Source organism: Juglans regia, chromosome 5 (assembly GCF_001411555.2).
Source record: "Juglans regia cultivar Chandler chromosome 5, Walnut 2.0, whole genome shotgun sequence".
Lineage (NCBI taxonomy): Eukaryota > Viridiplantae > Streptophyta > Magnoliopsida > Fagales > Juglandaceae > Juglans > Juglans regia.
The window spans coordinates 5778549-5849327 of NC_049905.1; the positions used below are offsets into that span (position 1 = coordinate 5778549).

The 70779-nt window shown below is 34.6% G+C and overlaps 8 protein-coding genes across 13 annotated transcripts in view; 6 read left to right on the plus strand and 2 right to left on the minus strand.

Annotated features, from left to right (window-relative positions):
• The first annotated feature begins 1489 nt into the window (after window positions 1-1489).
• Window positions 1490-2016, plus strand: LOC109022105. Its single transcript, XM_019004911.1, has 2 exons — window positions 1490-1848; window positions 1962-2016. Exons 1-2 carry the CDS (start codon window positions 1490-1492, stop codon window positions 2014-2016), a joined length of 414 nt encoding a protein of 137 aa, XP_018860456.1.
• Window positions 2017-8318: 6302 nt separating this feature from the next.
• Window positions 8319-17324, plus strand: LOC109002417 (B3 domain-containing transcription repressor VAL1-like). 3 transcript variants are annotated; one of them, XM_018980159.2, is made up of 13 exons: window positions 8319-8701; window positions 8878-9053; window positions 10290-10371; window positions 10458-10559; window positions 11059-11666; window positions 11810-11906; window positions 12086-12260; window positions 13362-13438; window positions 13558-13983; window positions 14136-14185; window positions 15635-15748; window positions 15850-15917; window positions 16285-17324. In XM_018980159.2, the coding sequence occupies exons 2-13, from the start codon at window positions 8941-8943 to the stop codon at window positions 17073-17075; spliced, it is 2703 nt and encodes a 900-aa protein (XP_018835704.2). In that variant the 5' UTR covers window positions 8319-8701; window positions 8878-8940; the 3' UTR covers window positions 17076-17324. The 3 variants fall into 3 exon arrangements, with proteins under 3 accessions (XP_018835704.2, XP_018835705.2, XP_035546320.1); XM_018980160.2 differs by having other exon boundaries at window positions 8887-9053; XM_035690427.1 differs by having other exon boundaries at window positions 8320-8701; window positions 16336-17324.
• Window positions 17325-22268: 4944 nt separating this feature from the next.
• LOC109015631 (taxadiene 5-alpha hydroxylase-like) lies at window positions 22269-24688 on the minus strand. The gene is made up of 4 exons (XM_035690020.1): window positions 24321-24688; window positions 23073-23641; window positions 22804-22997; window positions 22269-22580 (listed from the first exon to the last, which is right to left on the minus strand). Exons 1-4 carry the CDS (start codon window positions 24686-24688, stop codon window positions 22269-22271), a joined length of 1443 nt encoding a protein of 480 aa, XP_035545913.1.
• A 5175-nt stretch (window positions 24689-29863) lies between these two features.
• Window positions 29864-33578, plus strand: LOC109002418 (transcription factor RF2b-like). Its single transcript, XM_018980162.2, has 4 exons — window positions 29864-30506; window positions 31831-31963; window positions 32652-32736; window positions 32875-33578. Exons 1-4 carry the CDS (start codon window positions 29926-29928, stop codon window positions 33237-33239), a joined length of 1164 nt encoding a protein of 387 aa, XP_018835707.2. The 5' UTR covers window positions 29864-29925; the 3' UTR covers window positions 33240-33578.
• Window positions 33579-34861: 1283 nt separating this feature from the next.
• LOC109002419 lies at window positions 34862-39064 on the minus strand. Its single transcript, XM_018980163.2, has 5 exons — window positions 37613-39064; window positions 36693-37147; window positions 35526-35713; window positions 35329-35395; window positions 34862-35241 (listed from the first exon to the last, which is right to left on the minus strand). Exons 1-5 carry the CDS (start codon window positions 38919-38921, stop codon window positions 35200-35202), a joined length of 2061 nt encoding a protein of 686 aa, XP_018835708.2. The 5' UTR covers window positions 38922-39064; the 3' UTR covers window positions 34862-35199.
• A 6667-nt stretch (window positions 39065-45731) lies between these two features.
• LOC109002421 (expansin-A4-like) lies at window positions 45732-47051 on the plus strand. The gene is made up of 3 exons (XM_018980166.2): window positions 45732-45940; window positions 46018-46330; window positions 46436-47051. Exons 1-3 carry the CDS (start codon window positions 45802-45804, stop codon window positions 46737-46739), a joined length of 756 nt encoding a protein of 251 aa, XP_018835711.1. The 5' UTR covers window positions 45732-45801; the 3' UTR covers window positions 46740-47051.
• An 8148-nt stretch (window positions 47052-55199) lies between these two features.
• LOC109002422 (UDP-xylose transporter 3-like) lies at window positions 55200-60099 on the plus strand. 4 transcript variants are annotated; one of them, XM_018980167.2, is made up of 9 exons: window positions 55200-55393; window positions 55487-55527; window positions 55663-55831; window positions 56230-56414; window positions 56910-56977; window positions 58371-58503; window positions 58803-58964; window positions 59078-59350; window positions 59643-60099. In XM_018980167.2, exons 3-9 carry the CDS (start codon window positions 55711-55713, stop codon window positions 59757-59759), a joined length of 1059 nt encoding a protein of 352 aa, XP_018835712.1. In that variant the 5' UTR covers window positions 55200-55393; window positions 55487-55527; window positions 55663-55710; the 3' UTR covers window positions 59760-60099. The 4 variants fall into 4 exon arrangements, with proteins under 4 accessions (XP_018835712.1, XP_018835715.1, XP_018835713.1 ...); XM_018980170.2 differs by having other exon boundaries at window positions 55669-55831; XM_018980168.2 differs by having other exon boundaries at window positions 55200-55345.
• Window positions 60100-69106: 9007 nt separating this feature from the next.
• Window positions 69107-70779, plus strand: part of LOC109002423 — a 5189-nt gene continuing 3516 nt past the window's right edge. The window contains exons 1-3 of the mRNA XM_035690428.1: window positions 69107-69151; window positions 69349-69593; window positions 70451-70636. Coding sequence (XP_035546321.1) covers window positions 69366-69593; window positions 70451-70636 — 414 coding nt within the window. The 5' untranslated portion in view covers window positions 69107-69151; window positions 69349-69365. The remainder of the gene's footprint in view (window positions 69152-69348; window positions 69594-70450; window positions 70637-70779) is intronic.

Sequence of the window (70779 nt, forward strand, 5' to 3'; positions counted from 1 at the left end):
CGACATCTCTCAACTGTTGGCTTGAGCGAAGTGTACAAAATCTACGTTCGCTCGACACTCGCTCGAGTGTTCGCTCGAGCCAATGTTCACAAAAGTGAATTCTCACTGTTCCTATAAATACCAAACGGCGCCCACTTCTTCAATAGACTTCAGAAATCACTTTTTGTCTAGTTTTTTAGTGTTTTCTTGAGAGAGAAGTTTAGAGTGAGTTTGAGAGATAACTTCCTTGTGAAGTTTTGTTTTATTCATCTGTACTCCCTCTTTGTTGATAGTGAAATCTCCGATACCGACCCCACCAGTGGACGTAAGCTCATTTTGAGTCGAACCACTTAATTCTTGGTATTCTTTCTGTGTGATTGTCATAAATTTCTTTTGTTTATCTCCGCTACTATACTTCGAGTTAGTCTTAGATATACAGTTATTCCCAACATATTTCATACATTTAAACACATTTTAATAGGAGCCCAGATATTCTTTGGTCAACACGACGAAACTAAATATTTCTTCAGATCATATGGGTTTACCAGTTTTTGTAGGGCCCTGTAATAGAAAGTGAACTCTAGAAAGATTGGACTGCATTTTATAGCTAGATTGGATGGATTTAGAGATGAGATAAAATATTTCAAAATCTATGTTCAATAGAAGATTAATTCAGCTGTGATGGATGTTGGTCAATGAAGTATTAGGTTGTACTAGGTTACTATCCTATTACTACTCAAATATATTTTATTTTTTTTTTATTATTATTTTCTTTTAAGTATTTTGTTAACATTCTTAATTACTAAGAAAAAATTTAAAAAAAGATATAATTTTACTAATACTTACTGAAAAAAATTAAAAAAAAATTAAATACAAAAAAGAGTAGTAAATGAATAGTAATAGGATAATAAGCCTATCATTATTTGTTGAGTATACACTTGTACGAGTGAAAATTACTTCGTAATATCATCTCTAATTAATTATCAAATTTTTGGTTTAATTCTCCAATTTAAACTTAATCTATAATCTTAGTTGTTAAGATTAAAAAAAAACTATTTTTCATCTTCTTAACTATCATTTTTTAATACAATATCAAAATACATCTTATTCGTATATTCGATCCATCAATTTGTACAAATTCGTTAATTTGACTATTTCAGCAATTAGTTTTTGAGAGCTGACTATTGACCAAACTCCATCCGTTATATATATAGATTATATATATATATATATATATATATATTATAAAAGGTTACATCGAGGTCAATTAATTATGAGTATTATCCATTTAATTGGACGGATTATATTGACCAAATATCGATAACAACAATTCCTTATTCAAAGTTTCATACGGCCCATTAGAATCCCTTCTATATAAAGCCTCTCTCACTTTGCTCTCTTTCCACATCTCTCAGATAAACATAGTTAACATCTCTTTCTCTCCCTCCCTCTCTCTCTCTCTCTCTCTCTGACACACACACTGACACACACACATCAATATAAGTAATATATGGAGATCGTTAATCCTTCTGCATATTATGAAAACTTGAAGAGGTATTGGAGAAGGAGAAGATACCAAAGGTTAAATGGTGAAAATTATAGCAATAAAAGGAAGCTGAAGATTACAAGGCTTGGGGGTTCTGGTCACCGGCGGCAATGGAGGATAAGATCCACCCCAAAGCTGAGGTTGAGCTTTATTGTTTCACCCATTAAGCTTTTGGCGAAATTCCACGATTCCTATGTTAACATGATGCTTCGTTTGGCTGGCAATGTTGGCAAGTCAAACAGTGTTGATTTGTTTGGAGGAAAGAGGGTTCCCAAAGGCCGACAGATTTCCATGGTCTCTGGGGGTGAGGAAGTTGACGGCAGGTTGGTGATGGAAATCTATAAAAGGATAGCGTCTACTCGAGAAATTGCTGCCTTTTAATGCAACCTAGGACGTTCATTTATTTTTTGTCTTGTTTTTTGGATTTCTTTGAAAGTTATGTTGAAGCTGTTCCTCTTGCAATCCTCCTGGAATTAGCGGGAAATTTGTGAAAAAACTCAACCGTGTACTCGAAGTTTACAATTGTATATGTTTCTTTAGATTTTATGGCATGCTTTCAAGTGAAGTACTGATTCAGGTTATGATCTGCCATGCATGCGTGCATGATTTTCTTCATTTTTACATGATACGTACGTTCCTCTTTAAGATGAAACTGGAGAGAAAGAAAGAACGCATGTATATATATAGGTTCATTTTCTTGGTTCCTTTTATCATTAATTAAGTACCAAAGCATTCAAATCTAGTTATCAAATTAAGAAGGAAGCAGATGTGAGTGCACTGAAAATTTAGATGGTGATCAAATATAATATATCTAACGAACGTATATACTCTGATCTCCTTGTGTCAAAGATCACAGCTCTTTGCATATATATATATATCATGCCTAGGTTAAGGTTTCTCCTCCATCTCTCATGAGTACGTACGCCTCCATATCTAACCACGCATGATCCTTCACTGGCCCAAGCTAGGCCAGTAGTACTCCTCCCCACCAAGATCGACCTCGATCGATATTACTCATTTCTCCGGCTAGCTAGAAAATGTGTCAACTAAGCTTGCTAGCTTGAGAAGTCAGACCTCATTATTCTCATCATCACTTACCTTCAGAGAAAAGCCGGCCCAATAAATTCAATAAAAGTAAATTCATAAATTGACGTGATTTGATGTAGTACATTAAATTATAAAATTATTTTTATTATAAAATATATCTAACATATTATATGAAGTCATGTTAATTTATAAATATATTTTATTATAATATGTTCACTGTAACACTTCTCTATTCCCAAAAGGTTTACAACCAAACTGATCATGGACCATCAAATTCTTCTTGCTCGTACTTGGTACGAGAGATGACCCAACTTGTGCTCACCCAAATGGGGTCTGACTTGCCAATATTGCAGAGACCATATATTCTTTTCTTCATAGAATTATATAGCATCGCACCAAGTGGAATTAATCTAAGATTATATAAATCTATATGTATAGGACATGAATTTCATTAATTATTAATGAGAGAGTTGGAAATTCAATAGACTTGCAGAGTTGGCAAATCATTTATTCTTTTCTTCTCAAAGCCATGGCGTACAACGTACTGCAAAAGCAAAAATCAAATAAAGACATGATATTACAATCTGATATGCCTTTTGCTATAATCTACATCATTCGTTATCTCAAATTGATGGTAATAGTTGAATATAATTATCTAATTTATATTATAAAGAGTAATGTTATATGCAGTCATGAGGTGTGCAAGCGTCACACGCTCTTTTTTAAAAAGAATGGAATCCATTATGAAAAAGTTAATTTTTTTTTTATGTAAGTTTTATATTTACTCACTTTTTTAAAGTAGTGCACGACAATTGATAATATCATTTCTCTATTCTAGAACTCTCTTCACATGTAGTCTAGACTATCATTGATAAGTAGGCTTAACACATTGAATACTTAAATTACATAAAGTAAAATATAAAGTCAAACTCAAGATCTTTATTTTGACACTATGGTGATTTAACCTAATATCAAGATTACCAAACTCCTTTACACCAAATGCCATAAAACCTAATCTTCAAATAAGAGAATCAGGTTTAACTCCTCCCACTTCCTAAAAAACATAAAACCCTAATATTATGATTCTAAGTTTGAAACCACAAAGAGTTGGCCCAAGTGGTGAAAGCATTGGTCTTGAAGTATTACTCACTTCAAGATTTAAGGTTCAACACCTCATGAGTATAAACAATCTTTTAAGACCATACTCCTAGTGAAAAGTCAATAATTTAATCAATTTTGTGTAAAGAAACTTTCAAAAATGCGGTGATATGATCAAGGTTTACTCTGTAAGGTAAGTCTGAAAGACTACAAAAAAAAATCTAGTTTGATTTCTAATTCTAGGACTAGGTACGTAGCAGGTCCCTCTGACCTAGCCCACCCATGACCCACCCAAACTACTCGGCCCATTGGATAATAGGAGAACAACCTGCCCAGTACCACGAATTAAACAAATAAGCTAATTTATTAAAAATTTTCAAGAAAAAAAAATTCCTATATTTGATGGGGCCTGCTAGAGTCATCGAGCATCGACAAGGTAAATTTTCTTTTTATTTATTTATTTATTTATATATATGTTTTAAATCTCTTAAACAAATGAAACAAATGTATATAAAAAAAAATTGTAAATCCTGTATGGCTAAAAGAGATTGTAAAGTTTTTTTTTTCTAAAAAAAAAAAAAAAATAAACCGGGTTTTAGTCGATCTCAATTCCTCTCATTATTATTCACTACTATTTAGCAACTTTAACTCATAAATCTCACTACTATTCATAATTCATCTTACTATTATTTACAACCCATCTCAACTCATCTTCGAATTCAAACGACACCTTAAACCCACAACTAGAATACTGTATCGTACCCGTATCCGAGTATAACTGAGGTAGATAAATCCGGTTAAAACTCGGTTTGATAACTACCCGGGTGAACTCAGTTACCTGAGTTTCGGGCCGGACGGAAAAGAATTCGGCCTGCATGAACAGTACGACTTTGAGCAAAGAGATGGTATAATGGAGAACATGCCCGTGTAGAAACCAAGTTACGTACGGAGCATCTTGGTACATGCGCAGATATACATGAACGTGCATTTAACTCAGTTGATTATTCATTGAATCTAACGAGGAATGAGAAGAGGGAAAAGGGGAGATAACTACAGATTATCATTTGAAATAAAGATCATGACTTGTGTTAACATTGGCAATTGACGTACATAGCCATAGGTGGCTGGTATTTCTTTTCGCGTGGGTTTCTCCATTAATGTCAACCAGCCTTGATCACTACGCTAATATAAACGACAAATGTAAGGCAATAAGAATGAGAAATTTACACTCTTTCCTCAAATTACAACTACCCTTTTAGTTCAAAGGAAGAACTATGACATTATTTGTTGAGATGTTTCGTCGCTAAGATTTTCGTTTTATAAAGAGAATTGCTTAAATCTACAAATTAACATGACTTTATATGATACGTTATATCTATTTTAGAATAAAAATAAATATACAATCTAACGTTCCGTATCAAACCATGTTAGTACATGACTTTACTTTTATAGAATCTCTCTGTATTTAAAAATATTTATCTTCTTTAAAACCATCTAATTCTGCATTATCGACATGTCCAATATATCAGGATAGAAGCAAAGATCCCTTAGTAAACCAAAGATTCTCTTCTTGCTCAATGTTAGGATATAATATGGATGATTTTCCCGCACATCTACAGCCATCCCACGGTCTCAAACAACAGCAAATAAAAGAGGATCAGTTGATTGATCAACAATATGCTAAGTTTTTTTTTTTTTATTTGCATCAACAATATGCTAAGTTGCTAACCAAGAATGAATGGTGGAATTGTAATGGGTTTAATAGTCTTGAATGATGGTGTGCTAAGAGATTGGCCTATGTGTCTTGTTTAGTTGGGCTGGCCTTTTATTTGTCATAGGCCCATCAATTCAGTCCAGCTCTTGGAATCAGTTAAGCCCATTAAAGTGTATAAACTATAAATAGAACCGAAACCTTCAAGAAATGGATTCTGAAGATTTTTAGAACAGAAATTATACATATATATCATGATATGAGAAAACGAGAACCGAACTAATGCACACTTAAAAATCCGGGTTTTGTAATCGGAATTAAATGCTCATGATAATTTGATAATTTCACTTTTATTTTTTTCTAGGATGCATAGAAGAGAATTAAAATCTAGGGAAAGTAGCTAAGCTATAAGTACTTGTAACGCAACTCATTTTATAGAAAAATGTTAAATATACTTTAAAAAAATATATTGTTTCTCTACATGTCACTTAATATTATGTTGAAAATTACGAATTTTAAAATTTTAATTTTAAAAAAATTAACAAAATAAATTTTATAAATAAAATTGTAAGTAACACTAGTTTATCACATAGGTAGCATTACGTACGGCCTTAGATTTGGGGGTTCAGAATCTTTATATAACAGATTGAAAAATACAAAAGAAAACAAAACACAGCCATAAGCGGCTGAAGCTGTGGGCGGTAGGTAGATTTGCATGGAAAGGAGATTGATTATATATGGTTTTGTTCTGAACAAGATTCCCTTCAATTCATGCATGAACTTGAAGAACTCTGGGGAGAGAGAGAGAGAGATAGAATATATTTATTATTATTATTTATATAAATATCGCAAAAAAAATTAAATTAATAATAAATATTTTAAAACTTATTTTATTGAGTATTTCTTTTGAAATGGAGGCTCTCATCTTGCATGCCCCAACTTTGAGGCTATATTTTTTATTTTTTATTTTATTTTCAAGAGCACGTCCTCTTCTTTTGCGAATTCAAATATATGATGCGTGATGGGAGAGAGTCCTGTGTATACATTTTTATTTTTATTTTTATTTTTATTTTTTATAATGGATCCCACTGAACAACGTGGTTGATCTAATTTCTAAATGGGAGAATAAACTATTAAGCTCAAAAATTGGGGCCAATTTAAAAAATAAAAATTCTATATACAATTATTTTTACGTATTGTAGATTGATTTTTTCACTTATTTTTAATATAAAATAATTATTTTGACTAATCATATTAGTGAAGTGTACAAAAAAAATACGTAAAAATGACTGTATGCAGTAAAACTTATTTAAATAACTCGTTTTGAAAGCAAATATATTTTGAAATAGCAATATAAAAATAAATAAATAAATGAACCATCAGGACTTAAGAGGGAGGGAGGGATGAATAAAATATATTTTGTATAATTAAGACCACAAACTACGTACGAGTTTCTCTAGCTATTTTACATAATTCAACATTATATGCCAAACAATGATAATGAATACTACAAAAGTCAAGGCTCTATATGATGTCTCCCAATCTAAAAGTTAAAAGTAATTAGAGTTTTATCTCTAGCTAGGAGGCAAATGATTGAAAACAAGTATTTATATATTTATATATATATCCTAAATGTAAGGAAAAATCTACAAAGTGATCTTGAATAAATAGTAATAATAATAACATGATCGATCTTTAGATCAAGCATAGGAAGGTAATGAATGATTCAGTCCGATATTGGCGGAAAAATAATTATTACAACTTATAGTTATTTTAAATGACTATATATATAGCTTATTGTAATATCGATCAATTCATTTAACTTAAAAATATAATTTGAAATTTTACTTCAATCGTTACAATTTGTTCAAAAGTCAATTGATTACCATAATTACAAGACTTAAGTCTCAAATGACCATTAGATTGAATTTACATCGATCTAAAATAATAAAATATAGGTTGTACGTGCCAACTATAATGGAATGAGTACTTAACGGTATTATATATTAGAGATTGTAATACCTCGTATTGAGACACGACCAAAGTGATTCGTGAAGGAGATCATGTTGCATTACTACAAAAGATTAAAAAAAATAAAAATAAATTAGAGTTAGCATTGAATATAAAGAACTATATTTGTAAAAATAATTAGTTTATAAACCCATGAATGATATAACCCTTTTATTGAGTCATTCATTATATATATATATATATATATATATATTATGAATTATTAAATACTACCTCCCCAAAGTCACAAATAATTTCTTGTTAGCTAGAAAAGCCAAGAAACGTATGTATTGGGAATGATTTACAATCAATTTAATGAAAAAAGTAAATTAAGAATGTTTTTATGATTAGGTTTTGTTGATAAGATAATGAAAATGTTAGGGATATTAAAGGACCCACCTTGCTATTTAATTCATTGCTTGTTGTATATAATATACAGATCTTCAGCCCTTTTTAAAGGAGGACCTCTAAACTTCTTATGACAATTAATTTAAGACCATTTTCAACATTAATTATATTTATTTTAAGATTTGAAGTAGAAAAATGTTAAATACATAAAAAATTTATATTCTAAGATATTTATATTCAAAATATAATATTTTTATCATCGTCAATTATCTTTTATTATTTTGATCGATTAATTCATCGATAAAAATAAATAAAAATATGGTATGTAAAGTTTTTGTAAAATAAATGATATTATTTATCTTTAATTTTATAGAATCACATTTGTGATTAAAAATAATAAGATTTAGAAGGAGAATTAACATAATTAGTAATATGTTGTAAATTAGAGACGTGTCCCAAAGTCAATCTAGAAACAACCTTTTAACGAATTGAGAGAGGGTCTTTTAAATCCTCATCGTATCACTGTCCGAAAAGAAATAAGAAGAAAGTGAGAGAAAATAGGGAGCTGGCAGTAAAAAGTGTACACAGAGAGAGAGAGAGAGAGAGAGAGAGGGGACGACTTGTTATGCGGCGTGTCTTCAAGTGTCGTGCATGCATTTTTATGCAATCTGTTGCTTTGCATGCATTCTCTCTCCTCTGTCTGAACTCTATCAAATACACGTTTTCTTGGGGGTTAAAAGCCCCACCACCGCCGTAACGCTCTGCGGGAACCATCGTCATCGATCTCCACCTAGTTGACCCTGTAGTTCTTCATCTTCACTTTTAGCAGAGCTGTATTTACTGCTACTAGTTGAAAAATTATAGCCTTATGAGGATGAACAAGAAATGGGTTTGTTTCTGTGTTCGTTGTTATTGTGAATGCGAACACTTCTAGATTTGGGGTCTTCGAGGATAGGGACGAGGTTGGTGTTGGTGTTTTTTTTATTATTTTTGTTTGTGGTTTTTAGTGTTTCTTTAATCACTGTCGAATCTCAGAAAGGTTGCGCGTAGATGTATGCAGTGAGGGAGAGAGTTGTGTACATGTGCTTGCTGTGGCTAATGATCATTTATTTCACTAAATTTTTAATTTTTTGTGAAGTGCTGTTAGGGTTTTGATTTGGATTTGCGTCTTGCTCTGCTCGAAGATTTCGATTTTGGGTTAATGGGGCCAAAGATTTGCATGAATGCTTCATGCGGAGCAACCTCCACGCATGAATGGAAGACAGGCTGGCCTCTGCGATCCGGTGGATTCGCCGATCTCTGTCACAACTGCGGGTAATTTTCGTTTTCTCCGTCTGCTTCTGCTCTTGTAATTCAATGTAATTTCTTATGGGGATGATTTGATTTTCCAAAGGCAAGTTTTGGGTTTATCGAGGTGTTGAATTGGTGTGTTATTGGGCTCTTTTTTTTTTTTTTTTTTTTTTTTTTCATATAGACGGTCTCGGTGTGTTGCTTTTGAAGTTTTTCTATTTCTGATAGAAAAGTTGAAATGCTCGAGTTTTTTTGAATTTTCTGTATGAAGAAAATCGTGCCGTTGTAGTTAACCAACCTATTATTAGATAATCCAACTGATCCTTGCTACGATAAGTAAACTAGCTACGGCTTGCTCAAAATTTTAATTTTATCCCCGCAATTTATGTAAATTAATAAATGGGAAAGATGGAAAATAAAGAAAATCTGCAATTGCGGCTTATAGAATGTAACCACAGCTCATTATTTAACTGTAATTAATCACTGGCTATTCCCATGACTTGCCGAATTCATGTGTTCAAGACTTCAGTACTAGCTATATACTGGACTTAGTGATTTAGATTAGCTAGGTCTTAAGGGTCAAAAACTCCTGTGGGCTAGTCTAATGAAAATCTGTCAAGGATACTTTTTTTATCAGGATGATTATATTATTAGACACGATCTGCTCATGGTAAATATATATGGGTTTGACCAATCGTATATTAAGAATAATTGAGATTTATTCCATTTTTATTAGTTCCATAGCTATCAAGTGATTCGAATCTTGCGATTTTTCTCACGTTAATATCATTTTGCTCCTTTTTGTAATTTTGTTGGATTTGGTGAGTATGGAGGCACATTTAGATTTTTAATATGCTTGCTCAGGAAAAGAAATCAATATGTGTTTGTTCATGCACAACGTCTAGTAACTGATTTTGCTTGTGCATGGGGAGAATCATGAAATTATTTTTCATGTTATCCTATTTGATGTTTGTAATGCATTAGCTACCTTGCTTCCACTTGTGTAAGTTTAATCTATTGATTCCTCTGCCCTTGTTCATGCTATATACTCAGTGTAGATACCATTTTTCTACTAATTTTCAATATTACCAAAGTTAAATGGTCTCTACAAACATATATAAATTATTATATTTCTCTTAGTTTGTCATAAAAATTTTAGTAGAACATGGCATGACATTCTATTGATTTATCTGTTTCCCTCATTTTGGTTTCAATATTTCATACTTCACTCATTCTTGATGTGCTGCTCTCTCCACTTAGATCTGCCTATGAGGATCTGGTTTTCTGTGATATGTTCCACTCAGAGGAAACTGGTTGGAGGGAATGCAGTTTATGCAACAAGGTAAGTTTAAAGTGGTCTCTTTCCTTTTCAGGTTAAATATTCTTTTGTGTGGAGCTTTTTAAATGTAATTCAATTTTTCATGGCAGCGTGTACACTGTGGTTGCATAATATCTAAGCCTTTGTATGAGTGCCTGGACTTTGGGGGCGTTGGGTGTATTAGCTGTGCTAAGGGCCCTGGACTTTATCCGGTAAGTCTACCAATATATCATATTATATCATTGTCTCAAGGTGTTACATTCACTGCATTGCTTCATTTAACTATGTTTATATGGGTTAAAACATTTACTTCTATACCAATCGTTGATGGTCATGCCCTGGGCATGTGTATGTGTCTATATGCATATAGTTGCAGGCATGATGATTGTTGTAACTCTAGTGCTGGTGATTACTGCTTTCTTTGTAGTAGATCTCATTTAAACAAACACAGTTCAAATATCTGAGTGGACAGCCATGTAGGTTAAAATGGTAATGAGAAGGGCCTTTTAAAGTTATTTCTAAATTGATGTTATTCTAATTTTCCTGACTTGCTTATATGCTGCTGATAATGTCACTTGTTGAGGATGCTTGTCATTTGGCTCATTTTGGATGAATAGTGTCATGAGCAATACTTTTAGAATGCCAATAGAATGGGTGGTTATATGGCTGTCAGATTATATCCTTTACAGACTTTATTGTCTTGTTATACAGATCTGGAGGGGTGAATTTCCTAATGGATTTGGTTCATTGACTGTAAAAAATGCTGGCGATTCACTCTCCCCTCCTGTTGAGAAAAGATTGGTCACTGGCGATGAGGGAAAACTTATGCAATTGTGCAGAATAGTGGAAGAAGCTAATGAACCAAACCTCTTGCCTAAATCTCAGAGAGGTGAAGCAAATGTATCTCAAGTTGGCACGGGCTTTTCAAGTGTGATTCAACCATCTATTGGATTAGTAACATTTGCCAAACCAGACAATAGTAGACAAATATTAGAGGGTAAAGATGTGCAAGAATCACTAGCTCAGCCGCCTTTGAATATGAGCTTGGGAACTCCAAATTTTGTGCTTCCCTTTTCTAGTGGGGTTGTAGATGGGAGGGAGCAGAGCAAAACATCTTCTCCCTGCCAACAAGGGCAAAGATCTCGCCCTATATTGCCGAAACCAATGAAAACTGGCCTCACTGCAAGTTCAGAGACAAATAAAAGTGTGGTTCAGATGCGAATTGCTAGGCCTCCTACTGAAGGACGGGGGAAAAATCAGTTACTTCCCCGATACTGGCCAAGGATTACTGACCAAGAGCTGGAGCAATTATCTGGAGAGTATCCATGATTTTGACATCCTTTTTCTCCTCCATGATTAAGTTTGACTTTGTTGAAGTACTATCTGCTGCTGTCGCCATATGTATTTTAGTGTTCATCTGTTGATTTAAGTTGGTGTTTCCCTTAAATTTGTTATTTCAAAGTTTGAATTCTACTATTGTGCCATTGTTTGAGAAAGTGCTTAGTGCCAGTGATGCTGGTCGGATTGGTCGCTTGGTTCTCCCAAAGGCATGTGCTGAAGTAAGTTTAGAAGTTCATTTCTTTAGGTTCTTGTTCTTGCTTCTCTCTCTCTCTCTCTCACACGCACACACTCTTTTGGGTGAGGGAGGGAGAGGGGTTTTCCAAAATTTTTTTTCTATTCCCTTTACTTTTTTATTTCTTTTTTCCTGGCTGTGGGAATAAACTGAAAGTCAATGCAGGCTTATTTTCCTCCCATTTCTCAATCAGAAGGCCTGCCTTTAAGGATTCAAGATGTGAAGGGGAATGACTGGACATTTCAGTTCAGATTTTGGCCCAATAACAACAGCAGGATGTATGTTTTAGAGGGTGTTACCCCTTGCATACAGTCTATGCAATTACAAGCGGGTGACACTGGTAAGCTCCATTATATTCTGGCATAGAGGGCTAATTTAGTCCATGGGGTTTGTTTACATATCCTGTGATTATTGTATTTTTTTTTTTTTATGTTTTATTCTTATTTATTTTACTTGAATCTACAGACTGATTTTTGAAAAACTTATAGATCACTTTGGAATTTTGTTTGGCATGATAAGGAAAGTTTTTGAGCAACACCAATCTAAAGTAGTATTTTCAATCATTCTCGTTGAATTAACTTTTTATGCTTTCGATCTGCCCACAATCCCATCAATTAACTTTCTTGATACAATGTCCATTGGGATATTGCTTGTTATGCCATTTTCCTTTTGAGATTTCTATGGTTGGTGCCGGGTGTATGTCACTGTTTCCAGTGAGTTCCAACATACATTAAACAAGTGCTTTTGCATAGAGGCTTGAATGAAAACACCCATGGAACAGATTAGCCATAGTGATACATCATTAAACCCTATAACTAATTTGTTTTGGTTGTTGGGGTGAGGGTTCCTCAAACTTTTAAAGAGTTGACATTGTTTCGTAAAATTCGGAATCTATGAAGAGCCATGGCCTATCTTAACCTAGATTTGTCCTCGGTAAATACTGGTTTGTGGAGTGATGTATTGTATAGATTTTTTCTTCGTTGTATACGTTTAATTTCCTTTTTAATGGAACTCGACTGCATCTATGGCTTGCTTTAATTGGTACATGGTGCTTTGCAATAGAATTTGGCTTATAAAATACACAATTTTCTAGGCACGAGTATGTCGTGACAAACAGGCTTACATTTCCGTCTCGATGATCAAGAGATCTTGGTGCAATTATGGAAGTTCTTGTTCTAGTTTTATAACATTTCTACCACCTTTTTATAAATGGAAATTAAAATGTACTCCTCCCTTCCACAATAGATGACATGCTTTCCTTTTTTAAATATGAACTCACATTTGTCTTAATTTAAACCCATCTTTCCTGGCCTATCTTGAGGAGTTTTGAGTTACGTGTTCATTTTATTAAAATATATGCCATTTGCAAATTTTAATCTATTGTAGGATGGGAGCTTTAGGTTATGTTTTATTCCGTTATTTTTCAATGTTTCTGGTACAGTAACATTTAGTCGGATAGATCCTGGAGGCAAACTTGTCATGGGGTTTCGAAAGGCATCAAACACTGAAGATACACAGGTCTAGCTTCATAGCGATATTTAACTTCATCTCTTGCATCCTCTTACTTTCAGATCACATATTAATTATTATGCATCTTGGAAACTGATATTATTTATACATAATTGTTAAATTGATAGGATGCCCAGACATCTGCCCTTCTCAGTGACACACTTTCTAGGGAAACATCATTTTCTGGTGTTATTGAGAACCTGCCTTCAAGAAGTGTTTTCTCTGGGCTTTTCCAAACAATGAAAGGAAGCAAGGAGCATCATCAAAATGCTTCTTGTGAAAATTTGAATTTAGTGGATGAGGATATCGCATTGCATAATAGTGATAACTATAGGGGCAGGATGAATGAAGATTCACCACGGCAGCCAATGCAAATTCCAGAGAAAAAGAGGACGCGGAATATTGGATCTAAAAGTAAGAGGCTACTAATGTATAGTGAAGAGGCTCTGGAGCTGAGATTTACATGGGAAGAAGCACAAGACTTGCTTCGTCCACCCCCAAGTTTGAAGCCTAGCATTGTTACTATTGAGGGCCATGATTTTGAAGAATATGACGTAAGTGTATCATGATCAGTCCTGTAGTTTGTATATTATTATGAAGTAAGATAAGTAATAAATAGTTCATAGGTTTTAAGTATTGAATCTCAGGTACCAGCATATTTTCGTGGTAATTGATGTGATCATTGAATCATAGTAATGTATTTCAGGAACCACCGGTTTTTGGAAAGAGGACTGTATACACTACCCTGCCATCCAGGTAAGGATGCATGTTAAATGTGGTATTAGGTAATAATATTATATAGGTAAGGAAAAGGAAATAATAAAGCTTTGAAGGGATGATAGCATTTTTCTTTTCAGTCTTTTCTTATATTTTTCCTCTTACTAGCCAGTAGAGCTTTTGTCAGTTTGTTAGAAATATTATTTGAACCTGTTTTTGTTCCCCCTGCATCTCACATTGTGTGTCAACTGTTCCATGTTGGAATGTCCCAAAATATTGTTTACTTTAGGAAGTCAATGGACATTATTTAATTACTTTTTTAAATATGCCAATTTGCTTTATTTAAAGAATCAGTACAACCTGCCACCAAGGGTGGTGGCTCAATGGTCCTTGGATTACTCCCATGTGGTTTTTTGGCATGTACTGTGTCTGGAGTTTAAATATGCCAATTTGCTTTATTTAAAGAATCAGTACAACCTGCCACCAAGGGTGGTGGCTCAATGGTCCTTGGATTACTCCCATGTGGTTTTTTGGCATGTACTGTGTCTGGAGTTCAAATCTTCAAATCTGAATATGGATTGACCTTAGGCTATTAGCATCTGTCGCTTAATGGTTTATTGAATTCCCTAGTTGGCTGGGGTCTAGGCTACAGCTTAAACTTGACTTGAGGGAGTGCCTTCGGCATCCTGCCACCTAAGTCCCTCCTGTCCAGTTCCTATCAGGTAGGGTGCTACTATGGTCACACCCTGGTAAGGAGGCCGACTCCAGTTGCCCCTCCTACTCTTTATGCTTATTAACAAAAAGAGTCAATGCCACCTTCTATTTGCTTTATTCAGGTTTAAATCAAGAAGGATAGTTTCATGGCCCCTTAAAGGATTGATAGCGAAGGTCTTCTATGCAGTAGATATTTTCTATGCCGGTGACCATGCCCTTGTCCAGGGACATATTTACAACAGGGAGTGAGGAGCCCATCCCTCCCTTCTCCGACCCCCATCTCATCCCTTCAATGTTTGCATTAGGCATTTGGACAAAAATAATTTCCGACATGGCCTCCCAAGCTTTTGAAAAAATATCCATTTACCTTAGTCTTTTAGCATGGCCTTCTCTGTTTATCAACTCTCTTTTAGCTTGGCCTTCTCTGTTAACAGTAAATAATAATCGAATTGATGGTAGAATGTAGGCATAGTCATGTACACAGGGTGTATACTAGAACAACTCCTACAGTTGTTAGACTAGAGGACACTTGTATGCATACTTATATAGTGTTTGATGTTTTTCAATTTCTTATTCTCCATTTCTAGATGATCTGGGTCTCATGAGCACTTGAAGAATGATATGGATCCTATAGTGGACAAGATACTCTAGACACAAATGACCCAACCCCTAATTCATTTCTGATCAGTGTGTGCATGTTGAAGAGTGTGTTTATTTAGTCTAGTATTGAATACTTTTATCTTGCACTGAAATATACTTGATACTTTCATCCAGGGGACGGGAACAGTGGGCTCAGTGTGATGATTGCTCCAAATGGCGAAGGTTACCTGTGGATGTTCTTCTACCTCCAAAGTGGGTGTGTTCAGAAAATGTTTGGGATTCAAGCAGGTTTAACATTATCCCGCAATTCCGCTTTCCCCTTTTGAATACCTTGGATGAAAGTTGGTTCCCGTATAATTATACCCTTAAGGTTTGCAATGTGCTCACAGGTGCTCCTGCTCTGATCCAGAGGAGATCAGTCTAAAGCAATTGGAGAATTTTCTGAAAGCAAGCAAAGGTATGACCTTGGCCTCTATGTATCTTCTTCATAATATAATTTCTGTGATCCATTATGTTTTGGCAAGAAGTTTGAAAAAAATGGTGAATTCATGTACATTGCCTGGATGTTTTCATCAAATGTATTGGCTGCATATGGATGCATGAAAAGGACCAGAGCTTTGTTGATATGTGATTTAGTTATTGCTTGCACCTGATTATCTGTTTGTGCACATATTGCCATGATGGACGATATTCCTGTATCCCAATGCTCTGGAAATATAAGTTTGTTGCAAGTGATGAAATCAGTCCTATGATATATCCATGAATTGGTCAATTTGCCACTTGAAATACTATCATTCAAAGTTTACATTCTTTACTCTCAATAGGTTCCAAAATACTTCCTGGTTTCTTTCAACCGTCTGTAAAATCTTCTTCAGATTTCAAGAAGCGGAGAAGTGCAGAAAGCCACAAGTCAGTCCAGGAATGTGAGCCTTCTGGCTTGGATGCTTTGGCCAGTGCTGCAGTTCTGGGAGAGAACGTGGGTGATACAGGTGAACCATCAGTTGGAGCGACTACCAAGCATCCCCGACACCGCCCTGGCTGCACTTGTATTGTTTGCATCCAGCCCCCAAGTGGGAAGGGCAAGCACAAGTCCACATGCACTTGTAATGTTTGCATGACCGTAAAGCGCAGGTTTAAAACCCTAATGCTGCGCAAGAAGAAAAGTCAATCAGAGGGAGCAGAGACTGCCCAGAAGGATGATGACTACAATAGAGATGAATCAGAAATGAATGGTCCATCAAGAGATGGACATTTGCCTATGATTTATCTGGGGAATGAAGCAAGCCACAGCGGAAATCAAGCTGAGGAGGCTGAGAGCAGTAATGGGAAATTAGACCTCAATTGCCATCCCAACCGTGATGACATGCAACTGGATCTGGAAGTACCAGGAATGAGTCTGCTGAGCCTTGTTCAAGCAGCTAGCCTTCCATTAGAGGATTTTATGAAGCAACGAAGAGTCCCAAGCTTGACATGTGAGCAACAGGGTAGTCCAGGTATATACACACAAGTTACCGAAGAAAACGAGAGACCTCTGTTGAATGAAGGAGGCCTTGCATCTGAGGTTTGGGAGCGTGAAAGTAGTAGAGATCATGGTGGTTATCATGAGTCCAATTAAGCTAGACTGAAACGATCTTCTCCATGCATGGAGGAAAGCTTTCTTTCATTTTTTTATTTGTTTATTGGCAAGGCTTATGATCATGAGTCCAAGTTAGACTGAAACCATGCATCTTCCATCATGAAGAAGATCAAGAGCTTCTGTTTTTTTGTTTGCTCTTTGAAAGAATAGGTTTGTTAGCTTTATATTTTCAAACGAAGCAGTGTTCCTTGTTCTTTGCCTCTCTGTGTTCCCCCCATGTTTGTACTCTACACTCCCTGGTCCCTAGCTAGCCTACTTGTTTTAGCAAACGTTTTTAAAACAAAACAAACAGCTAGCCTCAGGCATTTTATACGTACGTACAGATCGAGGCAATTAAGGGGTTGATGCCACGTGTCAAGATGCATGCCCGGCTTTACACAATTGTTAATACGCGTTAATACGAGAGAAAGAGAGCTTTGTTTTACTAGCCATACATACAACTCATGCCACCAAGCAAGACATGATGCACGTACGCTTTCAATACCACCAGAGTTGGAAAGCTGTGATCATCCATTGATCATTTTTGTATTATTTAAAATGTCCGGCTCAATATGTTTGTTTTCTTCCTGGCCAATGGCCCAATGGTTGAAACAATAATGGCATTATCATCCTTGAGATATGATATTTTTGTCTTAACAGGTCCTATAAAAATAAATTTATAATTTAATATGACGTTAGAATATAAAATTATTTTTATTATAAAATAAATTTAATATATCATATAAAATTATGTCAAATTATAAATTTATTTTTGATGATCGAATTATGATTGCAGGTTCTAAACTTTTAAACTTAAAAGCATTTAATTAGTTAATTTTATTTTATTAGCCATAAGAATATCCGGAGGCAGACACCCACAAATTATATATCTGTTCCAGTACCTCATGCATGCACGTGCACCTTTGTACATGTCCAATGAATCTGTTCCAGTACCATATTCTTTTTTTGTTAGGTTAAGGTAAGTGCCTAGCTACTTCCAGTTCCTACTCATGCATGAGGTAGAACATGGAAAGTCTCGTGGGGGCCATGTCTCAAATTAATCAGGGGTACTACTACCAAATATGATTTTTTCTTATAAAGATGTTCGTTTTGATCTTTGATTTCGCATAGAAATGTGCAGCGAGCCCTCGTGAACAAGCCATCATGTTCGGATATTTCAGAACATGTTTGGCTTCCCGACATACAGATCCATTTTAATTAATTTAGATATTTTCGGGAATTTTCTTGATGATACTCTGTGCAGTACTACTGTTTCTTTTTTTCCACGCGTCCAAATTCCATGCATGTACTGATCTGCAGACTGCATATTCATATATACGAGTCTATAACTCGTGCAATGCATATATTATTGTGTATGTTGTTTACGAGGGATCGAGAGAGATTTAGTGAGACATAGAATTTTATAATGAAAAAATTTAAAATGGTTAATATAGTACGGTTTATTTGACGAAACAATATAAAAATTAAAATAATGCTTTTAGATATAGACTTAAATTGATTTATATCTTTATATATAAGAAATGAAATGAAATTTAAAAGTTACAACATTTCATAATATTGAAATATTGCTTTTAAAATGATTACCACTCAATAAATATAACACTTCCAATTTAATGGTGGAATGTTTACTTTTATGAGTAGAATGTCGCATCGAAATCATATGACTTAGCTTAAAATATAAAATAATATAAATATTGAATTAATACTTTTGGATGGAGTATTGAATCGGTTTATATTTTTATATATAAAAAAAAAAAAAAAAAAACTTAAAAGTTAAGATGATTCATAATGAAACATTAATTTTAAAAGATTTATTACTGCATAAACATAACATTTTAAATTTAATAAGTAAAATGCTTATTTTTATAGGTTGAATGTCAGACGGGAATTACATGAGTCTGCATTTATATATAGTAAAATATGTTGGTAATTCGAATTTTGTACCCATGATTAGTAATATCGATCGTTTTTCTAACGTTGAGTGGCGAGACGAATTAGATTGTCGGAATCAGATTGTCACGATTTAATGCTGTCTCTTAATTGGTTATTCTCGGAAATCGAAATGTTCCGACGCGTTCTTTGTTGTCATGTATATGGTAGAAAAGAATCTTGTACAATGTCCAAGACCGGCTTCATGCATGGCTTGGCCTTATCATCACCGGCCGTCTCCATTCCCAGTCCAACTTGATAAAACCCCCTGCTGTCTTCTTTCAACAATTCACCAAAACTCTCTCTCTCTCTCTCTCTCTCGCTCGCTCTCTCTCTCTCTCTCGGTGATCAGGATCAGTACATTAACCTAGTAATGGGGGATTCTGCAACATTGGAAAAGGCGAGAACAGAGCTTGAGGAACTGTATCTGGGAATCCCAGATGATTCTGTCAACCTTTCTTTTCACGACCTTGCAGATGTGACCCAAAACACGAAACCTTCCGAAAAGAGAAAACCCACCACAATGGAACCCATTCTCGAAGCCAAACCCACAAAAGGAGCTACCCCTTTGAACAAATTACCCAGTCTTGATTTCACCAAAGGCCTGCAAGCATGCAGGCAACATAATTTTGATCATGTCAAGAGAGACAGTAGTACTACCGGTGACATGTACGGACGTCATGCTTTTCACAACTACCTTGGCGAAGAAAGCCATGCAACGCCGGGCCATCGTCATCATGCGAGCCCAAATGTACGTCACTCGGGATTCGGGCACGTCGCAGATGTGGATGGACGTAGCATGAATGCCCACGATGACGTGAGTAGTCTCGGCATGGCTTCCATGTACCAGGAGAGAGGTCGAGGACGAAGGCGCCTTGGCATTCCTCACTCCAATATCTGCACTAACTGCAGTACCTATATTTATATATTCCGGCATCGATGCCTGGTACGTATCAGAGATAAAAGCGTAATTCGGACTACTTACGCTCCAAATCTGTCCGTCCAACTGTCCAAATCCAACGTTTTGAGACTTCAAAATGTTTTCCCTCATAATCTTCAAAATTCAGAAGTTTTTTCCTCTCTCTCTCTCTCTCTCTTCTTCTTCTTCTTTTTTTTTTTTTTAGCGAAAGTTTTCATGCATGATTTTAATTTCCGTACCTCTGCGTATTAACTTATAATTTACATGTTAATCTTTGCATTAGCATTCTGAGAAATTAGGAATGTAAAGATCATCGATGATGATGAGAACATTTGAATATGCAGGTTTGTGGAAGAGTGTATTGCAGGCAATGTGTGGGCATGGGCATGGGGGAGATGACTGAAGGAAGAAAGTGCATCGAGTGTTTAGGGAGAAGATTCAGCCAAAGGTAACATACATTACATATATAATTATATGCATTTTCACACTTGGATGTTTGTTACTAAGATTAAGATTTATATATAAGAGTAATGATTTGTAAAAATTTTAAAAATAGATACAGTGCATTCATCTGTGAAAAAAAGTGAATCCTGTCATAAAAAATTATATATATAAAAAAACTATTTTTATTTTTGTGGAATTTATAATTTTTACAAAGAATCTACGTAAGACTTGCACACTTTAGACTTGTATCTAACATTAATATATAATGACCAACAGATTCTTTACATCATTCCCAAGATCACAAATCAAAATTTATGAAATAATTATTAGATGGTTTTCAAGATTGATCGCAAGAGTTCATTAGAGTTAAGGCTGATGGTATACTAAACAATCTTGTAGGCCGGCAATCAAGTATGAAACCCAGCAATATTGTGGGTGTTGGGCCGATTTTGCCGTCCTTGCTCCTTTAGCAGTTGGCAACTAGCTACCAAAGTCTAGCATATTGACAAAAACCAAAGACAAAAGAACCTCAACACACCTATTTGTTTTGACACCATAGTTGTTATTATAGAATTATATTTGCAAGCTTACACATATTCAACACAACTGTTCCACAAAACTAATATGGGCCTGTGGGTAATTGCCTGGGTCAGCTTTTGAATGTGGTTTGGACTTGGTATTGTTGTAGGTATATAGAAAGAGCAGGAAATACAGGGTGTTGTTTTGGGTACCCAAGTTTGGTAAAGCAGGCTGAACTCAAGTGGGCTGAGAAAGGGCCGAGAAAAAGTGGGGAAAGAGCTTACGGACACGGTCAAGGTCGGAGTGTCTTGATGTCGTCCAGACCAATGACTCCAAGAGCCCATGCTGACAGTAGCCCACCTTCATTCGTTATGAGCACATCCTTTTCCCCTTATACTCCTACTCATCACCATCTCCCTCTCTAATTCATCCTTTGTGATGCGAAATTTTCATCATTGGATTATTGTTTTTGGTCTAATTGCTTCTCGGTTCAGAACATTTGTTTTGTTTGATTTAATTATCAGCTGGAAAAAAATTATATTTATTTATTTATTAGTTAATTAAATGGTGTTTGTTTCTCATTTTCTTGATTTCTTACACTATAGAGAAGAAAAGAGAAGATATAATTCTTCATGGATAAAAGTATAATTTGCATCATTGAAAATTGGGATTTTTATATTTTGGATCCTAAATTATAAAAAAAATATATAGTATATTGCGTTCTTTAAATACTAAAAGCTAAAGATCTGTGATTTGATTGACATAACCTCCCAGTCTCCAAAATTGAGGTCTTGGATTCGAAACCAGGCCCCCTCCCCAAATGTAACAAAAAAAAAAAAAAACTAAAAAATCATAATTTAAAGATCATGTTCTTCTTTGTGGGATCAAAGTCCAATATTTCTTGGCAGCATGTGCTTGTTTATCTTCATATAATATATTTCTAAGAAATTAAACATTAAGAAAAGGGTGTAATTATAAACAGCAAAAAAGTTCTTTGTTTTTTAATATTTTTTTATTACTATAAATTATAAAAATATATCTTGTATTCCTTGTTTTTGTAATAAACCAACCTGGATGGACAAGATTGATCATATATAATAAAGCAATTAGGTCCTTGGTCGACAATATTCATGCATGGCTTGTACAAGCAATTCACACAAAGAACGCCAACACTGTACGTTATTATAGCGTGTATAGCCATGATCACCACATGTAAAAGAAAGGCCCCCTACCACCTCGAGATCTTTTGTTTTACCCATGAGGAAAAAAGAAAAAAAATACACAAAATTCAAGTACACAAGTAAGCTGTAATGCATGATCAGGCAAGACATGAAAAGACTTGAGCTAATATATTAGAAACATCATGTAGTTAGTACTCTTGGTTTGATCTTAATCGGAAGACCCATGGAGGGATATGGCATTGGTTCACGGGTGATCACTTCCTCTGGGTTTACTTGTGACCATTCGTACGTTGTCACCAGATTATGAACGATAGTCAGCGTCTCGACCCTCGCAAACTCGTTTCCTATGCATGTGTGGAGTCCACCTCCAAAGGCAACATAAGCATAAGGAGGTATTGGCTTAGATGGGTTCTCAAACCTAGATGGATCGAACTCTGTTGGATTGTCAAATATGTCTTTGTTCATATGAGTTCCACAAGCCACCCACAACACCTAGAGGAAACATACTTCATGTTAGCTCTTTACCATTATATTAAAAAGTAACAAATAACAAGAAAAGACAGAGATCAATATTTTTACAAGCAATATTACTTTCCATCTTAAATGATATGACGTATTTTAAGTAATTTCGCGTGTCAATTACTTGAATGAAAATCACTTAACATGCGTCCGATAACAACCTTGAATGATTTCATATGTGCTCTCCTAAAGTTACCTGCCATCCTTTGGGAATATCATAACCACCATAGCTAGTATCTTTCAGTGCTTTCCTAAAGCTACCAAACACAGGAGGGATCATCCTCATCAATTCTTGTGCAACTCGCCAGGTGTATTTCATCTCTCTTGTCTCTGCCCATGTTAGGTGTTTTTGTTCTTTTCCTTCCCTCTTCTTTACAATGTCCAATTGCTCTAAACATTAAGCAGAAAAACTGTCACAGAGAAATCAATCAAAACTCAAAACGACCAATATTTATAAGTCTATACCTTCTAAAACTTTCTTGTAGACCTCAGGATCTCTAGCCAGCTTCCATATCATCAAGCTTAGAAGAATTGCAGAGGTATCATGGCTGGCAATCATTAGGGTAACAAAATTGTCAATAATCATATCATCTGCAATAGGTTGTTTATTTTCATCTCTCAGTTCTAACATGCAAGACAATACGTCGCTCGAAGGGCTCCGAATCCCCTTTAAGAGCTCCTCCTTTCTCTTTTCCATGATTGGCAAAATCTTATTCACAATTCTTGATCGAGCTCTCCGACCTCTCCAATGAACAGTTCCAGGGAAATTCACGGGAAGTGACATAATTGCTTTGAATGCCAAAGAGAAATCATCAAACAGTGCTTCCCTTGTGTAATCATCCTTGATACCAAAAAGGATGTTGCTTGCTATGCTGAATGTAAGTTCCTTCATGAAGACCACAGCCTGAATCGTGTCTCTTCCTTTGGTTTCTGTTAGGAATAAGGTCTTAACCAACTCATCCATCTCTTTGATGTACTTTTGAAGGCTTTCTGGCTTTAGAAATGTCATCATAGCTCCCTTTACTAGTCTGTACCTGTATAATAACTGACAACGGATGATCAAATGGAACTAAAAAATAATGCATCTTTTTTAAGATATTATGCAGAAGCCGATCCTAATAAATTAATTAGTCAAAACGTCAAAATAGCTAGATATTAATTCTACAAGAAAAATGAGCACGGATTATTTGCGAGGATAAATAATCATTATTATTTTACTACTATATGATAAAAATAAACTTATTTTACTATAAAATAATCATTATTATTGAAAATAATTAATCATAAATAAATAATTTTTTTATAGTAAACCATGAGTGGGAATAAAATTTCCTCAAGTTTTTGTCCTTACTTGAGAGTCTCGACTCTCGAGTGAAAAAAATGAACACACTAAGTACGTAGGTCCTTTTTCTTTTTTTTTTAAGAGCCGGCAGCCACAAGGTACGTAGGTCCTACAATATTTATTCTGCGTTTAATTCACACAAACAACAATATAATATAGTTAGGAAAATACTTTAACCGTATTACACAAAACAATCTCATAAATTGATGTGACTTAATGTGATTCATTATATTATAAATTAAGTTACTTTTATTATAAAATAAATCTAATATATTAAATAAAATTACCTCAGTTTGTAGAATTATTTCATGTAATTCTTTTATTATATCATGTATATATAGACACATATTCCTAAAGGGGTCTTAGTGTACCTGTAACCAGTGAGTTCAAGTATATTTTGCTTCCCACCGATGGTTTGTAGAGTGAGAGGTTGCTTGGCAGCAAGAACACCATCATCAGCACCAAGTACAAACTTGTTACCGGCTTGGCCAATAATAACCACAGTCCGGGAACCTAGGATGGAGGTTTTGAACACCGACCCATGTTTGGATATCCTTTCTTCTAACCATTCAGGGCCTCGATCTTCTCTTTGAGCTCGAAGAAAGCTCAATGTCTCTCCAATCAGAGGATACCCTAGGGATCCTCCAGGAAGAGTACTTCTAGTTCGAGGTCTAGAGAGATATTTTGAAAGGAGAAAGGCTGAGATCAGAGTGAATGCTACTAAGAATAGGAAAGACATGATGCTGACACTCACCTTCGGTTTTGTGTTTTGAACCGAGACAACTAGGAGACTATATATATACACACACACACAAAGCACATTTGTTTGGTATTTTTGAGCCTTCGACGAAAAAGACAAAAGCTAGAGATCAAGCGAAAGAAAGATTAGGACACAAGTGAATCAAATATTCCGCCATGGCCGGCGAATAAAAAGAGAAATGATTAGGAAGAACTTCGTTAAGAAACAAGGGTGAAGAGATCGATAGCCATTGAAACATATTCAATATATAATAATAGACAGCTTTGAACCAAGAGAAAACGCCTGAAGTTCAAAATCTTGATCGATCTCATGTATCACTGAATCAACATCCATCTTAAATGAATCTTCCAAGAAAACAAGTAGAAAGCTTTGTTTTATTCATTTAAATTTTCATGAATCTTTCAAGTTTATATCATTGTCTTATTGATAAGTCGTTATCATGGAAAGTTACACAATATATTTAAGTTCAACTCAGGCATATGAAGTATCGCAAGTGAGTTTTTTTTTTTTTTTTTTAAAGTTCCATTTTGAATTTGATCATGTACGTCCAAAGTAATGTGAAGGGTTCTTCTTGATGTTATTTCCGTCCAAATTAACTTGAGCACTTGGATTTATTAATGTAAATTCAGTAAAAAAAACTCTCCCCGAGTTCTTTATCCGCATCTAGTTTTTGGTAAATATTTATGGAGGTGACTATCTATGAAAAAATCTCATTAAAATAAACTTATAAACTAATGTATCTTAATATGATACACCAGATAATAAAAATGTTTTTGCTATTAATATTTATATATATGTATGCATAATTTTATTTATTGAGTTACTTGATTTATTTCTACGCGATTATAAACTTAGTTATTTAAATTTAAAAATAAGTTTGAAGATAACTTTAACAAATTTTATATGATTCAAGATTTTAAAGATTTAAATTACATGGCTCTTCTATGCGTAATATATTATACTTAATAAAAAAAAATACCACTTTCAAACTCCATATCTTCAAGAACTTAGAAACATAAAAGATATTTGAAGTTATAGAGTGTGCAAATTATGCACATTCTTTTTTTTATAAAATGAGTAAATAATATGAGACTTGTTAATATTGTGTTTCGAACACCTGGGTTAAGCTCCAACAACTTGGGTCAGGATCTTTCTACCTACATACATTGAGACAAAAGTGAGCTCGAGAGTGTCTGAGGAGCCTCCGATGTCAAAGTTAATATACTCTTATTCTTGGAGAATAATATGAGAATTAGAGAGTTCAGAGAGATTTACTCGTACCTGAATCATGACTTTTATACGAGATTTTTGGGCGACATTTTGTGCCCTGTTTAAGGGATCTACGTCACACCCACATTCGCCCAAGTCATGGCCTTTTAATACAGCATGACGTCTAAGGTGGCTCCGTTGGTCAGAGCAGTCACTTATCGCTTCTAGAATAAAGGGTTTTCTGTGTTTTCCGTTCACTTGCCAACGTAGATCCATTAATGCTAGGTGTCACAAACGAGTGTCAAGGTTAGTATGTCCCATCTGTCCCCCAACTTGTTTCCTGCGCGACGCATCCCCTTACTACTAATACAGTTTTTGGCTGAGCTCATTTGATGATTTTCGGATAATCAGAGGGGAGGTTCTAGGTCAAGACAAACTTCAATGTCTTGCCAAGGCCCAACCCAATGGGCCAAGAGGGAAATATCTATTTCAGGACTCATAAGAAAAAATTAATTCATTAATAATAAATCTTACTATTTTTTAAAATAAATGTGCATTGACATAATTTATAATTATATTTACTATTATTATCAACAAAATAAATAATTTCTTTGGCATGCCAACCAGTATCTGTGGCCCATATATGCAGAACGTAGTCCGGTCAGAGGTTGTTAGTTGGTTATCAGCTCCAGTTACTGAAGAGTCCGGTCACGATCCTCAATTATTTCTGTTACTTAGATGGTGGGAGCTGAGACGAAGAAGATGAATAAGACAAATCCAATAATCCAGAACGGTTGGAATGAGACACATCACATTCAATGATGTCCTTCCCCTTCAACCTAACCAACCAACTGGTTCAATCCCTCACATAACTCCTTACAGTTTTTTAATTTAGAATTTTTTAATTTTTTAATTTTTTAATTTTTTAAATTTGAAGAGAGATAAATATAATATATAGATCACACTATATTAAACGAACGCTACTCGTGAATTATAAATTTCAATACTTAATGTAGTATTAAATGAGTATACATGCTTATCATTATATTTGAGTTAAAAAATTGTAAGAGTGATCTGAATCTCAACTCGTAACTTTCCTGCTCTCAAGTGATGTATATGTTATATAATTAGTTTGAGAGCACAAAAGAAGTTTACAAAATTAAAATTTTAAATTAACTTAATTTAATGTGATATAATAGATTGTAAGATTTATTATTATTATTATAAAGTAGATATAACATATCATATAAAATCATATCAATTTATAAGTTTAGTTTATTTTTGTGAAATGTGTTTACTTCTCTTAGGGCTGGTTTGGATTTAGAGATGAGATGAGATAGTTTTAGATGAAAGATAAAAATTAAAAAAAATATTATTAAAATATTATTATTGTTTTGGAATTTAAAAAAATTGAATTGTTTATTATATTTTGTATAAAAATTTAAAAAAATTATAATGATGAGATGAAATGAGACGAGACGAGACAAAACACTTTTCAAATCTACACGGGGCCTTAGTAGGGGTGTGCAAAATTCCGAAAATTCCGACTCCGTCCGACTTCCGCTCCGACTCCGACTCCGACTTCGTCGGAGTCATCGGAATTCGGAGTCGGAATTCGGAGTAGCTCCGAATATCTATTCGGAGTCGGAGTCGGAGTCGGAGCTCCAAGAAGCTCCGATTCCGACTCCGAAATTTTTTTTACTGTACACTTTCGCTCGAGCGAGGTGTCGAGCGCAAGTCGAGCACACGTTGTATTGAACATTGGCTCGAGCGACATGTCGAGCGGAAGTCGAGCGAACCTCTCTGGAAGAGTTATGCTCGAGCGACAGGTCAAGCGGAAGTCAGAGAGGTTCGCTCGAGCGAAAGTCGAGCGGAAGTCGAGCGAACCTCGAGCGCACGTCGAGCGCACGTCGAGCTCCGATCTTATGTCGGAGCTCCTATAGGAGGTCGGAGCTCCGACCTCCGATCGGAGTTGGACTCCGACTCCAGTTCGGAGTCGGAGTCGGAGCTCCAATTTGGCTCCGACTCTTGTCGGAGTCGGAGGTCGGAAACGAGCACTCCGACCGACGGAGTCGGAGCCCAGCCCTAGGCCTTAGTTTGAATATATGTGACTGGTAGAAATTATGTTTAGGAAAACCCTGAAAATATTGTCCCTGGCTAAGGGATTAGTTAAAGAAAAATGTTACATATGGCCACGTGTATCTACTTAGGAGTCGAGGTAATCCATAAAACGATCATTGGGTTTTCTTAACAACTTTCTTCTCACATTTCTCATCGCATTAATGATTTTAATTTTTACACTATATATCATTTACATAATATAATTTAATTTATAAAATTTAAAATTTAAAATTTATTTTTTAAATTAAATTATAAATGTCGCGTATATGGTCGTAGTAAAAACACATTCTAATAGAATTATAGGTATTTGAAAAACCTTAATTGCGCACAAAAAGTAGCATTATTTAGTGAAAGGGTAAAATGAAACATAATCATTTCGAGAATTGGAAAGTTCACGACAGAGTTTGACAATCTTAATTATTTAATTCAGATTTCTTAAACTAAACATTGAGGTTGCGTTTCACGTTGAGTTGAATTAAAATAAATTAAATTTTTTATGAATAGTAATAAATTAAGATAATAGAGTGAATTTTATAAAATTTACTTAAAATAAATTTAAATATATTTACGATAAGTTAAAAAGAATTGTAAATTCTACATATAAAGATATGTTGAGTTAAAAATAATTATGAATCTCACGTGTAAATAGATCTTAAATTAAATGATATTAATGATTTGAAAGTGAAGTATTTAGATATTAAACTAGATTTAAATTTAAATTCAATTCAGATAATCTCATCAGCATGCATGTTCCAAACGTAGCCTAACACACATGATTAAACTGTTGGCCCCCTCCTCCAACGGGATTGGTTTCCTAAAAGGTGCATCCATCTCTTTAGAGACAATGAAACCTCGTGCTAGAAATTCCAGATCAGCTTGCAATTAATGACCCAAAATAGGAAAAATAAAAACAGAAGAAAATTGGAAATCAGCTTTCCATAATGTCATCACACGTTACATTTAAAAAAAAAAAAGAAAAAAAAAAGAGGAAATAAAAAATATTCTAATCAATATTATGTAAAATCTAAAATGAAATAAATACTAGTAATTATCACAAGCCAACTTTAACAATTTACAAGATAGATTAAGCTGGAACATTCCTTTTAGGGGCAGCCTAATCACTCCTAGACAGACATAAATGAATAATACAGAATTACAAGGATGCATAAAAATAAAATAGAGATATAAAATTGGGTGTTTACATTTACTACAATAATATCCTCTCATTCATTTTATAGATATTTATTTTTTATTCAGCCAAAATATAAAAATAAATATTTTTTTGTTACCGTGTGAAATAGAGAATTGGACACCTTAGGTTTTATAATATAATTTTATGTAAACGTTTTTATAAAATAAAACTATCCCTAGGCTTTTAATTTACTTACTCAATTTAATCATTATTATCATCGATGACTTTCGTTAATTATATTAACGCCGTATTTACCACTTTCGGAAAGAGTTTTCTTGTCTCGCCCTGCCAATTTTGGACGGGAGATCTTCTATTTCCATGCATATTCGTTATCATTTTTTTTTATACATATTGAGTTTTTTATTTTTTTGTTTTTATTATTATATGGTTTTATTTATTTATTATTATTTTTATAATGACTAAGTGAATGAATTTAGAAGAAGAAGTTTAAAAAAAATGTAAAATTCAATGATAATTTGATAATTGTACTATGTAGTCCTAAAAATAAAAATAGGAAATACTGATTAAGAAATTGTGGACAAAAGGGAAAAATAAAAAATAAAAGAAGAAAATAATGGCTCTGAAGAGTCTGATCTGTTGAGGTCCTTCCATATTTCTTTAATATTATATTCTCTTCATTTTCTTGCAACGAGAGAAGAGAAGCGAAGAGAAGAGAGAACCGAAAGAAAAGGTGATGTCTTCGACACCCTCAAATGGTTTAGACGAAGGCATCACACCAATGTCAATGTCCGCACAAACGCAAGATCCACCCTCAAAACCTATTCCCAGTTCCAATCCCATTCCTACCCACAACAATGCCGCTCCTCCTCCTCCTCCTCCTCCTCCTCCCCAGACAGCGTCGGAGACGTTTGGGAACATGAGGGCTGGGACCCACCACAGGAGGGCACATTCGGAGGTCAGCTTCAGGCTGCCCGAAGATATGGCGGATCTCTCGCCTTCCGATCCGGTCAACGGCGGCGGAGGAGGCGGAGGTGGGTCGTCCACGGCCAGCCTTGAGGAAATGGGATCGGAGGACGACCTTTTCTCCACCTACATTGACGTCGACAAACTTGGTACGGATCAGAGTGGCGGTGAGGGCAATGGAGGAGAGAGGAGTGGGAATCGGACGAGGCATAGGCATAGCAGCTCCGTCGATGGGTCCTCCACTACGACTTCGTCCGCCGGTGTTTTTGGGGAGATTATGGAGGCCAAGAAGGCCATGCCTCCTGATAAGCTTGCGGAGCTCTGGAGCCTCGATCCTAAGCGTGCCAAAAGGCCTCTCTCTCTCTCTCTCACACACACACACATACACAGTTAAAGTTTTCAGTTTTCATAGAAAGTAGGAAAGAAAATGTGGGAGTAGGGACTGGGAGTGGTTTCTCGTTTATTGGTCATTATTTCGATCTTGAATTTTTCTAATCGCTGAAGATTCTTGGAATTTTAAACCATTTTAGTGAGCTAGCCTATTTGGTTGGTACAACTACTTGATTTAGTAGCCATATAGGTTACATCCCACTCCTGTCCTGAATTATGCATTTTGGGCATGGCTATGGCTCAGTTTGATCATTTGTGAGCATTTTTTTTTCAAAAACAAAAAAGGAATTTAGTTAGCTACATGCGTCATTGAGCGAAAGAAATTTCTAAATGGGTAGGTTTTAGCATGATCTCCAAGTTTCTGCGGAATGATTGCCTTTGTTAAGTCATCTCTCTTTCTAAGCTACAGTAAATGTCTTTAATTGGGATACAAGAAGTATCAAATTCGTTGCTTTCTCTTTATCCTTATATATAGTTAATGGCAATCGATCTTTTGGGATACACACACACAGACACACATGAATATGTATATGTTTACGTATACATGTATAGTCTTCCAACATTTTCTGATTTGTCACTTTAACTTGACAATGTAAGATCGCATTGATAACCATCTATTTATGCACCAAGAAGGCTGAGAAGGGAGCCTCGTTGCTTATAACTCGTGACTTCGAAGAAACTCAAAACATAATTTGGATATAATTTGAACTTTAAGTTCGTGGATTTTTTCCCCTGATAATTTAAAAGATAATGCTTCTCCTGCTGCTTGGTCAAAGTATTCTTCTGTCTATAAAAGTCCATTTTTTTAGCAAATCTCTCTGTGCTCTATGATATGTTAATTAATAATCATTAAGTTAGCCCACGAGAAAATAATAATAATCATTAAGTTACTTAAAATTTTTTTGATAGGTTACTTAAAATCATCAAGTTACTTTAAATATAGTGTCTTTCCAAAGATTTGTCCAATTATTTAAATCCACTTCAGCTTGTATATCACTATATATGGCAGATGGTGATCGATTTAATATATGTTTCAATTAGGAAATGCGAACTTATAGAAATTAACAATTAATCATTAGGAAATTAACTTGCATAGTATCGATTGTTTCTGTATTGTCAGTTACACGTGCACAAAACAACACATGTCTAAGAAAAAGCGCACGCACAGACAAACCAATACTAGGAAACATATGTCGCTGTACCTGTTCACTCATTTTCGGTTTTCTGTATTCTTGCCATATTGGCCCTTGGGAGCTTGAGCTGACGTTGTATTCGACGTATGCAGGATATTAGCAAATCGCCAGTCTGCTGCCCGCTCAAAAGAGAGAAAGGCCCGTTATATACTAGAACTTGAGCGCAAGGTTCAGACCCTTCAGACAGAGGCCACCACTCTTTCTGCCCAACTCACACTATTCCAGGTTAGCCTTGGCAGCTCGTGGATCTATATTCTTTTTAAAGTTTTCATTTTTTAATCCTTACCTTTTAACATGCCAAAGAGCTATTTTGGCTGTCATGTGTAATACAATGGAAATGGATTAAGTCTAATTATGTTTCATTGGATGACATGCATATTTTTGTTTGTTAAAAAGAAGAAAGCAAAAACAAGATGTGCCAAATAGAAATTTCTTTCCTTCGTTATCAGTAAAAAAGATTTTTATTGATGAAATGATACTCATAGCCCTTGTATGCGAGAACCAAAGAGAGATTTCTTATTGTGCTTTTGCATGATGATTAATCTATTTCATGTTTGCTTGCTATCTACAAATGTCTGCACTTGAAACATATTTTAAAATAAGACATGCAGATGCTTCCCGAAGCTGGCATTACCCATAAATGATAAAAGGATTATTTGTGATGTATTCTTATTGTATTTGCTTCCTCCCTTGAAAAGGTTCTTCACTTATGCAGAATATTGCAATTCTGTAGCCAAAAAGAAGACGGTAACAATTTTCTTGAATCTTATGCTATTTTTCCACTGCCAATATTAAATCTTTATTTGTTGCTTTCAGAGTTCTTTTACTACTTCGCACAAAGCGCACACACATGCATACATGCTGCTGTTTAGGCGAGGATTATGACCTCTTTGCTTCTTTTCTTCTTATATAGAGGGACACAACTGGTTTGAGTACCGAAAACACAGAGCTTAAGCTTCGCTTACAAGCTATGGAGCAACAGGCTCAGTTGCGTGACGGTCAGTGTGATATTTGAAAATAAAAATTGTTTTATATAATCTCTCTCAGCGATTTCTCGTATTCAATGCATTGATTCCAATGCTACTTTTTTCCTGGGCTAAACGTTTTGTATGAAATTTGTCCATGATTTTGTACAGCTCTGAATGAAGCACTGAAGAAGGAAGTTGAGAGGCTCAAGGTTGTCACTGGGGAATTAATGAGCCCTTCAGAGTCATTTAACTTGGGAATGCACCAAATGCCATACACCCCATCAACATTTTTCCCAATTCCACAACAACCAGGAGCTGCTGGCCACCAGAACATGCAATTTCCATTCAATCACCCCCAATCTAGCATGTCAACTCACCAATTGCATCAATCAAATTCCCATCCACTCTCAGAAATGATGCAGAATGACCCCCTTGGCCGATTGCAGGGGCTTGACATTAGTGGCAAAGGACCATCTCTTGTGAAGTCTGAAGGCCCCTCGCTTTCTGTGAGTGGAAGTAACTCCACATTTTGATACAAACTGGCTGCTAAGCTGCTGACCTGCTGACTTGTTTATGGCCCGCCTTTCTCTTAGATTGTTTATAGACTTCACATCTAGTTATCTAGAGCTAGAGAAGGTACTCTACTATTCTATTATTTATTCCATTGGTGTTATGGATTGGTTATTTGTTGTTTATTCTTAGGGTTGTGCCCCAAAAAGGGGTATCTCCCTCAGGTTAGTTGCTATGTTCATTCCATTCATTCAGAATGGGATCGAAAGGTCAATCCCATTGGATGCTGGGATGCTGCCATGATGTCATCCTTGTCCTTTATATCTGGTTTAAAGTTGATACCATGCAAACTTTGTCACCAATGCTTCTTCCTCTCTCTCTTGCATTGACTGAAACAAGATGCTCTTGTTCGTATAACCTGGTGGGGGTATCGTCCCCTGCGATCATCAGACTAAGTTGGTATGGCTTCTAGATTATCCATTAAGTGCATGGCACATGAGATCCAATGACCTCATAGTCATGTGGCAATAAACAAAATATTGTTATTGAACCTGTGGCCTAAACTCTCATCCCTAATTTATGGGAGTAAAGCCATTTGTTCAAATTTTTAAAGATTAGAATTTACAAATTATAAAATACTATTGTTGAACCTATCATCCTTGATCCACAACACTCAAAAGACCCTTGGTTCATTTTCTTCCTTTCTTTTTCACTTGTATTTTTCTGTGTAAAACTCAATAAACACGTGATTTTGAGAAATTTCTATCGAGAAAAAAAAAAAAACAGAATATTAGAGATTTTTTTGGAGCTTATTTATTTTTTCTTGATTTTCCATCAAACAAAGCAGCCTGAGGAATCTCCCGAGATTAGATATTGAAGGGCAAAGATGGTCAAGCTCAAGCTCCTTAGCCAATCAGTTCTTCATTTGAAAATGATTCCCCTCTTCCTCTGTGTCTTATATGCACACTTCTTGAGTGAAGATTTGCATGGCAATGAGACAATCATGTTGGGATGCGCGTGGTTATTAAAATACAAAAACTTGTCTTAATTGCTTGTATATAGAATTTCAATAGATTAAACCATGTTCTGCAATCGTATACAACATGACTTGATATCCCTTATAATGGACACAGTCACACAACAAAAGCTTTGTGCTCAAAACACAAAAGAGTTGAGATTTGGGCTCACCAACTCGAAAATAACTTTTAAAGAGAATGTTATATGATGTAAATGAAGATAATATGATATTGCATATCGACCATTGAATTTATTATTTAAAAAAAATAAAAACTAATCGAATGATTATAGACATTGCCACATCAGCACACTACTGTTGATAAGAGTGATACATGACAAAACATTTATTTCATCATATGTTATATTGCATATCAGCCTGTTCGTGAATATTCAAAATGTGGCACCGGTGGTGGTAACAAGGCAAGACGCAATTGAAGGGATGCCAGCCAGCCTCAAATGATTTGAGAGGGTTGTTAATAGAGTATCCAACTAACCGATGCTGGGGAATTTTCACATTTGAAACAGTGTGCAACAAGCAAACACAACCTAAAGGTCCAGTGGTGGAGCACAACATTGACAAAAATACATTATTTCTAAAAGAGTAAATAAACCCAAAAATCCCTTGACAAATTATCTAATCTTGGATTTTAGGTCATTCCATCAATTTGAACACACCATTACATCAAATTACATACATTTCATTCATATGAACAAGATATACATATCATATACACAATCCAAGCACTACATACTTCTAATTTCATCCACATCCATAGTGTTGTGTAATCTAGCTAAAAGTACGAGCATTGAGGGGCCAGAGAATATATACCTATCTCAAGCAAATTGGAAACAAGTAACATGAGGAAGGGGGTATCCCTGATGTTGTATAACCTGTGTTGGAGTCTACTGCTAAGTTATATACCAACTTTGAGCAAAATACAAAAAAGTTGCAGACTGCTTCACATGTCAGGACCGAGTCATGTTCCTCCACTTGTCCTTTAGATCAACCTGAACAGAGTAACTTCCAATTATATACCTGGTACCCAAATCTCACAAGGACAACTAAGGCAATGCAACTGACTAACAATAATTTACCTCTGTCCTCTCTTCAAAAATTTCTCGGTAGCAATTCAAGATGAGCTTCCAGTTTCCTTTACCATACCTTTATAAGGAAGCAAGAAAAATGAGAACTTGAATATCTACATGCTTCTTGAAACTTAATCAATTAGAAGTCCAATAAAATTCTAAATAAATTCTAGTATCGCATTCCGATGATCAGAACAAACACATACTTCTGCACACCAGTTCTTAAAGTGTCTTCCTCCAACAAGCTCCATCTCTTTATTTTTCTCCTTTTAGGAAAGTTTTCATTCTCAAACTTCTGTAAAGGCGAAACATTCTTTCTCCTTGGGCTTGGTAAGTGAAGTCTACTAGTATGATTGGTCATTCCTTCGGGTGAGTCCTCTATTGAATCCTCCCACTGCAAAGAAAGATAATGATCTTAATAAGCAAAGAGATATATACGTCAACTTATCAACAAAATTTAGACTAAAAGAACAGTAATAAATTAAAAGAATTACTAAACACTCTCACACACTAGAATATCAATTCATGCTCTTGGCATGATTTTGACAAGAACGCTTTCCACTACTCAACTTAGATTCAAAAAAGTATAAAAGAAAAAAGTAATAATCAAAATAATGATGATGATGATGGAAGATGTGGAGTATTCATTCCCCTCTTTCATACATATAGGAAAGTTTTGCATATGACTGACACTTTCTAAATAAAAAAGTGAAGGCTTCTTCCTAAACCATATCACCTACAAAGGCTAGAAGAGTACAACAGCCAGGGCTCCAAATATAGATTGGCTGCTGACTTACCTTTTTTTTTTTTGTAAATAAAAGTGTTGGCTGCTGAATTACTCTCCTAAGGTATAGAATATTGAGATCTTCAAGGTACAAACCCTCCTAGTGCTGTATCCATAAGTAAATATGTTGATAACTAATGTCAGCAAAACATTGCCGGAGGATTCAGTAGGATTCAGATACCTCATATGGTAATGGGCTAAAAACTCGTTCAGTGATATAGTATAGCATGAGTTTTGTGTTTGATTGGTAAGATATGGTATAGCATGAGATGTCTAACAAGCAAACAAATGCCAAGGCATACACCCAAACATATGCAGACGTATGTTACCAAGACCCGAGGACTTGATGCTTTCCAATTCGAAAAAACAACTTTAACAGATAATAATAGGCTTATTATGCTCAATACATATTTAATAGGTGTTAAGGAAAATGCAAACTAATGTGAGACATAATGAGACAAAATATATTATATACACATAAACATAAACTCTTTGCAGGTAAGATGGTATTATGATCCCATTTACCACACTGTCCACACAATTTGACAACAACCAGTAGATTGGAGCAGCAAGACATGAGCATGCATACCTCATAGGTATGAGCAGTGCTATTCCGTTCCATTAAGCTTGGTTGAGGAGCATTGCCCTGATGACTGCAGGACTGATTTTCACAAGTACAGTCATTAATTTCTGCAGGTTCAATGCTCTTTTTAAAAGATGGATTGGGTGGATCTCCGCCTCTCTTGCTCTGATTTTCTACAGAAGGTTCATGCTCATTATCTTTTGTCAGCTTGTCAGAAATTACAGTTTCAGCGAACCGCAATGCATCAGGAAGAGGGTCCTTCACCACTGCTTGCAATTCTAAAGAACTGGATTTAAGTGCTTCTCGTACTTTATTAACTTCAGGGGTACGCAGGGAATCATATTTGCTACATGATAAGTTAGTGTCCACTTCCTCAGTATCTGTAATCTTAACTCCTCCTTTTGAGCGTTTATGCCACACAGCAGGCTTGCGCCTAGGCAGCACATACCCCCGCTGTATCCCTAAGCCAAATGATTGGGGGAGAATAGAAAAATCAAAAGTGAGAAAATAATTATTAGCTATTATAAATGTAAAACTCAAAAATATTATAACCAAGCCCGGGAAATAACTAAGCTGATTGCGGGACAAGCAAGTAGAAGGATGGCGATAGATACATTTAGACAATCCTAAATTACAGAAATTTGATAACTTTGACAAGTTTGTGAGTGCAAAAGAATTTAACCCACACGGGCGCGCAGAGGTATCTCCCTTCGAACAAAACAATTTTTCATTTACTCCATCAAACTCCTGAATATCCAGTGACAAAGAAAGAAATGAAAGGACTGAATTTATGCTTAATTATCGACCAAACGGTCAGTAATGTAGTTTTCAAAGCGTAATAATAGGCGATGGCGACTCACATAGCTAAGCCCGTAGACAATGAACATCCATTCGCGCATTTAAAAAAAAAGTCCGATTGAATTTACCATTCTCTCTCCCATCAGCGGCTCTATCCCTGATAATGGAGCCCCAACTTCCACTCGGCAAAGCTACCGATCTTTTTCCCTCTCCATCGCACGACTCAGGCTTATCATTTTCGCGCAACTCCTGACCCGGATTTGAAAATCTCACCACCAACTCTTCAAACTGGTTGACCGTCTTTGGCGCCAATTCATCCCCATTTAGTGTATTCATCGCCACCCGATTAGCCGCCTTTACACCTAATTCCCCCACATCCTGGTCCACACTAGATGTATTCACCACGAGCTCTCCCTCCACCCGATTTTCCGTATGCACAGCCAAGTCATTGGCATTGGGTATATTCCCCGCCACTTCTTCAACCTGGTTCACGGTATTTGCAGTCAATTCACCCACATCCGGACTAGCATTAGGCATATTACCTGCCGCCAGCTCTCCTCCAACACCGTTTACCAGCTTCGCGGCTAAATCACCCACATTTGGCGTACCCGCAGCCACCTTTGCGACCTGGTTCACCGGCTTTGCAGCCATACCCGCATTAGGCGTACCCACCGCCACCTCTTCAACCTGGTTCACCATCCTTGTAGCCAATTCATCCAAATTAGTCGTCCTTAGCCCCACTTCCTCAACCCCGTTCATCTTCTTCCCAGTTAATTCAATCGCATGCTGACCAGCATTAGATGCATTCTTTGCCGCCGGCTCTCCTTCAGTCCGGTCCACCGTCTGAACAGCCGAGGGCTCGGTCAGCACCGCAGCCAACATGAGAAACGGAGGATCCAGAAGCGCCCATGCCTGCTCCAAGTAAACCCTAACCGCTTCCAAAGCCCGGTTCCTCGTATTCACCTTCAACAGCCTCATCGCTACATTGGCGTCCCCAATTGCCGCCTCCAATTCGTCCCCCAGCCGCCTCAACTCACTTGTCACCAACTCACTCTTCCCCAACCTCTCCAAATCACCGACTCTGTCCCTAAAAACCCTCTTCACCGCCTCGAAGTACTTCCCGGGACCATGGGGGCTCCCCTCCAGGTGTTTCACCGCGCACTCCACCGCGACTGCGCAATATGCCGTTTTCAGCAAGTCCGAGATCTCGATCCCGTCGTCCCGGTCGTACTGCTCCATCATTTCCAGCTTATCGAGGGTCGTCTCGGTCAACGAAGCGTCCGATATATCGGCCTGGATCGTGCGTAGGAGCACCGTCTTCTTGAAGCGCGAGTCGGTCGAGACCGGCAGGACTTGGAGGAGCTTCTTGATCGCATGGTCTTGCACCGTGTTTCGCAGCAAGAATTCCGCAATCCACCGGCAAATATCCGCGTCCATTAACGCAAACGTGATGGAATCGAAACCATAAGACCCAAAAATAAATAGAAAAATTTGGGGATTTTGAGCCTTTTTTGGATGGAAACGACGGGTTAAAGCGAGAGCCTTGAAGAGCAAGGGAGCAACCGTCAATTGAGAAATGATACCCGAGTCGTGGCGTAAGTGGAGTGATTTGAAAAAAATAAATAAATATTAAATTTATATAAAAAAAATTAATTTTTTAATAATAAAATTTTTTTTTTAAATAATTATATAATAATTATGTATTCCACTACTATATATAATATTATTCTTTTAATTTATATTTTTTAATTTTTATTCTTAATTATTGAATTTTAAAAAAAAATAGAAAAAAAAAATCATTCTTGTTCTTAAGAAAATTAAAACTTGAAAAAGAAATTGTCACCGATGGCTCACAAATATAAGAATATGGTTTGTATAAACTGTATCATAGAAATTTAACATGTTAATCCTTCCCAGTATAATAATCATCGATGACACTTTACGAAATAATCTCTAAAAATCTAAAAAACTGTTTTTGAGAAGTATTATAATTATATAAAAATAATTTTATAAACTAATGTAATTTTATTTGATATATTAAATATATTTTATAATAAAAATAATTTTACTATCTAACGAATCATATCAAGTTACGTCAAGTTATGAGATTTCTTTTATATAATCTCTTTGTGTTTAAAATATTTCTCAATATTTCATATTGTACTGTGCCATGCTTTTTAAATAGGATATAAAGCTAAAAAAAAAAAAAAAAAGCTTTAGAGTGGTTATGCCCAGCACTGGGTCGGGCTATTGGATGTTAAATTCTAAGATGGAAGAGCTGTGTGCTGCAAACATTTTCCCAATGCCTGCCTTTCTTGTTATTCAGCAGAAAATATATGCTCTCACAAAGAAGGCCAGTACTGAAGTGGTTAAACTGATATTTTAATTTCCCTTCTTGTATTGTTCTGGTATATATCTTCTTTTGACCAGTTCTCTTTTCAGTCTTCCAATCTCCAGGTACCCTAAGCTGCTCTCAGCTCTGGATTTGATAATCACATGGAGTAAAACGAAGAAACAAAATTTAAATAGAGAACATATTAAGCCTAGCATTCAAAAGTTAGTGGCGATGACTCTTCTTTGGGCATCTGATATCGTACCCTGCAGCTAGACCTGTTATTAGAGCCATTGCAGGGAGTAGTGCATTGTTTGTGTTGTGAAAATGATGACAGAAAAGGTAAAAGTAAATACAAAATCAGCAAACAATCAATCACATGACACAAAATTAACGCAGTTCAATAACGTGCTTACGTCCATAAAGTTGCATATGATTTGATTATCTTAAATAATGATAAAATACACTTTGAGATGAAATGCATTGTTCCAGATGGCTATACTGTTCATTCATTGCATATATAAAGGATTGTAAGGCAGAAACCTTATTTTCACAATTGATACGTTATTCAAAACCTACATTCTATGGCCCAAGCCTCAGTAAAACTTAACCAAAAACTGTAACTAATCCTTGTCGGATATGTTCATCAAATCGGGCTGCCACAAGAATAAACCAGGCTCTACAAATTCAACAGTATGTCGTTCTGTGTTAATAGGAGTTGGTTCAATAAGTGCTTCAGATACAGTTTGATTGTCCCATTTTACAGTACACCTGATTAATTGCTCTAAGCTACTGAGTTCAAAACTTGGGTTTAGTATGTCCTGAGAGTTTTCAACCATAAGTGGTCATACAATACTGCAGAATGTGGAGCCGTATTTAAGACTTGAGCATCACCTTCAAGGAATCTCGAGTGGGGGCCTGTCTGGTTTAGATTTGTGGCCACCTTCTTACTAAATTTTAATAAAGAAACGGGAACCCCAACATCTGGTTGGAAGTTGTATTCTCATGCCAGCAGGACTAATGTACAATACCTTTGTGAAGGGCACATTCCTTGACCCCCAAATCAACAACAAAAACTAGACAAAGCTCTTGCAATCTTCTGAATATAGATTTCGGTTAGACAATGATATGTCTTTATCCTCTTGATTACAGGTCCATTTCCTACCCTACATTTCTTCAAAATAAACCATAAAAAAAAAAAAAAAAAAATTCTGTTTCTTGTGGCTCAAATTGTTCCTACTTCTGATTGCTTCTGCCATGGGGTATGATCAGGCAAATTTAAAGGCACCTATTCCTCCTTTTCCTTTGGTCGAGGGGTAGGGTTTGCTGCACTATATCTACCTCAATCATGGTCTATAAATTGCAGTATTGAATACAGCAGATTTAGCTATTGTATTAAAAAATATGTATGGCTTTTAAGACACTGCTCAACTAACTATTTGCCTAGTTTAGATAACTTGTTGCAGTGCAAAGCCAGATTTTTACCATCCAAGAAAAAGAAAGAAAGCATGTGAAAAACATGGCAACTTAGAAAAAAAACAACGGAAAATTTGAAAGTTTCATGGGTAAATTTCTGGTTTTGTTTTTGGAAAAAAAAAAAGGATGGTGAATGGTGATGAGCACATGATGATAAACTGGTATTGTTTAGAATTTCTTTCCACGTCTTTATATTTTTCTTTTGAACCACAGACATGAAATCTAAAATGTTAAAGAAAGAGAGAGATGTTGCATGAAATTTAAGAAATGAGACAATACAAAATTTGTAGTGTTCGACTTTAGACAGACCATTGAGAACATGATCCTCAAGACAATCTTGAAATGATTATTGCAATCTACATTGCAGTTCCTTCACCCTCTAAAAAATCCAAAAAGCTTCTAAAAAAGCCTCAAAACACAACACAGTACCTCTTCAAGATCAGACAAAGAATCATGTTGCAGCCAAAGAGCAATATTCTGTTAATGCCAATAACATTAGGGTAGGTGCAAAAGGAAGATGCTTTCTCAAGTTCTGAAGTATAATTTCTATGTTAAAATGTTGGGTCTTTTTATTTGTCTTGTTTTGATCATTTTTTGTTTCATTTTGTTATCTTTTATCAGAATTACATACATTAAAAAAACATGGTAGATGAATGCATCCAAAATTGATTACAAATGGTGCATGAATATTAGGAGCCGCAAAGCCAGACCTTGCATGTGCCTTCAACATGGTAGGACCAACATGATGATGTAGCCACCACCCCCAACTGAAGATTATTAACTTTAAGGTTATTTTGTTGCCTGTCCCAGAAGAAGATGAGAAACTTTTACATTTTTAATACGTTGGGAAAACTATATTCTATATCAGTTTGTAAACAATTGCAGCTCAAATGTTTAGATAAACATTTGTGTCAGTCGGGCTTCTATGGAGCTTGGTTGTGTTTGCAGCGACTTGATAATCCGATTCGACAATGATCTTTTATAGTTTTTTTTTATAGATTTTCAATCAGACTTTGGCTGATAGGCCCAAACCAGAGCGATCATAAAAAATTGAATAATACTACATACAATCGTGAAATGCACAAATGCCGTACAATCGTTTTGAAAAAGAGTGGGATCCACTATTAAAAAATTAATTTTTTTTTATGTGGATCCCATATTTATTCACTTGAACACTCATGACTGCAAATATCATTTATCTAAAACATTTTGACCTGTTTTAGCTATTGATCCGACCCAACACACTAATTAGAGTTTATTATATATTGTATTAAATTCTTTCACAGCCACATGTATCATTAATTATATCATCTGAATAAAATCCTTTACAGTTTTGTGGATGTAGACATCTGATGAACCACGTAAACCTTATATCGTGTGTGATCGATTCTACTTTTTATTTTATTTTTTCTCTTATGATCCCTAACAATATCCTACACATACTGAAAACAATAGAATCCAACTCTGTCATCTGGAAATTAATTAGGGAAGAGAAGATACACTCAAGTCTTGTCTGATACTCGACATCACTCGTGAGGCTGTTTTTGCAGTGATATTGTGGACACACTTCAGCATACCAGAATCGAACATAAGCCATGATATAATGGAGGAGATTTTGAAAATCTCTTCTGATCTACTAAATTTAGCAAATCACTGATAATATGAGATGGGAATGCCAAAATTTCAGAAGAAATAGGTCATCGTCACAGTTGGATTCAACTGCCATTATGTCATCCATGAATAAGTCGGTGAAAAGTGATGAAAGTTAGTTTTTTTAATCTGGGAATATAAAAATAGGTCGATATGAATCATGAAAGTTGATGATGCTACCACAACTACACATGATGCTCTAAACCAGCTAAAAAGGATGCTTCACTGTTTTTCTTTTTAGTAATTAATCATGTCTGAACGGCCCTCCTATAGATTGATGAAACGTGGAATGTTGTTTGTTCTTTAGTTATAAACAAAATATTGGCATACATCTTCATCATATCACTATTTTATAAAAATAAATTTATAAACTGACGTAATTTGATGTGATATGTTAGATTATGTAAAGTTACTTTAAAGTATATATAATATATCGTATGAAACTATATCAATTTATAAATTTATATTTATAGAATCTTTTTATAACTTTAGTACTTTTATATATATATATATATAATATAAGCAAGTAAGACATTCATAAAAGTTCATCTTTTTTATTAGGTAATATAGTTAAGTTTAATACATCTGAAAGAGAGTAGTAACTGCAAATGAGACCGTCGAGAATTGTTATATCTTGTTATGAAACACGTGTCACACATTCAACGAATTTAATTATAACATGAATTGGACCCGAGTCGAACTTTTGCAATAATATATATAGATGATTTGGTGAGTACCTAAATACTTTAATGAAGTTTACAAAAATATAAGGTGGCATTATTTGGAGGGGCCTATGATTTCAGAAAAAATAATGATATGGCACCATAGCCACAACCACTGAGTTAACTCTATGCCTTTACTTGCCCCGTCCGGTTAAACATATTCAAGTCGGCATCCGATCATTTATAAAAGTCGGCCATCCATGTGACCGAACATCCAACAGAAGTTGGACATTTCTCACACGTGGTGTCTGCCACAGCCACGTCAGACTCGAAAATCTATATTTCGGTGGAAAATGAATTTTAAAAACAATCAATATAACATATAAAATGCATGTCCATACGTACATAAGGGGTCAAATAATGTGGGTGGTAATTAATGCAGTTGGTCCTAAATTTTGTTATTCTTAGTTGAATAATACTCGATATAAGTTTAGGGTATATAAATATATTGAAAGTTTTGGAAGATAAATGTTTTAGTCCTAAAAAGATTTTATAAAAGTAAACTCACAAACGGATGTTGCTTGATGTGATATATCATATTATAAATTCCATTTTATTATAAAGTAAATCTAACGTATCATATAAAGTCACGTCAATTTATAAGTTTTTTTTTTTGTAAAATATTTTTGAACTGTTGTACTTCTCCCTCTAAAAAAAGTGAGATCCATCATAAAAATGTAGATTTTTTCGAACAAATCTCACTTTTTTTCAAATGGTCTGCATAAATTATTTTCCTTCTAAGTCATATATGATATATCTTATGTAATTATACATTCTAAATCTTAACATCTCCCCTTACATTTTTGTTGTGATTGACATAAACATGCACGTCTAAACTTGAAAGCCACATATGACTTTTGTGGGTGGGTCGCCCTTTCCCACAATGCACAGTTATGTCTTTGACTACAACTAGCTACTCACATTCCATAGGCTTAAAAAAGCATAGGGAACCAAAAGTGCTTCTAAACTAAATGCTTATCTATTTTGGTGAACTGGAAAGCATGATATCTCCCAATCCAGCTTAAAGAGCAATAATTTGAGCACCACGGCGGGTATTAAAAACTCAAGAAGAAGAAGAAGAAGTGCACGTCTCGATTAATTAGCATGATTAAGATCTTCTATAGTTATCGAACTCCAAGACCTACACTGAAAGAGAGAGACACACCAAAGATACCCAACAACATTTATAGTGAACTCTAGGCAACTATAATATGATATCGTATAAGAGTTCACTTTATATGTTATTTTTCTTTCGCTTTAGGCTTTGTTGTGCTTGTATGTTGAGCTGAGTTGGGTTCTCTGTGAATAATAATGAGTTGAGATGGTGGAGTGAGTTCTATAAGACCAATCGAAGATGAGTTTAAATGTGTTTGGATATTAAGATGAGTTTAAACGTATTTATAAGAAGTTGAAAAATGTTTTAGATCTCGAGTGTAAAGAGATGTTGAGTTGAAAAAGGTTGTGGATTCTATGTTTAAAGAGGTTTTGAGTTAATATGAGTTTAGTAATTTGAGAGTTGGGTGCTTGAATATTAGAAGAGGTCTAAATCTGAACTGAGTTCGGTCAAGGAATCAAATGCCACCTTAGAGTTCATATGGGATCAAATCCCAATTAGAAACCCCATGTTTTCGGTACCCAAGATTTCCTCCCATGTGCAAAGATACCATAATCTGTTTAAGACCCTACACATGCTTCAAATGAAAATGCAAATTCAATGCTCCATGTACCCATATTAAGTGACCAAGTTTTTACTCATGGATAAGAAACATTGAGGTAGAAAATTGAGATGAACTTTCCCAAACCAGAGGCAACAAAGGAATCGTACACTTATGTATTAGTAGTTTATGCAAAGATGTAAAAAACAGTTGAGAAATACATGTGCAGAGTCAGAAAGGTCTGGTCCACGGGGCTCGGCGGTTGGTAGCCTCCAACAAGAACCAACCGGTGCATGTGCGTTTCATTTTCTCGAATTGTTTTGTGGCTTTGGCCGGCTGTCAATCCCCACCTAGGCTTACTGTCTGTAACTCTGTTTCGTTATAAATAGCAAACCCCCTCGTGCATCATAACACCACAAGTAAACTAAACCTGCCGTGTCCAAGCTTCTCTGCTTTCCAAACATTAAAGAAAAAGCCTTGTAATGGCAGCAGCTCAGGCAATCTCCTTTGCTCTTCTTTTCATTCTTCAGCTACACTTGTATGGAACTACCGCCGATTATGGAGGATGGGAGAGTGCTCACGCCACTTTCTACGGCGGTGGTGATGCTTCAGGCACAATGGGTATGTCCCAAACCTTAGCAAATTCGGTCACACTTTTATCTTTTTGGAGAATTGTGTTTGATGTTTGCGTTTTGCAGGAGGTGCATGTGGGTATGGGAATTTGTACAGTCAGGGGTATGGAACCAACACTGCAGCTCTAAGCACAGCTTTGTTCAACAATGGCTTGACCTGCGGTGCTTGCTATGAAATGCGATGCAACAATGACCCCAGATGGTGCCTGCCTGGCACCATCACCGTCACCGCCACAAACTTCTGCCCGCCGAATTTCGCTTTGTCCAACGACAATGGTGGATGGTGCAATCCTCCACTCCAACATTTCGATATGGCAGAGCCTGCTTTCTTGCAAATCGCACAGTACCGCGCCGGAATAGTGCCGGTAGCCTTTAGAAGGTTGGAGAATTATAACTAAACTCAACTTTTTTAATCTGAAGCCACACCACCACATGTCTCTCTGCTGCTTATTTTGCTAATGTCTTCCCACTTGTGTTATGACAGAGTGCCGTGTGTGAAGAAAGGAGGCATAAGATTCACCATTAATGGCCACTCTTACTTCAACCTGGTCCTGATCACCAACGTTGGCGGTGCAGGGGATGTCCATGCCGTCTCGATCAAGGGCTCTAAAACAGGGTGGCGACCAATGTCAAGGAACTGGGGCCAAAACTGGCAGAGCAACTCATATCTCAATGGCCAAAGCTTGTCCTTCCAAGTCACCACCAGCGACGGCAGGACTGTGACAAGCTACAACGTGGTGCCTGCTGGTTGGCAATTTGGTCAGACCTTCGGAGGGGGTCAATTTTAAATTTGGGGAGGTAGATTAGTGAGAATTTGTATATGTTTTAGTTGCGTATGCGTTTTAATTCCCTTTTTTTTTCATATTTTGTAAGAGCCAAGAGTTTGTAGTGGAAGTCCGGGAAAGTGGCTCTCTGATTGCTGAGGTTGCTAAACAAATAGCACCCGCCGGGCCTTTCACATATAAGTTTGTTTTTGGAAATTTCTCTGTATCATTCAGGGGATATCCCATTTCCCCCATTTTGTAGCACTTTGTGCTATATGATATCAAATAGTAATACATGAACACTGCAGATGATCATGATCTGTCCATTCTGTACCATTTTTTTCTCGAGAAAAGGTAGAATTTTCAGATCCTTCAAACCCTTTTTAAGCAGTTTTGGTATCTCAAAGTATGATTATAATGATTTCATCAACTCATGAAGATAAGAAGTTTCAATCTCCGATCTCCTTCCCTTGGTTTGTGCTCTTTTTAAAAGCAGTTTTGGTATCCAAAAGTAGGGAAAAAGAATTAAATTGGCTGAGGGATTGGTCTTGACCCTTGGCTACACGGACCTTAGGCCTACTAAAGGAGACATTCGGAGCTGGCAACATAAATGCTGTTTGCTTTGATGCTGCTATCCTTGGAGCTGACATTGCTATTAAAGTCTTCTAGCACTCTTAGAGTATGTTTGGGTATCAAACTACTCTCAATACTTTTTAATTATTTTCATATTTTTAAAAATATTTTACATATCAAACAATTTAAAATATTCTCAATGGAACCTACAAACTTACTTCAATCTTTACTCATAACTATTCACAAATATTCTATAATATTTATCACTATTATATATAAATAAAAAATAAAATCACTACCCAAACGTACTCTCAGTCACACTTCTCCCAACGAGTTCCGTTAGCATTGAAGTATTTGTTGAGGGATACTTTCTTTACTAATGCTTTATTATTTAGTTATTTTTAAAAAAAAAAAAAAATCTCATAACATGACATTCTTACGTAATTTAATAGAAAATAAATTCAATCAACTAATATAATCATATAATTTAATTAAAAATAATTTTAATTTTATAAAAATATCTTCTATTTTAATATAAAATTATAAAAAAAAATTATAAGTTTGATACCAAGTTAAGCTTCAATCATTACCCGCGCACGGGAGGTGTGGTTTCTTTCTGATAGTGTTTTTGAAATTCAAAGAGCAAAAGAAAAAAAAAAAAAAACTAGGTATTAGAACAGTAATAAATGAAGTGTATCATTACCCATTTATTGAGAGACCAAATCATAAATGAGTATCGTTGAGATAGTGAGCTGTTTTGATAGGAGAGACAAGGTTAGTGGGATGTTTTTGCTTTTGGGAGTGCACAAGAAAATTAAGAAATAAACAAACTAGGGCAAGAGTGAAATATGCAAAATAGGACGTGTAAACTAGCATTAGATTATGCATCTGTATATGTATTTATATATTTACATAATATAACTTTAAATTGAGCTGTATTGAATTATACGTGTTTAAAAATTTGTATAGTTATGAACAATATTTCTATAAATTTGAAGATGTATTGTTCTCTCTCTAAATCTTATTTTATTATTTTTTCTCTCTCCACCATTGGATAGAATTTTAGAAAAAAAAAATTATAGTGGTTGTTAAATGATAGAATTTGCAGTGGTGCTAATTGTAAAAAAAAAATTAGAAAAAAATAAATAAAAATATTTTTTTATTATTTACTCAAAGATACATGATCCAATGTGAGAGTTTTTCTTGATATGTAAAATCAATCTCTAAAAAAAAATGATTTTGCATATGTATATAGAGAAACCAATGTTTGATTCAACCACATGTGACAAAATAGTTTAAGAAACTTTAAAAACTTTGAAATTATAAAAGTAATTTTAAAGTAAAGATAGCAAATATTTTCGTAGAGCCAAGATGAGAAATCAAAGGAGAGAGAGAATGAAAAATAAAGCCATAGATAGTTCAGAAAATTGTAATTTAAAAAAAAAACAAAAATTAAAAAGGGAGTGACACCCTTTTTTCCTCTTTTTTATTTTGAGTAATGTTATTTATTATTTATTTTTTTATCATCATTTCATGATGTTGTATTAAATGATTAGAAATTATTTATTCTTTTTTACTTGTGAACCTATCATTTAATACTACATCATGAAATGATGAGACGATGATAAAAAAATGATGAATATATTTTTTTATTATTATTATTTTTTAACTCGTAGGTTTCTTTTTTACAATACTTTTGGTATTAATTTTTTTCTCTATTTTGTTCTTGTCTTTTGGTTTTTGGCTTATATGAATCTTTGACTAATTCTCAGTTTTTAATTTAAAATCCATCTAGTTGTATTATTGTGTCAAAATATCTGTTAATCTATTAATAAAATATGAGAAGGAAATATATAATGGATAAGATTACGAAAGAGTATTGTTAGATACAGTTTTAAAGTATGGAAGTCTCGCACATTCTTTTTAAAAAAGAATAGGGTTCATTATTAAGAAATAATTTTTTTATATAAATTTTAAATTTATCTATTATTTTCAAAATAAATATGTAAAAATTTATACATATTAAGACTATAAATATAATTTCTCTTAAGTAAGGGTCAGTCAAATTGAGATGGTGGGCATTTACCAGTATTCAGTAAAGTGCGCATTAATGGACCGATCGCTCTTATATTTTCTCGACATGTGATAATACTGTCTGGTTAAGTTGGTTGGTGTACTCTCACTATGATATCAAATTGTCAATCCAAGAGGAAAAACAACTTACCATCAACACACATACACACATATGTGTACATGTACACACTAGAAAGGTAACGTGCAAAACACGTTTGTCTAATTGGGTGAATTTAATTTTTTTTTAATAAAAATACGCATTACCATTTATATAAATTAAGGATAAAAAATGTAACTATGCAAAGAAACAAAACACAAATCAGCCAACCACTCTAAGATAACAATGAAAAAAAAAATAATGATTGATTGACACAAATTAAATAGACAGAGACACAAGTAAAGAAAAAACACTTGATAGAGACGTAAGAAAAGAAAAATCACTGCACTAATACATCGACTAACACACTGACACCAAAAAACCCTCAACTACTCAACGGTCACAGAAGGAAAGAGAAAAAGAAAAAACATACGGACTAATACAAATAAAGCCATCACCTTGACCCCAGACACTCAAACCATCCTCATCCCCAACACTCAACTTGACTGACTGACACAAGAATCCCATTAGTTGATCCATTTTCCCAAGACTCAAATCATCTTCTTCTCCCAAACATCAACAATAAAAATTAAAAAAAAAATCCAAAAAATCATAACATCTAATTAAAAAAATAAATAAGAAACTTCTACTCTTTTAGAAACCCAACCAAAAAGCACCACCATTTATTTGAACCGAGGTTGAAAAATGTAAATACACTAAAATAAAGTGAATATATAAAAACGTCCAACAAAAAGAGAAGAACAAAGCAACTTTTTAAGCTGAATATGAACAAAAGAAAAGGGAAAAATTAATATACAAACAGCAATAATAAAAAAACAACTTTAAAATCTACAAAAAAAAAAAAATCCAAATCTGACAAATAAACTCAAAAAAAAAAAAAACCAAATATCCAACGAAAAAAATGATAACAACAAAAAATAAAGGCAAAAATAACATATTAGATCACATGTTTGAGTTCGGAAAGGAAAATGCCAAGAAATAAAGAAATAGCAACAAAAAGGGGGATAAAACAAATGGAGAAGAATAGACCAATATATATCAAATGAAAGAAGAAGAAGAAATCTCCAAATCTGAAAAATATAACCTAAGAGAAATAAAACAAAAAATAAATATTATTTCCAAGTCTGAGAAAAAGATAACAGCAAAAAAATAGTCCACATATAAAATGAAAAAAAAATAACATTTTCATATCTGAGAAATAATATCTCAAATCAAGTATAAGAAAATGCATATTGAACCAAAAAAAGGAAAACAATATATATATATATATATATATATACACACACACACACACGCAAACAAAAAGAAGTAAATATTAACATTTCTAGATCCGAAGAAGAGATTTAGAGATCTGTAAGCATTTGGAAAAAAAAAGCCCTGCCCAGCTCGTGTGAGAGAGGGAGCCCAACCCCTTGTGGTGAAACGGTGTCGTTTAGGCAAAAGTCCTTAGGGCTTCATCATTTTTTTTCCCTCTCCCCTGCTGCGCCGCTACCCCATCTTCATTTTCCTTCTTTTTCTTTTCTCTGCCTTTTCCTTTGTCGAGCACTGCAACGCCACCCTTCGTCAGCTAGCGTTCACCTTGCGTCTCCCATGGCAAACCCTTCCACCACCAGCCTACACCATCTTATGTTTGTTGATGACTGTATAATTTTCAATAGAGCAAAGGTTGAGGAATGGAGAAAAATTCAGGCCATCTTGAACTGTTATGAAGAAGCCTCGGGGCAGACCTTGAATAAGCAAAAAACCTCCATCATGTATAGTTCCAATACTAGTGCATTGGCAAGAAAGGGGATCAAAATAGATGCTTGTGCTGTTTTGTGTAACAACTATGAGAGATACTTAGGTCTTCCTGCAGTGATGAGGAGGGCAAAATACAATACTTTTTGAAGTATTAAAGATAGGGTGTGGCAGAAAATTTAGAACTGGAAAACTAATTTCTTGTCTAGAACAGAAAATGAAGTGATGGTGAAGGCTGTATTGTAGGCCATTCCTACCTACTCTATGAGCGTCTTCAAGTTGCCTAAGAAACTATGCAGTGATTTAGAGGCTATGATTTCCAGATTCTGGTGGAAAAACAATAGGACAGATTCGAGTATTCATTAGAAGAAATGGGAGATGTTGAGTGTTTCTAAAGCTGAGGGAGGTCTTGGCTTTAGGAGTATGAAGTGTTTTAATAGTGTGTCATGTTGGCTAAACGAGGGTAGAGGTTGTTGCAGAGGCAAGACTCACTGGTGGCCAGAATTTTTAATGAAAAATATTTGAAAAGAAAGTTTTATATTGAGGCTAAGTTAGAGAGATCCTCATCCTGATTTGGCGAAGTATATGAGAGGTGAGAGATGTTGTTGAGAGGGTTGAGGTGGAGGGTGGGTAATGGAAGGAGCATTCTGATATGGGGCCAGAAATGGCTTCCTTATCCTACTTCTTATTGTGTCCAATCTCCTGTCCAAGTTCTGGCAGCTAATGCAAATGTAGCTGGATTAATTGATGAAGAGAGGAGGGAATGGAATGTGGATCTGATTGCCAGGGTCTTTAACATGAATGAAGCTGACATGATTTGTGCTATTCCTATCTTGGGGCAGCTGATAGGATGTTTTGAGGCTTCTCAAAGAAGGGTAAGTTCACCGTGACAAGTGCTTACTATGCTGATTTGCAATTGAAGATTGAGAGGAAATGGAGTACTTCTAAAGGGAGAAGGGATGCTAATCAGTGGAAGAATGTGTGGTCATTGGAGGTGTCTGGGAGTTACAAGCTTTTCATTTGGAATGCTTTAAATAATGTCCTTCTCATGAGGACTAATTTGTTCAAAAGAAAGGTGAATGATGATTCTTTATGCCCTCTGTGTAAAAGAACATAGGAGGATGTTAAGCATGCCTTGTGGTGCTGTCCTGCGATTGCTGATGTGTGGATTGAAATTGAGAGTCTTGTGAGGAAGTGGATGAACCAGGTCCATGATTTCACCAGCTTGTGGATGGATTTGAATAACAGGCTATCTAATGGGTGTTTGAAAAAAGTTATTGCTATTATGAGGGGTATTTGGGAGAAGAGGAATGCTTTTGTTTTTCTAAGATAAGTTTGCTAGTCCTGGTCATGGGGTGAGATCTACTGTGACGGGCTTAGAAGAGTACTAGGAGGCAAATGTCAAATTGGAGGGAAGACAATCTAGGAGTGAGGTGAGTAGGGAAGGTAGAAATGGCAGAGACTTATGGAGGATAAATGCAAGCTTAATTTCGATGTTGTTGTTGACTTGAAGAATAGGAGGATAGACATAGGCATCATAGTCAGGGACTCTAATGGAGATGTTCTGGCTGTTGTTTGCTCCATGAAAGACCATGTGGCATCCCTTTTATTGTTGAGTCTCTTGCTCTAAAGAGGTCTATTGAGATCTGCTTGGAGTTAGGGTCTAGTTTGTCATGATGGAAGGGGATGCCAAATGGGTGGTAATGGCAGTGCTATCCGAGGAGATGGATGAATCTGGGAATGGACAGCTGATCGAGGATACAAAGAGTCTGCTTTCACAAGGTCTACATTGGACCTTGGGTTTAATTTATAAATAGGGAAGGAAATATAGTTACACAGTCTTACAAAAATGTCTTTTCATACAACAGGTGAATTCTGTTGGATAGAGAAAGGTCCACAGGAAATTATACAACAAATTGTATATGACAAAAGTTGTAAATATTCGATTTTATAAATGAGATGAGGTATTCTTGATTAAAAAAAAAAAAAAAAGCTACACTTTGAACAATCTATAAAAATCAATAAATTAGGATAAGAAAAAAAAATCTTAATATTAAATTAGTCTTAATATTAAGGTATAATAGACTCAATTAAATCTCACTATAAAAATATCTCATAAAAATAAATCTATACATGATTGCATATGATACGTTAGATCTATTCTATAATAAAAATAACTTTACAATCTATTTTATAATATGATTTAATATATCGCATTAAATCATATTAATTTGTAAGTTTATTTTTATAAAATTCCTATTTAGTTAATAGCATTTATTTAGTTAAAGCATTTATATCATTTTTTTTTTGTATGGTAATAATTAAAGACGAAAATCCATGTGAAAATAGATAGCCAAATTCACAACCTTGGTGTAAATGGTAAAAGGTATATAGGCAAAAATTCAAACTTCAAACCTACCATTGCATGACATATCAACAGTCTAGTTTAGTTTAGGTAAAATGTCACTTGGCTTCTACGTTGATTAATTGGTACAATTTGCAACCGTGCATAATCAAAACCAATTGACACAAAAAAACCCCATTTGACCTTCGCCTACTTTTTTAGCTATATGCACGCACGCGTCACTCACATCACAAACTGCAAAATCCCACCACTCATTTTCTTCATTTTCTATATAAACCAAAAAAATAATAAAAATTATACCACCGCTATCTTCGTGGCTCGTGCAAGTAATATGTTGACTTGGAGGCGTTTGGATTCGTAAGTCATCTCAGCTCATCTCAACTCATCTCAACTCATCTCATTACTATTCATTACTATTCAGCAACTTTAACTCACAAATCTCACTACCATTCAAAACTCATCTCATTACTATTCACAATACATCTCAACTCATCTCAGTTCATCTAAAGTCATCTCAAGTCATCTTTAAATCCAAACGTCTCTAACATTCAATTGGTATGTCATCCATTTATAATAATAAACAAAAATAAAAGTGTGAAATCGTGTTGATATTAATTGATTTGGTTATACAAATTAAATTATCTCATTACATATAATCATTATAATTTTTTTAAATTTTTATACAAAATATAATAAATAATCAACTTTTTCACATTTCAAAATAAAAGTTATATTAAAAATTATATTTTAACAATATTTTATTTAACTTTTAATTTTCATCTTATCTCATCTGTATAACCAAACGAATGTCTTTTGACAAAATCATAAACTTACAAAAAAACCGAAACACAAATGAGAGCTTGTTCAAATTGTCATAGAAGTGTCCTCTTTACATACTAAATTGTGTATGTTGTTTGCATGTTACTATAAAATTTTAAATGCCAATTGACGAACTTAAAAAAATGCAAGTTAAAAAAATGCAAGTGTATCAACATTTTTTATAACTCAAAGTCAAACTTGTTCACAAATATAAGTGTCTATATATAATTAATTAATAATAAAATATATAAGCTTCAAATGTACAAATTTCACGCCGTCTTTTTATAAAAAAATGAATTACATTATATAAAAATGTAAAAAGCTCACACAAAACTTATACGTTAAGAATTTATCCTTAACATTACTTATAATTAATAACCCCATAAGTAATTTTAGTGGAAGTTTTGCTCTCTCTATCAAATTTCTGTGTCTTTGATCGGTTGTATATTAAAATTTAAATGTGATTAGCTATGAATGAATAAATAATAATTTATCTTCCTTCTTTTAAACTCACTTTTATTTTCTTTATTTTTTTTTCAAAAATTAATTTTATATTAAATTCTGTTATATATAATCACTTTTATATATTTCTTACACACTTTTAATTTGATTGATCAAAATAATTATTTTATATTTAAAAAAATAATATAATCAATTATATTAATAAAATGCACAAAATGTACACAAAAGTGACTATAGACTGCGTTTTTGTTTTATATTATATAAAATAATCTTATAGGAATTTGGGGAATCTAAAACGACGACGGATTCCTTTCATAATATAACCTCTCTCTCTCTCTCTCTCTCTCTCTGCCATTTTCATTTCATTTTCCACAAACCAAACGCTGGCTGACGATCGATGCCAGAGCTCTCCTATAAATCCCACCTGAGTTAATTATTCCCAGTAGCTTTCCGCAGAATCTCTCTTCCCAGATTCTCCAAACGGTGACCGTCTCCCTCTTTCTTTCACACTGCTGCAGATCTAGGGTCTTGGTCCGTCAATTTCTGCAAATCTGTGTCCGAATTCCGGGCTTCATTAATTTCTGTTTCTAATTTATTGAACTTTTCTGTGTTTGGAATTTACAGCTGCAGCTCCCTTTTTGCGCGATAAAGTATGTCCGGCTGAGGTACGAAGTCATACATCTCTCTAGGAACATGTATATACGTATACGTGGACGAGTAACCTGTCTGGTATTAATGAGTGTGTGTAATGTGTAATGTTATATTATTGACTGTGAAGAGCGGGGTTGATATTTTGGTAGATCCAGAAAAACTGGGGCGGGGCTTGGAGAGAGCGGTGAGCTTTGAAGATGAGTGAAAGCCAGAGGTTCCAGCTGGGGACCGTTGGGGCTTTGAGCTTGTCGGTGGTGTCGTCGGTCTCGATCGTGATTTGCAACAAGGCGCTCATTAGCACGCTTGGTTTTACATTTGGTGAGTAGTCATCCATGTGTATTCATCCTAAAGAAAGCAGTGCTGAGATGATGGCTTTTGTGATGCAATTAACATGACATTGAGCGTCGGTTCTTAGATCTGTAATTTTTCAGCCAAAAAAAAAAAAACTATTGGACTTGGTGCCTAGGTGTGGTAATTGGAAATAACGCTCTCATTTGTTTAAAAACTAATACTCTGTGGTTTAATGGTTGTTGCGGGCCAAAACTACCACGTGGGCTCATTAATTTTTTTTCAGGGAACATTGTTAATAAAGTAGTTATTCATTTCTCATTAATGGAGTCTGCATTAAATTGCTAGCGTCGTCCTCATTATCTTCTTAGCTTCTAGATCTTTGTTATCTAGTGGAGAATACTTACTTACAATATGGGGTGCTGCAGCCACAACCTTGACAAGTTGGCATCTTCTTGTCACTTTTTGCTCTCTTCATGTGGCGTTATGGATGAAATTGTTTGAACACAAGCCTTTTGATCCAAGAGCTGTAATGGGTTTTGGCATACTAAATGGAATCTCCATTGGACTATTAAATCTTAGCTTGGGCTTCAATTCTGTTGGGTTTTACCAGGTAACCTACACTTCTGGTCCATAATCCACGACTGTAATATCATACATAAATATTTATTTTATCAACATGAAGATTACATGATTTGGTTTCTCATTCTATTTCTACTCCATTTCTGAAGTATAACATCTCTGCGTTTGTACCTGTAAAAAGATATATATGCGATTGCATGGGATTGGTTTCATGAGCTCTGTGAAATTGAAAAAGAGTTCATTATCTGAAATGTGCATATGTTCTATGTGATTTGTGGAGTCTAAATAACATGGGGTCACTTTTTCTTGTGATAAAAACTCTTGCCTGATCTCAAAGTTTGATCCGTACAGATTCATAAATTGTTGGTTTTAACTTGTGTCTTGGTATAGCGTCATGGTAATATGATGATTTATGGGAGTGATCGGTTTATGACTTGTCTTTGTTATCCCTTTTCTTATCTAAAATCTTAGCAGTATTGATCTGATATGCTGGTTTCTGAGCATTTCTCTCTTGGTTTTTCGTTAGATGACAAAACTGGCAATTATTCCCTGCACTGTTCTCTTGGAGACTCTCTTCTTTATGAAGAAATTCAGGTAAGTTTTATTTAGTTTATTGGTTTGTATGTAGGCTGTAAGATAAGATACAGCTGTTGTGCTACTTGATTGGTAAGAAAAAGCTAGAGTAAAAACTGGAAGAATCTTGTTTGTATGGTAACCCTCTCTTCTACTATTGGTGGACTGTTGCACAGAAAGACCGGCAGAAGAAACCTCTCTAGCAGCTCTTTTCATGCACTTAGCTTCTGCTAGCGGCGTGCAGCAAGGCCATGACCCAAACACTTTTTTCAATTTGGAGAGAGATGGACACAGTCTATAGACCTCGCTATATTTAATGTTGAGGTGCTTTATTGCCTTTGTTTGTCTCCACCACTGCAATTGTAGCAGAAATTCCAGCCCTACCCTCTTCTTCCCTTTCTTTCTAAAAATCTGGAAGCATATAGAGTTTTAAGTTTCTTGTGCAGACTAATATTAAGGTTTTGTTACTACACTTAGACACATAAGCCTGTGAATATGATTGCATGTGCTTCATTTTAACCAACTACCTTGTTACCATTCTCAATGGAAACAAACTCTGGAAAAAATATGCCTTGGGGTCCCCTTTAGTTGTTGCCTGGAGCCAAGAACGAGCTTTGACTTTGCAAAGCACTTTTATGGGGTACATTGATTATGCTGAGAGGAAACAGGGAATAGGGTTTGGCGCAGATGAAAAGTCAACTTTTATAGTTTATTTCACAAAAGATAAAAGAATATTGTTATATTTTGTGGTACTTCGCTCAATTGCAATCATAACTGCTTTCATCATCGGTTGGGCGCTAGCAAAGGCAGTCTGGATTAGAGAAATTGGTATCAGTGATGACCCTCAGCCTCTTGAAAATGACCTAAGGTGACTGAAACATTTCCATCATTGGCAATGCTTAGCTTGGGGGAGTTGGCCTTTATGGCACAAGTTGCTAAGAGGCTTGCAGTAGACCAACTGGCTTGAAGGCATTTGAAGCCAAGAGACCTTAGTATTTGAATGGTTATTTGTCTAGAACTTTCACAAGCCTGGAAAACGTTATCTGTACAACTTCTAGAAGGCAGATGTTTCATGGTTTCTTGTTCATGATTGTTTTTTTTTATCAGTAAGTTTCTTGGTCATGATTTTAATCTTTAATGCCTATTCAGTCAGTACCAGTCTAAACTACTCTAATTTCTTTGTTTTCTTTCCCCTTTTTTGACTTGGTTGAAATCAATAGAGTAGGTAGCTTGTGCATGATGTCTGACCTATGCATGCCGGCACTTATGATCTTGTTCTTCTATGATAGTGTATCCACTGGGGAGAGAGTTTCTGCTTTCATAATTCATGGTGGGCGGCCTGTTCTGCCAAGGATGCTCTCTATATCTGTTTAAATACTGTGTACTGATACTTTTTTCTTTACCCTCTAAACAGTAGGAGTATCCAATTTTCACTCATCATCCTGCTTTTTGGTGTCGGAATTGCAACGGTGACTGATCTTCAGCTCAATGCCCTGGGTTCTTTCTTGTCCTTGCTTGCTGTTATCACAACCTGTGTTGCTCAGATTGTATCCTAAGCTGAAATAACGTTTACTGTGTTGAATGTTTCTTATACATTAATTTACCTGGCAGAAATAAGAAAGGAGAAAAGAGGAAAAAAAGAAAAGAAAAGACGAAGATATATTTCATGTTTGGCCAAAGCAAACAACTTGTCTTTTTAATGTAACGTTTTCTCTTATTTGACAAGTAATAGGCATATATGCCAATAGGCTTTGGACTAAGTGGCACTTCTCACCGACCTTAATGCCTGATTTTTTTCGTGGTTAGTTAAGTGTTTGTTGTTAAAAACTTAACCAGTTATTGTCAGATGACCAATGCCATTCAGAAGAAGTTCAAAGTTTCTTCAACCCAACTTCTCTATCAGTCTTGTCCCTATCAGGCAATAACTTTGTTCATTGTGGGCCCGTTTCTGGATGGACTTTTGACTAATCGGAATGTTTTTGCTTTCAAATATACCCCTCAAGTGCTGGTAAGAATTGCGCCAATCCTCACAGAGAGAGGAAAAAAAGATTCTGCCTATCTGTTTTCTAATCTGTTTTGCTTCTTAATTTAACTATTATACGTGCTTTGTCTTTATTGCAGTTCTTCATCGTTCTATCCTGCCTGATTGCTGTCTCTGTAAACTTCAGTACCTTTCTGGTTATTGGAAAGACATCTCCAGTCACCTATCAAGTCCTTGGACATCTGAAAACATGCCTGGTTTTGGCGTTTGGCTATGTTTTACTTCATGACCCATTTAGCTGGCGAAATATTTTAGGAATCCTGGTTGCTGTAGTTGGGATGGTACTCTATTCTTACTGTTGCTCTCTTGAGAGCCAGCAGAAGGCTAATGAAGCATCTGCACCGTTGTCCCAGGTAGTTCAACTTCTTTCCGTGCTCAATCTTTATATACTAATGGTTTTCACATCAATTTAGATGATCACTTATCAAAAAAAATTTAGATTATCATTTGGTGAAACAATTAGAAAACAACCTGATATCTCACCTCCCCAAGGTCTTTGTATCTACTTCCTCTCTCAGTAAACTCCATATCATATCTATTATTTTACTTTTCTCATACATATCTTGATTCTCTTTATTTTTAATATCCCGCAGTTTTATTGGCATGTGTGATGTATATGCTAAACATCTTTGTTTCTTGTTGTAGGCAAAGGAAAGTGAATCTGATCCCCTTTTAAGTGTAGAAAATGGAGCTACAATCTTAGGTGATGGCGTTGTTCCGAAGGCTCCCACATGGAATTCAAACAAGGATCTGCATGCATAAAGCCTTTGTAATCGTTAAATATTATTTTGCGTCGATTGAAATCGGTAGAAAAACCAGTCCAGTGATGAAGATGTTACTGGTAAGGTCACCCAGAGTAAGTTATGTCAGATTATAACTATTCTGTAATGACTTGTTACAATTAAGAGGAAAGGGGAAGAGAGAGGGGGAGAGAGATAGTGTCCGAGTCTCCCTATTATAGCGGTTTTGGGCAGTATTTTTGAACCAATCAGGTGCATATCAGAATTTAATGTGTCTTGTATACTATTATTTCGAAACACTGAACAATTTTCGTTGATGTTTTCTGTTTATTTGGATTGGTATATTCATCATTTTTTGAAAATCTCTGGACTCAGTGAGAACTTTTTGCTGCTGAAGATGTTCAATGAACCTTTTCCTGCACCTTTCTGCACTTTCGCAATCCAAGCGAAGTGAAGATTTGCTGATGACAACTGACACGTCTCCTTTGTATGTAATATGCATGGCGTATATGTATGTATACACACTAGGAACGACCCGCGTTAGCCTTGGTTGTACATGACATAATGATTTAAATAAAATAAAATAAAAAGTTCAGTAATTTATTTATTTGAGAAAAGAAAATACAAGGTTAAGAAAAGATAAAAAATTAAGATTAAAAAATTTTAAATTTTAGCAAAATATGAGCATTAGTTTGCATCTATATTGAATTATCTATTTACTCTCTATATAATAATAAAATATTATTTATTTTTTATTTTAAAAAAATTGAAACAAAAAAAAGAAAAGAAAATGCGTACGCTGTCATAACAAAAATAACATGAAAAAGATATGTTAATTCATGTGTGTCGTGGGGCTATTAAAGATCTTTTGGTAAAACATGATCCTTTATTAAATTTTATAAGGGAGTTACACGTCAAATGGTCAAGGGTCTTAAGGACCTTTTGATAAAATAGAATATTTTATTAAATTTTACAAGAGAGCTACACGTCAAATGGTCAAGGATTTTAAGTGTCTTTTGGTAAAACATAACTTAATGGACTTAATGGAAAAATAAGTTTTATTGGCATTGACAAATTTGATTGCGGATGACAAAATTTAAAATGAAGAGTAGCAATGTTCTATTGTTTATGGTTTCAAATGTCATTTTCTTTCTTCCTGCTATGCAGCAATGATGATAAATGCTTCTGCTCACCTCTCAGTAAGAGGATTGCTTCTTTGAGTATATTGAGCATCTATCTCGGCCTGTTTCGAGGGCAGAACATGGAATGATCTGCAGCTCTCTTGCATGATTTTGTCATTTGGTTGTAACTTGAAAACTGATTTTTTTTTTCTCATGCAGTACCGTGATGTGAAATCGAATTATCTGAAGAACATATGGAAGGTTATTAACTGGAAATATGCGAGTGAAATTTATGAGAAAGAGTGTCCTTGAGACAACAATAAGCTCTTAGTACTGTGGTTAGGCTTTTTACTGAATGCAGGGTCTGGCCAGGTATATTAATACAAGCATCTTTGTACAGTTTGTGATGAAGTTTTGTCTTTTGGTCATCTTTCCTTGTATCAGACATTATGCATGTAATAAGATAAGGTTTCTTATGGTGTGCTTGCTTCTGATGTTCATGTACAGGTTTAGATAGCCCTCCTTATCAAATGATTATTTGATCTTACTGCATGTAAAAATGTCAAACTTCAAATTCTTTTAGGCATTTCACCTTTTGAATCCTGATCTGGCTAGCTTCATGATTTGGAAGGTAGAAAATTTTGTGCTCTGTTTCGCCACTATTCTTATCATTTCTTCTAAAAATTCCTCCAAACTCTCTCAAATTATGAAGTGGAACAATCTGGTGTGAATATGCTAAAATGTTTGGTATTTTTAAGCAAATTTTAAGTCTAATAATTTGGTAGAAGTTAATGGCCATATTACTAAGAATGGATTGTGTTACATCCACCGCCACTCCTAGCTACCGCTGAGAGATACTGTTAGATATAATTGTTCTTCTTCTTTTTGTTGTCTTTTTTTACATGTATTTTTTTATACTTTTAAATATTTAAAAAAAAATAAAAAAATCACAATATTATTAAAAAATATTTTCTTAATCACTAAGTAAAAGGAAGAATTAAAAAATAAAAAAAAAAATTTAACATTATCATCGAACTGTAAGAATCAGTGGTGAGAATATCATTTTCCTTCTTGCTAGTTATTTTCATGTGTTTTTTTTTTTGCCTTTTTTTTTTACTTGTATTTTTTTAACACTTTTAAATATATATATTTTTTAAAAAATTAGAACATCATTAAAAAAAAATTCCTTAATCATGAAGTAAAAATAAAAATAAACAAAACAAAAGGAAAAAAGAAAACCAATGCAAACGGTAGCTCCAAGTGAGAGCGGGACGCTTAACATTTTCCTACTAAGAATACTTGTTAGAGGTTTGGAAAATAAATTGTAGGAACATTATATTTGCAAATTGGTGTTGAGGATATATTCTCAACTCTGTTGAGGAATATTTGATTCACCAAAGAATTCTTATTTTACCAGTAGAATTCTTATTTTACCAGTAAAAAAAGAGTTTGTTACATATAATTACTTTTGCGTGCTTTTTACATATTCTATTAATGTGATTAATCAAAATAGTTATTTTATATTAAAAAAAATTACACAGTCAATTACATTAATAAAATGCACAAATAATATATAAAAGTAATAGTATATAAAATTTTTAGTAAAAAAATGTATTTACAAGTATACTTGTTGATATACTATAGACACCGTTAATGTGGAAATCTGCCAATTCAGCTAGCATTAAAAAATATATCAGTATTTTGATATTTTTATAACTACGATAGATTGTACACTTGATACACTTAGGGCAGGTTTGGTACATCAACTAAAACACAAAATTCTCATTTTATTTCATCTCATCATTACACCTTTTTCAAATCTCCATACAAAATATTATAAACAATTCAACTTTTTAAAATCTCAATACACCTTTTTCAAATCCCAAAACAATAATAATATTAAAATTTAATATTTTAAACTTCAAAACAAAACACAAAATTTTTATCTCACTTCCCAAACCTACCCTTAATTTATAAGTAGCAGTTTTTGTTTTTATTTTTTTTCAACTCAAAATGAAAAAATGGCTTGACATGTTAATCACTTAAAAAATGTCATTTGTTTTTTAATTTTTCATTAAATTCATGACTTTTTAATTTCTTGTAATTAAAACATTAAAGAATTTTTTTCATGACTTTTTTCTCTTAACTTTATCTGGAGTCTAGACAAACAAAACGGATCTTAAGCTTGGGAAAATACCCGATTAGATGGATCCAGTTACGACGTAAGGAATCCATATCTCATATCTCTTATTTGTGGGTGTGTTTGAATGTTAAAGTAAGTTGAATTGAAATGATAAAATATTATTAAAATATTATTTTTTAATATTATTATTATTATAAAATTTAAAAAATTAAATTATTTATTATATTTTGTGTTGAAAGAAGACGAATGAGGTTAATTTTTCTAAGAAAACATAACAGAAAACATAAACTAAACGACAATCATAACAAGTAATGGTAAAGTAAACGACAACACTTTAAGGTAGACGGTGGTGCATAGCTTTTCCTTGAAACGGAGCACTTCAATCCTCCATGAAACGGTGCGTTGCGACTTAGGATATACCAACTGAGCCTTGTCTTCGACAGTTCACTACTGCAGCCCTGGCTTTGTCTGTTGCCTCTTCACTGCGTTCCATCCCTTCCCCGAGCCTGTTACCATGGAACCCTAACATCTTCAATCTCCACGGTAATTAGATGTCAAAAGCCTCATGCTTTATGCTTCACCACTGCATTCATCTCTACGCGTCGTCGTTTAATTGCGTGTTTGCGGCAGACTTTCAAGCTCAGGAATGGTGGATGCAACAAGCACGGCCGTGGCCACATCAAGTTCATCTGCTGCTCCAACTGCAGAAAACGCTGCCAGAAAAGTTTGCTTTTATAATTTTTACAACTTTCATTTCATTTAATAATTATAATTTTTTTAAATTTTTATAAAAAATAAAATAAAAAATTTAATTTTTTAAAATATTAAAATAAAATTAATATTAAAAAATATATATTTTAATAATATTTTATTTAATATTTAATTTTTATCATAATTTATATCTGTAAAATCAAACGTGACCGTCTTGACTCTGATGGCCATAAACTTAGGATAATGTTTTGACTTTTAGGTGCATCCTCCTTCCAAAGCTGTACGTGAAGATGCGGTACTGTGTTTCGTGCGCAATCCATTCGCATGTTGTGTGGGTCCGTTCTCGTACTGACATTAGCCAGGATGAATCACGAACCTCACGCAACGCTTTAGCCGCCGGGAATCCTTCTATTATTATCTAAACACAGTTGCCATGTACAGTCGCCGCGCCGTCGGCTGCCCAACTTCTACTAAAAACAAAAGAAAAAGAAAAAAAATGAAAAACAGATTTCTAATTCCCGCTTCCTTCTCCCGCATCTCTTGCGATTTGTGGTCTTCGACTCTGGTTTCCTTCGGTGATTTGTGGTCTTCGACTCTTCGGGCAGAAACTGACGACGAGTTAGTGCATTTTCGATTCTCTTCGACTCTGGTTCCCACTTGTTTCTCCGTTGGTGCTTCTCTTGCGTTGTGGTCGTCGGCGATTTGTGGTCTTCGACCAGAAACGGACGGCGATTTGGTGCTCATTTTGAAACTGGTGTGGTCTTCGCTGAAGCTTCAAGTGGTTGAGTCCGTAAGCAGCCGAACTGGATCTTCAAGTATGGAAGGGTCGCCGTCTTGGTGAATGCATTTGTTGGAAATATTTGTTAAGTGCAACGATGGAGGTGAATTTTACCCTGTGAATGAATGATTCGAAAGAAAAATGTCCTAAAATGAGCAAATCAAAATAGAAAATAATAATTGTTTTATTAACCTCAAACTAAAAACAAGAGAAAAGTTATAGATTGGTCGAGCATGTAGCTCATAGAGTTAATGGAAGAGCATTGCTACGTTCACCGAAAAAGGATTCCGAAGCAGTGTATTTTACTTTTTTTTTCTTTTTTTTTTAATGTATTTTTTTGAGCTGCTGATCTGTCCAAGAAGTATGTTTTAAACATTGTCTTTAGGGACAACAACGAGTCAGTGGCCAGTTGCAAGTTGAGTTTACCACTGTGAGAGCTAAGCAACTGCTTATCCACAGAGAAAAGTTTCAAAACTTCTGCTTTTGCAGTAAGAGATTGAGGATATAAAAGATACACACAGTCACCATCAAAATCAGCACTAAATGGGCCACAAATAAGTAGGTTTATCTTCACTCTGCAAGTGCTTGCAAGGAATGCTTGTGAGTGGTTGGCGGTCTAATTTTTTCAAGCCATGTTTTTGTTGTGGAATCATTTGGCTCTTTGCTCAGCCCAAATCTTGAGTCTATATCACGAGATACTTTTACAGAATTCCTAATCTGCAGATACTGATTTACAGCTGATTGCAACTCGTTAGCTTCAACTTCATGAGATTCAAAATTTGGTGTACCAGATCATGAACTCTTGATGATCTCAACTTGCCTGAGCACTTTTTTGAGCATCACCAAAGAAGGATCCTGGAATAAAACATGATACAAAGACTAATATCCTAAATCTAATCATAAAATAGCAATAAAACAAAAACAAAACGAAGAAGTTTGCTTTTAGTCTTTGCTTCTAATTGGCTTGCCGAAGACATGACACAGACACCATCAGAAATTTCTGGCACAGACAAACAGTTTGGAGGGACGCGGGTATGTATTTCAGGATATATCCTTCTTGAAGGAAATACCCTTTTCCAGAAAGACCGAACAAAGAATTCAGATGCAACAAGTATGGAGATTATAATCCTCAAAACAATGAGGACTTTGGGAAGACCCTTGGGACAAACGAGTTCATCGCCATGCTCCGCTGTGAGATAATGGACTCCTTCCTCCGCTCCCGCGCCGAGTCCTGTGGAGCCAACCTTTTTTGAGCATTACAAAAGAAAGACTCTTTCTCAAAGAACATGGCCGTTGGAACTGGAAGGAAGGAGAGTTCGAAGGAAATGAGAGTCAAACTAAACGGAGCGTTTTCGATTTTTGCCACATCAGCTGCCGTCGTTTACCCCGTGCTTATAGCAGCCGACTGCTTTTTTCTTATCTAAATAGTGTTGAGATTAGGGGTGATAAACGGTCCGGTCGGACTGAACGGACCGACCGTTTCGGTCCGGACTAGATCAGATCCAGACTTAGATCGGTTCGGTCCGATCTACATTTTAGAGGACAGAAAACATTCGGTCCGGTCCACAGTCCAAGATTTTTTCGGACTGGATCGAATGAAAAAAAAAAATTATATATAATAATTGTACAATTAACAATATAAATTTTTAAATATATTATTAATACTTGTTAATATTCTATATATTAACAATATTTTATATATATATATTTATCTAACCTATCACTATTAACAATATAAAATTTTAAATATGCTATTAGCACTTGTTAATATTCTATGAATTAATAAATATATAATATCAATTAGTTAATTATATAGTAATTATATAAATTAACAATATAGTTTTCATCTAATTTATTATCATTGACCATATAAAATATTTTTTTATTGAGTTTGTTACATAATCCACATTAATAAGTCACTTAATTTAATTTAGTATTTTAAATAATTTTTTTTATTAATTATTAAAAAAAAAAAGCTGGACCGACTGGACCGGACTATTTGCAACCCTAGTTGGGATAACAAGATTAGACTAGATAATTTTTAATTTTTGAAATTTAATAAAGGAATGAATCCTTGAAAAGTATTTTTAATTATTAAATAATAGTTATGAATATATTAAAAAATAAGTAATATTTATTATTAATTTAAATATTTATAAATATATTTAAATTTCAAAATTTATTTTTTCTACTTTATCGAAATTAATATTATTCAATATTCTTACAAATATCAATTTGTTTATTAAAGTATATTATTCTAATTATTAATTATATATTATTCTATATATTAGAAAACTCGAATTATTTTATTGTAGTTATATATTAGAATAAAATTTAACTTAGAAATATATAAAATTTTATACTAGAAAATTCTGGACGTTATATTTTTTTGGGTTAATTATATTTTATTCTATCGAACTTTTACTCAATTCATAATGTACCTCCAAAATTAATAATTGCATCAAAGTGAACTCTTGTACTTCCAAACTTTCTCCTCCGTCTTCCAGTAGCGTCAAATTTAACGAAAATTCACTATAAAAATATAATTTTCATCTAATTTATTATCATTGATCATATAAAATATAAAATAATATAAGTTATCAATTAATAATAAATCATTAATCATTAACCATATATAAAATTATTTTATACTTAATTTGCAAGCAAGTATGAATAATCTATGTACATAATGAAATTATTTGATATTCATTAAATATATATAAATTAATAAAAAAATATTTAACGATTTATTATTTATTATTAATTGATAGTATATATTAATTTATATTTTAAATGATCAATAATAATAAATTAGATGAAAATTATATCTTTACAATAAATGTTATGTATATGAGCAATACGTGTAGTGAATTTTCGTTAGATTTAACGTTGCTTATAGACGAAAAATGAGGATTAAGAAGTTTTTAAAGTTCGAGAGTCTATTTTGATGTAATTATTAATTTTTAAAGTACATAGTAAAATTTAAGGAAGTAAAGTATAATTAATCCTATTTTTTTTTTCAATTTATTAGTTTCAAAAAATCTAATAAAACTTGTGAATGTTGATCAGATGAAATAAAAATTAAAAATTAAATAAAATATTATTAAAATATAATTTTTATTTTAAAATTTAAAAAAATTAAATTATTTATTATATTTTGTATAAAAATTTAAAAAAATTATAATAATTATATTAGATAAGATGAAAGTCTCATCTATCCAAATATCTGAAGATGGCTGCTAAGATTTGCATACATTTCAAGTTAAAACCAATTCTAAGGTGCAAATTGATAGTGCAACAGTTGAAAGACAGGTTAATTTGAGAAACTTTGATACGTCTCCCACGTCATGTGCTCTGATACTAATCTCCACATTGGCAAAATACTATTGGAATTATTGGACTGGTTCTCTTTTTCTCAGAAAGTCATGCAAATGTTCGAGGAATCTGACTTTTGTGAATCCATATCCATAGATCAGAATATAAAAGATAGGGTAATGACTTTTTGTGAAGTGTTTGCTTTAAGTAATGGGAAGTGGGAACATTACAAAAGGAAACAATGGCAAAGTCCTACGCAAATCTCGTCTTTGATTATTTTAGGCGCTCTGTTGCAAACTGAAGTGACCCACACGACGTGAAGTTGTACTCTGAAGACAAATCATAAACCTTGGGCGGAACGGAGTACTTTTTTTTTTTCAGAACTACGCAAGAGTAGGGGTGATGATATGTTATATAATCCGTGAAATCAATACTAATATGATATGAAATTAGCGGATTTAGATTTGATGTTAACGTGTTCAGATTAAAACGAATTGATCTGTTAAGACACGATTTATAAAGAGGTTAACCTACTTAATACGAAATCAATCCATTTTGATCCATTTAGAATTTATTTCAAAATTAAAATTTTAATATTGTGAAGTTGTAATATTGATATTTCATAATATGTTTAAGTATTTATTATTTTTATTGTTGGGATTGTAATTTTATACCTATGCTCATATTTGTAATTGTATAATTTGTAATATTAGTTTTATTATATGTTAAAATTTGAAAAGTATTGATATATATCTTTTCAGATATTGTGGTTACTAATAAATGTTGATTTTAACTTTTATGTAAAATTATGTTAATTAAGTCAAATGAGTTATGCGTTTTAGTTCAATCTATTTACATGAAACAAATGTGTTTAAATAAGTCATGTTGTGTTAATATATTTCTAATCAATTATTAAATAAGTTAAAACGCGAGGTGATACGACACAACCCGTTATATAAATAGATTATATTAATGTTTGAAAGTTTGACACATTTAACTTAACGGGTTAGGTTCAAATTGATCTATATAGTTAAATGTTCATTACTTAACATGACTTAATCCGAAAACACGATTTGACAGTTCTACACAAGAGAGAGTGTATTTATTTCTTCGATTTTAATTTGTATTAAAGATAACTTCAAAAATGATAGTGTCTCTTCATTTTGTTCTTGTTCTTGTTTTTTTTTTGTTTTTCCCATTTTCCTTTGTTTCCTATGCTACTCGTCCAATTTTTCGCTTGCATTCCGTCGCGTCGCATCGCGTTTCATTTGCAGACGTGCGGGAAATATAAAAGACAAATAGGGAGGAGAGGGTTTGGGAGGTTTTCCATTCTGCAAAGAAAAAAGGTTTTCTTTTGGAATTTGGTTTCACTCCTTTTTCATTTTGTGGAATTTGATTAACAATGATGCCAACTACACTTTTTCCTTTTTAACCAACCCTATGCGCTAACGGCGTGAAATCTCTCTCTCTCTTCGTTTTTGTTTCTTTCTGGGTTTCTCTGAATTCTTGATTGGCGGGGTTGCATTGTACTTTGTAATAGCAGCGTACAACTTTTTCTTCATGGGTGAAGTTCAAGTCTTGGTGGAAGATCGCCTCTCCACCGCTTCACCGCTGTTGCCGGCGTCGAACCCTGATCCGGGGTCCATTGCTGCGGACTCTTTGGACGCTGCGGAGCGAGTCAGCCGCGAGATAGTATCCAGTATTCACCCCACTTTGGCCGCCGACCACAAGAGGAAGGGGGTCATTGAATATGTCCAAGGGCTCGTCAGGTCTTGCATTGGATGTGAGGTGCATCATCTACGTACACATAAATATTGCTGGGTTTTTGTTCCTCTATCAATTCTTTTATCTGGGTTTCTCGTGGTTTGAAAGTCATGCATGGTGGAGAAACTGTTAGTTTTTGGATCGCATGCAGTCGGTGCTTTATAATGTGGGTTTTGCTTGTAGTTTATTGAGTATGTACTGGTTTGCAACGGAACGCCCTTGACAAGCTTGCTGATTTTGGCTGCTTTAATATTTTGCATCGTTGTTAGTAATCCGGTGGACAATAATGCAATTGTGCCTGTGGCATGCGCTCGTCTTGAAGCTATAATCTCGATTGCAGTGATGTTGGGTTGTGGTTACAGGTTCTTGGTATTTGTATTTGGACTTGAGGTATATAGAGTTGAGGGTGTCATTTTTCTATGATTACATGTTAGGCATGAGTGATATGCAGTAAACCCTGAGAGTTCGAATGAACTTTTGGAATGATAGGAACAAGAATGGAGTCAGTAGAGGAGACAGTAATCAAGGCTATAATGAAATCTGGGGTTACAATGATCGTGGAGTTGGCCACTTGAGTTCTGTTGGAATGTCTGATGGCTTATATATAAATGGGGGTTTTAGATCATATTTGAGATAGTTGAATTTATATACCTTTAGTAATTTAGAGAACCTGCACCATTGGAATGAACCGTGTTATCTCGAGAATGTTGACAGATCCTCCCCATTGATGCAAGATTAGGATTCTTTAAATAAAAATCTTGTTACTGATAAAAAAAAAAATGACATTTTTTTTTACAATTGATGCAACATTAATAATTGTTGCTCTATTTCATTGAAGCATTACAAGTTGAGTGTGTTGAACTTGAGTGCTTATTTTACAGGTCTTCCCATATGGATCAGTTCCACTAAAAACTTATCTTCCTGATGGAGATATTGATTTGACAGCCATTAGCTGTCCAAACATTGAGGATTCCTTGGTATCTGATGTTTATACCGTTCTGAAGGGAGAAGAACATAATGAAGCTGCCCCTTATGAAGTGAAGGATGTTCATTCAATTCATGCTGAGGTTCTATTCGCCTTATCCACTAATCCATGTTTAATGTAAAAAAATTTTGGCTGATTGGTCCTTGTATCATTATGCTTGTGGTTGAGATTTTCATGCCTTGTAATTTCGAATTATTTCTTGAAAGTACTCCTTTGTTAGGACTA

Coding starts and splice junctions, on each gene's coding strand:
- LOC109002421 (XM_018980166.2), top strand. CDS start 45,802: ATGGCAGCAGCTCAGGCAATCTCCTTTGCTCTTCTTTTCATTCTTCAG. Junction 45,941..46,017: donor TGATGCTTCAGGCACAATGG/GTATGTCCCAAA, acceptor TGCGTTTTGCAG/GAGGTGCATGTGGGTATGGG. Junction 46,331..46,435: donor GTGCCGGTAGCCTTTAGAAG/GTTGGAGAATTA, acceptor GTGTTATGACAG/AGTGCCGTGTGTGAAGAAAG.
- LOC109002422 (XM_018980167.2), top strand. CDS start 55,711: ATGAGTGAAAGCCAGAGGTTCCAGCTGGGGACCGTTGGGGCTTTGAGC. Junction 58,504..58,802: donor CAACCTGTGTTGCTCAGATT/GTATCCTAAGCT, acceptor AGTTATTGTCAG/ATGACCAATGCCATTCAGAA. Junction 59,351..59,642: donor CATCTGCACCGTTGTCCCAG/GTAGTTCAACTT, acceptor TTCTTGTTGTAG/GCAAAGGAAAGTGAATCTGA.
- LOC109015631 (XM_035690020.1), bottom strand. CDS start 24,688: ATGTCTTTCCTATTCTTAGTAGCATTCACTCTGATCTCAGCCTTTCTC. Junction 23,642..24,320: donor CTTGAACTCACTGGTTACAG/GTACACTAAGAC, acceptor GTTATTATACAG/GTACAGACTAGTAAAGGGAG. Junction 22,998..23,072: donor CTACAAGAAAGTTTTAGAAG/GTATAGACTTAT, acceptor CTTAATGTTTAG/AGCAATTGGACATTGTAAAG.
- LOC109002419 (XM_018980163.2), bottom strand. CDS start 38,921: ATGGACGCGGATATTTGCCGGTGGATTGCGGAATTCTTGCTGCGAAAC. Junction 35,396..35,525: donor TTAAGAACTGGTGTGCAGAA/GTATGTGTTTGT, acceptor TTCCTTATAAAG/GTATGGTAAAGGAAACTGGA. Junction 35,242..35,328: donor TTTTTGAAGAGAGGACAGAG/GTAAATTATTGT, acceptor TACTCTGTTCAG/GTTGATCTAAAGGACAAGTG.
- LOC109002417 (XM_018980159.2), top strand. CDS start 8,941: ATGGGGCCAAAGATTTGCATGAATGCTTCATGCGGAGCAACCTCCACG. Junction 11,907..12,085: donor TCCCAAAGGCATGTGCTGAA/GTAAGTTTAGAA, acceptor AAGTCAATGCAG/GCTTATTTTCCTCCCATTTC. Junction 15,918..16,284: donor TTTTCTGAAAGCAAGCAAAG/GTATGACCTTGG, acceptor TACTCTCAATAG/GTTCCAAAATACTTCCTGGT.
- LOC109022105 (XM_019004911.1), top strand. CDS start 1,490: ATGGAGATCGTTAATCCTTCTGCATATTATGAAAACTTGAAGAGGTAT. Junction 1,849..1,961: donor GGTGAGGAAGTTGACGGCAG/GTTGGTGATGGA, acceptor TTTCTTTGAAAG/TTATGTTGAAGCTGTTCCTC.
- LOC109002418 (XM_018980162.2), top strand. CDS start 29,926: ATGTCTTCGACACCCTCAAATGGTTTAGACGAAGGCATCACACCAATG. Junction 30,507..31,830: donor GATCCTAAGCGTGCCAAAAG/GCCTCTCTCTCT, acceptor CGACGTATGCAG/GATATTAGCAAATCGCCAGT. Junction 31,964..32,651: donor CCCAACTCACACTATTCCAG/GTTAGCCTTGGC, acceptor CTTCTTATATAG/AGGGACACAACTGGTTTGAG.